Consider the following 71058-nt stretch of genomic DNA (forward strand, 5'->3'; position numbering starts at 1 on the left):
AGCAAGAGAGCTGACCCTATCCATTGCAGGAACAGCACTAGGCGAGCTAACCAGGGCAGTACTGGAGAGTCCCAGGGCAGGCACAGGAGAGCTGGCGGGCTGACCAACCCCCGTGTCCAGATCCAGGGCTTTGAGTTTGCCCACCCCAACATCTACCCCATCTTTGAACTGCTGGAGCTGGTGAAGGGGCCATCTTGAGCTGCAGGATCTCCATGACTCAGGGCACTGGCAGGATATCCAGGAGTTGTCCATGTGAGGATACAGTACTCATAATGTAGCAGAAGCCAGAGGCCTGGAAACAGACCAAGGACTCACTGCAATGAACATTTGCAAGTGAATATGTAAGGACAAAGGGTATACAATGTAACACACTGTGCCGCACTGTAGGTTCCATGACAAGATGTTTTGTTTTGTTTTGAATCTTATTTTCTTTGGGCAGGGAGGTTGCAAGGGCAGAGGGTAGAAATGGGGGGATGGGGAGATGAGTGGGATTGGGGTGCATAAAGTGAAATTCACAAAGAATCAATAACAAGGACATAAACATAAAACACAAACAGCCTGGTGAAGTGCAGAGGCAGGTGAATTGAGAGAACAAGGCCAGCATGGGCTAAAAGTGAAATGCTGGTTCAACCTCCTGTGAACCACAAATAAAAGATATATATATTTTATGGATGAAGAAACATTAAAAAAAAAACTGCTGTTGATTTGGTTTCAAAATGGTTCCAGGAGAAATAGAAGCGATGCATGCCTGGAAATGTGGGCACCAATACTGATGAGAGCAGCTCAACCTACACATTTATCGTGGTTTCCAGATGTCATCCAACTGAGACTCATGCAGAGGGCCGGGAAGCACAGGGGTTGGCTTCACCCCATACTCTTTGACCCAGTGGTCTGAGGGTGCAGTCGGAATCTGGATCTCTTGCTAGGTCACCAAGTGGGGCTAATGCCATTGGTCCTGGAGATGAACTGGGAGAACATGTGACCCAGAGCTGCTGTATCAACTAGCCTTGCCTCAACCACAGCCCCGTGCCTCTCCCATGTCCACAGCAAGTGGATCTCTGCTTCAGCGATCACCTCGGTGTGGTTAGGAATCACTACCATCTGATCATCGAGCTCTAAAATGAGCCATGTCTATATTGTCTGGAGTTGGATTGCCCCCGAGGAGGCTGACAAAAAGCCTCTGGGTTCTAGCAGCTTGCTCTCCCTTCCACCTGACGTGAGGTGGGGAGATGGTACCAGGGATTGAACCAAAGGCCTCCAATACGATAACACTCCACTGGCGAGCTCTTTTTCAGGTCTGGAAAGAAGGGCTGCACTAAGTGACCCAGACTGGGTCACTTCTGTCTGCACCACGGTTCTAGGCTCTAGCGGCTTTCTGAGGGATAAAATTCAGAGGAATGAAGAGAGGGTCAGAGGCAGCAAGGAAGGCAAGGCAATGCAGAATGTACTGAAGCAAGTCCTGTCTTGTGGTGCAAGTCCTGTGAGGATCCTCTAAGGGCCCACGTCATACTTCAGAATGTCTCTCTAAGAACTTATCTGTGGCTTCCTGGTCTCCATTGACTCCGAGTTACCCAGAAGAACAATGGGCTATCCAGGCCATTTCCTCATATCCTCACTACACACTGATATTTCTAGGGCACATCTGTTTACAACTGAATATCCTTCCCCAGCTTTGGACCAAACCCAAGGAAGACTGACATCGATGTAGACTCAAGAAAACCATCCAGCAAACAGAGCTGATTTTCACGACAGCCATATCGGAAGTCAAACAAGAAATCAGGAATAAGCTTTGCATGAGCATACACTACAAGGGAAGGTGAAGTGGAGAGACTGCAAGTTCCGATCCAGCCTGGGTTGTAGAATGAGTTCAAGGCCAGCCTAGGCAACTCAGGAAGAACATGTTTCAAAAATAAGAAAGTAACCTAGGTGTGACGTCTCATACCAGAAATCCCAGAACTTGGGAGATATAAGGCTATCCTTGAACCTGGGAGATGTAGGCAAGAAAATCAGGAATACAAGGCTATCCTTAGCCACATACTAAGTTCAAGGCCAGTCTGGACCACAGGAGACCTATCCCAAGAAAAACAAACTTTAATTTTGAGATAGGGTCTCAGGTGGGTTGCAATTCCTTTGTAGCCGGGGCAGTCATTGAATTCCTGAGTCTCCTGTCTCCACCTCCCAGTTGCTGAGACTGGAGGTATGCACCATCATGCCCAGCTCAATGATTTAATTCACTTTATCATTACACACACATAAGCAGTAACAGGAAGTTGTCAGGCCATGTGCCAGCCTGGAAGAAGCAGCAGAAACACCATTGGAGGTAAGATGCAAGTCCTGGGTTGGTGCCCCAGCAGGGTGTCATTATTTCTCAGGAAGAGCAGCAGTATCCAGTGAGGCTAAAGATGGACCAGGAAATCCTGATGATAGCCAGGCAGACTCCTTGGCTCACTAGGAATTAGCCACTTGACCTAGCCTCTGGCAGGTTTCACAGAATGCTTCTAGCTCTCACAACCAGCTTAGAAGATGGGATGATGGACCAGAACTAGATGAGAAGAAGATGGCAGAATGTTAAAAAGACCTTTGCTAGACCCTGAACGATCCATGGCTTGAACCCTGAGATCAGCAGGGAATCAAAGATTGGGGAACCCTGGGATTGTGACTTCCCTCTTTTGTATATACTTTCTTTGTATGCTCGCACATGTGTAAACACACACACACACACACACACACACACACAGAAAATGACCCAATTCACACCTTTACCTGTGGACCTCATTCTGGTTCTTCCTGCCTGGAACTCTTGTTCTGAAAGCATAATGGTTAGACAGTCTCTCTCATAGGTAATTCTGTAGCAAGAACATAGCCAGGGCATGTGAGAGAAGAATCAGGCTAGTTCTGGCCTAGGATTGACCCAGTACTGAGACCTCCAGTACCACATACAGAATTCAGAAATGGAAAGCGACTGGGTGGGGTCCTAGACAGCCCACTCTTTCCTACCTGGTCTTTATAGGAATCACCAGTCTTGTCCTTGTTGGGTTGAGCCTCACAGTGCCCTCTCTGATGACTAAGATGACATCCAGGGACTAAGGTTTCATGAATAGTAAAAGGCTCCATGCTACTCTTCCTCAAACAGAGTGTGGGCTGGGAGCCAGGCAGAGGGCACCAGGAAGGGGAGCCCAGCTTGGTGCCCCATCTCTGAAACCAGAAAGTTCCTATTGGAAGATACATAAGCAAAGCTGACCATCCGCTGCTCCAGCTGCCGGTGTGTCTAGGCAAATGTCTGCCTAGCTCAGAACCCACCCCCGTGAGGGTCCATCATGTCCACTAACCCTTCTCAAGACCCTTTGAGTATGTCCCCAGTCTGTCGTTGAGCCAGGACTGTGCACAGCATCCTCTTGGGAAGAGTACCAGGTAAGATACAACCTGTGGGAATCCATGACTTAGTTATCAGGGTAAGGGTGCTCCCCAGAACTTGGCTGTGTTAGGGACAGAGAGTGACAGGGATGGAGTGTAGCTGCCAGGTCTCTGGAGCCAAGAGAGTCCTTACCGGAGGATCAAAGCTAACACACACAAAAAATATTATCAAGCCCTGGCGACTGGACCTTGGGACAGTCTAGCACTTAGGAATCTCATTCTTACTTTGTTGACATTTTGTAACATTAGTGTGAGGCCAGATTCACTTACTCCAGGTGCAGGTGGGATTGCATTTGACCAGGTGCAGGTGGGATTGCATTTGACCAGGGAGAGCTAGAAAAGCACTCCACCCCCACCCCCAAGCAGGTTGAAACTTGCCTAGCCCTAGAGTCCACTGTGAGCCTGGATGCTTGTCACAGCCTGAGCACTGATTCTGGCCAGAGATTAGCCCTCAGCCTTCAGACACACCGAATCCTCATTTCATTCCTTTCCCACTGGCCGGGCCTTGAACCCAGAGTCTTTGCAAAGTAATTCTTGGCGAGTACTGCACCACTGAAGTGTAACACTAGCCTCTGTTTTACTTACTTTTGGGACAAGAACTTGATAAGTTGCCTAGGCAGGCCTTGAATTTAGCATCTTCCTGCCTTAGCCTCCTGAGTAGCTAGGCTTCCGAGCCTGCATAACCAGGCAAATCCAGCCTGCTTTGGTATTTATTTACTTACTTGTTTACTTACTTATTTACTTATTTTATTCATTTTTAGATAGGAACTCACTATGTAGACCAAGCTGGCTGCCCTCAAATTCGTGATGATCCCCCTGCCTCTGATTTCTAAGTGTATGCCATATGCCTGGCTCCCTGGGTTGCTACAGCTTTTGCCACTGTGGTCTCGACAAATTCCAATTTGAACTTTGAGCTCAGTCTGGCCTGGAGGGTGTCAGAGGGGCAGACGGGAACCCCCCCAGTCCTGCAATATTAGCAAGCCTCACTCTGTAGAATAGAGCCACCACAAACGGGATCTTCCTCAGCCTGAGGCTGTCTGGGAAAGCAGTAGCCCCGCCCACCTGACAAAAGTAGCAGGGCTTTCTAGCCAATCTCCATCCTCCTCTTAGAGGACAGAGGCTTCTCGGCAGTACCAGGGGCACCAGGTAGGACCTGGGCACATGGGGGACACCAATGAAGAAAGAATTAAAGAGCAGGGATGTGTGCAGGCTTAGGGACAGGTCAGGAGGACTGAGAAGGGCAGCTTCATGGAGAAGAGAGATGGTGAATCTAGGATTGCCGGTGGGAGTTATCAGAAGACAAAGCTCTCTCCTCTTCCCGGGAGACATCTCCCCCAAAGCACCTCCCAGCCAGGTAGTGAAGTGGCTCCCCAAGGAGAGCAAGGAGAGGCAGCAGCTTCCTCGGGCCAACAGAGTATAGGGCTACAGAGAGCAAGCAGCAAAGAAGCCAAGTGTGGATCTGTGCCCTGGGGTAGAACTGTGTCACAAACAATAGTTTTCCTTCTTAGAAAAGATGTCTAGTAGCTGTGCTTATTGATTCATGGCTCTAACCCCAGAGGGAGGCTGAAGCAGGATGCTTGCAAATTAGAACCGTCTAGGCTTAGAGTGATCCGAGGCCAACCCGAGCCACTTAGTGAGACCCGGTCTCAAGATAAAAAAAAAAAAAAAGTCAAAGGGCTGGGGGTACAGCAGGCAGTGCCGCTCTGCAACGCGGCAAAGTCGTTAGTCAGCTGAGCTAAATCAATAAGTAAGTGGACAGATGGATGGACGGACACTCCCAGGTGGGGAGGGGTGTGCCTAGGTGCTGGGGATTGGTGGGCTCCTAGCTGGGATATCCCAGGCCCAATTGCTGTAGAGGATCCCTCCCTCAGGGTTCGAGTTATTTTCTCCCCATCGAGCCTCGCTGACAAAGAACAATATTGAGCCCTGGGATAGGGCTGCTGGCCCAGTGAAGGCCAGGACCCCTTACTGGGAAAAGGCTGCAATTCTCTAGGTCTCCCAGTACGAGTTAGAGGGCTGAGACATGAGCCTGCTCCATGTCTATCCCCGAGCTAGGGGTGCTAAGAGGTTCTCAGCTGCTTCGGCCAGCCTCCTGCAGTGTGGGTGGGCAATCCTTAGATTCCTATTGCTATGGTAAAGACTGTGACCAAGAACAGTTTAGGGAGGAACGGGCTTATTTGGTTTATGGGTTACAAGTTACATTCCGTCAGGCAAAGCGAAGGCAAATTCAGGGTAGGAACATGGAGCAAGAACAGAGGTAGAGGCCATGGAGGAGGGCTATGTTCTCCCTGCTTTGCTCGGCCTGCTTCCTTATACAGCCCAGGACCACCTGGCCAGGGTGGCATCACCCACATCAGTCGTTAATCAAGAAAATGCCCCCACAGACTTCCCACAGATCAATATCATGGAGGTATTTTCTCAGTTGAGATTCCTTCTTAGATGCCTCTAGCTTATGTCAAGTTGACAAAAACTACAAAACCCAGGGCACGACACAGAAATGCAGCTAGAAGAGAGGTCTGGGAAGGACTCTTCCACCCAAAGCCCTTGCCTCCCCCACATACTAGTGCAAGGCTCTGACCAGAGCTCTAGGAAAGATTGCTGGCATGAGGGAGGCAGTCTCTCCTGATGTGCCTCGTGCAGCCCCTCCCTGTCTGAGGAAATGGAAGCAGTGACCAAGCTGGAACAAAGCTGGGGGAGGGGCGGGTGGACCACACACACAGATCCCACACCATGGTTAGCACCTCACTACCCTCATAACTCACCTCTGGCTACCAGGGTTCCTACATCCCCACCACCGAAATGCCACTCACTAGCACTCACCTAAGGACAGGAAAGGACACGATTCATCCATCACAGCTCCAGGAATAGACCTGACTGGAATGACAGGAGAATAAAGGAACGATAGACACACGGACACATGCACAGGAAAGCTGAGATCAGGGGGGCTGAGCTCTCTGCTAAAGAAGTGGAAGCAGGGGCTGGGGATTTAGCTCAGTGGTAGAGCGCTTGCCTAGGAAGCGCAAGGCCCTGGGTTCGGTCCCCAGCTCCGGAAAAAAAAAAAAAAAAAAAGAAGAAGTGCAAGTACCCTGGAGGGGTAGCATGTTTATCATAGGGAGTTGAACAGGGAGGTGGGTGGGGTGATTGTTTACAGCCGAATCAGGAGGCGGGGTCAGCACGCAGATGAACAAGGAGTCCAGTTATTCTATACAGCTGATCAAGGTGGCAGGTTTAACAAATCCCACTAGAAGCGGTCTGCAGAGGAGCCTAGCCTAGGGAAGGTTTTGCTGTTTCCCATGGTTGGGGCATTAGCATCCTTTGCATGGCCACACCTGTGTCAAAAGTGCATCCTCCTCAGGACCTATCTCACCCAGGGCTTCCTCCATGCCCAAGGACATTTAACTATTCCTCAAAAAAAAATTTTTTTTAACCATAATAAACTCCAGGCTATGGGAAAGGTACATTTATTCCCACTTGAAGTCCGAAGCCCCACAAGATGGGAATTTCAGGAGGCCACTTAGTGAGGAGGGCAGCTTCGGGCTGCCTTGCTATGGGGGCAGAACTCTGGACAGCCACTGGCAGAAGTGGCAGCTGGGTAATGGGGTGGAACTCGGGGCCTCTGGCATCTTAGGCGAGGGCTCCACACTGAGTTCTACCCAAGCCCGATGACGCCCTTCCTGAAGGAGACTTGCAAAGGGATTTATTGTGTCTGTCGCCTGACGCTGCCTCCTTGGAAGTCTAGGCAGGAGCCCACAGCATGGACAAGCAGCAGTTTCCTGCAGCTGGAATTCTCTTGGCTGGTGAGTGAGTGGGGGTGGGGAAGGTGAGCTGTCTCCTCATCACCACCAGCTTACTTGTAGGGAAGGGTGGAATCCTTCTCAGGGAACTCAGTGACTCCCACCTCAGGGCGTCCCTTCATTGTCTCCATGGTTTTCTAGCCTTGTCCAGCCTAAGAGATGTTAAAGAAAGATTTGGGGACCTCAGGCTTCTTGAGGTCACTCAGGCTCACCTGCTTGGAGCTCTACACAGCTGTTTGGCATTATCCCCAGAACCTTCAGAGGTATCTCTATGAAGATATATATGTTCCACCTCCCAGTCAGCTCCTAAGAAGAACCCTGTATGCAGGGAACATGGCCAGGTCACAGTTTTACCCACAACGGGGAAATCAGACAGGACTTCCAGTTCCATCAAGTTAGTCTGAGCCTCAGAGGTGGTTTGAATAGAGTAGGCACGACTCTCGACTCCCAGCAACAACTTGGGCCTGGAGACTTCTCCTCTTTGAGGATGTGGGGCCTTGACATAAGGGTGGTTAGCATGGGGATAGACAGACAAATGCTAAAAGCATGTCCGTTTGTCCTCACAGTGCCTAGTCCTGGATAAGGGCATCCCAGTGTCAACCGGGGTAGAATCAGGGTGGGAAGATGACTTGAATGTGGTTCCATGGTTGGGGGGCCTGACCAGGCCCAGGTATTACTTCCAGTACCTAAGTGAGCAAGATGTGCCGGGGTGAGATCTGAGAGGTTGGGGGCCAGTCCTACCCACCAGACATTGAAAAGCCAGGCCTTTCTTCTTTTGCAGCCTTCCTAGTAGTTTCCGCTTCTACCCTGACCCTTCTCTCTACTAATGGAGACCCTGACCAGTTTCCCTCAGATCCTGGCACATCAGCTCAGCAAAGTAACAACATTCTACTGGGCATCCTGACAGACAACACTGGCAGTATCAACTCAACTGAGAGGGAATCGGAGGCCCTGGGGAGGAGGGCAGGAGCCTTTTCTACAGAAGGAGCTGGGGGTCAGGAGTCTCCCCCAATGCCTGGCCCCTCAGGCACAGTTACACCTGAACCAATTCGCTCAGCCCTGACCACATCTGCAGCCTACATGGCTGCTGACTCTCAGCCAGTGTCCCCTGAGGCTGAACCTGTAGAGGAAATCCTAGCCCTTGGAATTCTGGAAACAATTACGATGTCATCACCACAGCCTTCTCCCATACATGGATCTGAGCCGAAGTTCAAGAAGGCCTTCAGGTTGTATGGGACAGTTCCTGCCCCTGCAACACTGGAGAAAATTGTTGCATCTAAGCCAACATATTATCTAATTAAAGCTTCCCCTTCCCCCATATTCTCTAGACCTCCACACCTGTTATGGCATACCCCCAATCCCACTGTCCAGATGCTAGTGCCTGCATGGAGGAATGGCCACTCCAGGCCAGAGGCATCCTCATCTGTGGCACTGGCTCCAAGAACATCCTTAGGACTGCCTGTCTTTCCATGGATGCCTAACATACTGAAAGCTACAGAGCCCCTGTTGCCTGCGTCTCCTGGAAGATTAGGGCTGGACCTCACCTCCCAAGTGGGCTCCGGGTCATTTGAAGACACAGGCCCAGTATCCGGTGGTACTTTCTGTGCTGCTGCTGCCCTCAGCAACATCCCCATCACATGCATCCTCCCTCCACTCCCCGCCCCCCTTGTCAGCATTGCCCCTGTCTGCACCCCCACTGCCTGCGTCTTTGTCCTTCTTCCCACCACCAGCCTCACCCCTGATTCTGGTTTCCTTTGTCACCGCAGGAGCCAATGACTCTCCTCAACCTCCTGTATCTGCGATTGTATCCTCAACTACAGACTCTTCCATTAAAACCTCAAACCTTGCACCCCAGACAGCTCTACAACCCAGCCACCCTGGGCCATGGCTTCCCACCAGCCCAATCCGCATGTCCACCCTCTCTCTCCAACACGTCTCCAGCCCTCCCTCTACCCCACACAGCTCTGGCTTCACAGAGTCGTCTGTGGATGCTGAGCCTACCCAGGCCTCTACCCTCCCTCACCTTGGCCAGGCTATGTCTTTGCAGAACTTGAGTTTCTCCACTCCAGGACCCAGGCATACGACCCACTCTGTGACCTTCAGGACCAACAGCAGCTGCTTCAGGATAGTGGTCTGGAGCCTGGTACCCTTGGAGTGCTGGCTGTTGAATAGGCTTATCTGCTACCAGGTGTGCGGCCTGCTCGCCGCGTGGAGGGAGCCGGAGAAATCTTTCCTGTTCCCATTCCTTCTGAGCATGCCAGGCACAGCCATAACACACACTATACAACAGCAGCTAGACACAAATAGGACAATCTAATGAGTGTCACGCTGTGCTCCTGACAGGACTCGGAGGAGAGGCTAAGCAGAAATACTTCTTTGAAGTCATTACAGAGGAAAAATAATCGCACGGTAGCAGGGAGGGGGAAAACTTGCCTACCAGAAATAGAGCATGTTCTCAATGTGTGGCTGCTGGCTTTTTATCAGCACACAGCCTCATCTGGAGCAGACACCCTGATCACCTGGCTAAGTGAAGCCCAGCTCCATCCTGGAACCAGGAGCAGGGAAGGCACTCTGAACAAGAACTGCCATTTCTCACCTGCCGTACAGGGTTCCAGTTGTTGAATGATTCATTTCTATGTGCGACTCAGGAATTAACAGGAGACAAAGGGCTGCTCCTGCCATGGGAGCGCTCTCAGGTCTAATCCAGACCAGATTACAGAAATCCACCTGCCTCTGCCTCCCAAGTGACATGCTCAGCCCTCTTTTTGGTTTTTGTTTTTAATTTTATTTATTTTATGTATGAGTGCTCTATCTACATGTAGACCTGTGTGCCAGAAGAGGGCATGAGATCCCATTATAGATGATTGTGAGTCACTGTGTGGTTGCTGAGAATTGAACTCAGAACCTCTGGAAAAGCAGCCATCTGCCTTTGAGCCATCTATCCAGCCCCTCCCCCCCACTTTTGAGTTTTTAAGTGGCCAAATGTGGCCTTGAATTGGTGCTTGGGCATTCCTCTCCAAAGAGCTGTGTAAGGCTGAGTCACCATATCTGGCCTGGTTGTGGGGTTTTTTTTTGTTTGTTTGTTTTTTGTTTTTGTTTGTTTGCTTGCTTGCTAGCATAGATTCCCACTTTGTTGCTCAGGCTGACAGTGAACCTGTCTCGGCCTCCTAAGTGTAGGGATCAAAGACATGCACCACCATATCTGGCAGTGGGGAGTGTTTTAACTGGGGTGGACAGAGGGGAGCTGCATCAAATAACAAAGCTGCCCAGGCACCAGGGCAGGGGGAACATTGTTAGGGGGGACATTGTTAGGGGGAACTCAAGTTGCAGAGAGGCTGGCAAAGGCTTCTATGGCAATGAGGATGGGAGAGGCAGCCCAAGCGGCAGCTGTTGGGATGTAGAGCCCAGGATGACGGCAGAGGAAAATCCAGAAGGATCCCAGTTAGGATTTCAGTACAAAGAAATCACAAACCTCAGGCCACTAGAGGGGAACAGTAGAAGGGCTCAGCTGAAGCAGGATCAGGCATGAGGCCACTGCAGAGGCCAGCACAGACAGAGGGACCAGAGGGGCGGGGGGCACACACTAACTACCATGCCTCTGCCTCAGCTCCAGCTCATCTACCACGAGGCTTTCTCCAACTTCAAGAATGTCAGTGCCCTGCTGTTTCGGTGAGTGTGTGTGTGTGTGGTTCCCAACTGACCTGTGCCTTGAGCATGGCCTGAGCCCCCAGCTGCTCAGCCAGGAAGACCTTAGCCTGGACGGGTGAGTAAGAGGTCCGTCCACATTTGGTTCCATTACCATCTGTGCTCCATGACCTCAGCTGGCCTTTCTGCCATTTACTAATTCCAGCTGTTGGGTTTGGACTGGATTGTCTGAGTACAGTGAAAAGAGACAAGCTAAGAGTGGGCCAAGCTACTTATGCTGGGGACAGGGCCATGGAAATGATATGTAAATAAATGTAAATCCTTGGGCTGCTAGGCAAGTGGACTACCTCCAGAGATCCTAGGCTATCCAGGCCATGATCCAGGCTGCAGCATAACTTTTCCTTTTAATAAACTGAAGTCTGGGGGTTGGGGATTTAGCTCAGTGGTAGAGCACTTGCCTAGCAAGCGCAAGGCCCTGGGTTCGGTCCCCAGCTCCGAAAAAAAGAAAAAAAAATAAACTGAAGTTTGCTTCTATGATTCCATGCCCTGACCCTGAGCCCATTTTACCTCCGAGCCCTGGGCTAGCACAGATGCTCACAGGCAAGGGTAAATGTTATTTTAGGTTCTGAGGTTGTTCATTTCTAGATCTTTCCCTGGGAGCTGCCTAAAGGCTGCCTCCCACAAGACATGAGCAATTGGTCCATGCCCTCTAGGCTTCAGAACTCCTCAAGCCTGTCACCTCCTTCTCTCCAGCGTCCCCTACTTCTTTTATTGCAGCTAAGGCAATTAAAGGACACTTTTTTGTGTCCACTAGACGTACTGAGAGTTCCCAGCCAGCCACGTCCTCTGAGTAACACCCAGTCTTTCCCTGGATGAGATCCCTGCTATCCCTGTGGGAACCAGTTCATTGAGAAGTGCAAGGGAACTTTAACCAAGCACCTGCCTGCATCCTTCAGGCTTCTAACAAGCCTTCTAGGAAAGGGCTTTAATCCCCATTTACCAAGGAGGCCAACACCTCAGGGGTCATGTGACCTCTTCAGTCATGCGGGAAGGCTCTTCTCTGTAGCTATCAGGTGCCTGGGTGGCTCCTCTCCTTAAGTACAACACCCTGCATCAGCCAGGCCTATCTTGGACCCACCAGTTGCTTCCTACAGGCCTGGCTCTACAGAGGTGAAAGCCTCCCTCGTTTTTGGTCCTCCGGATCCCTCGGCTCTAGAGATCCTCTGGACTTTGTACCGCAAAGTGAAGTCCTCAAGATGGTCACTTGGGTACCTGTCCTTGGCCGACCATGGCCTTTCCTCTGACGGTGAGTCTGGAGAAACACTGGTCCCATGCCTCCTCACCTGCCCATAGAGGCCGCTAGCTGGGCTCTATGGAGGGATCCACTTCAATCTGCCCAAGCCCTGGGCAGGCAGGCCATGGTGAGAAGGGGGCTGTTCCAACTTCCCAGACTGCTGTGTATGACTCTGCAGGGTACAACACGAACGACCTGCGCCAGGAGACCATCAACATTAGCTTCACACTCATGAAGCCCTTCCTGCCTCAGCTGCTTCTGCCCAGTTCTCAGCCTTTTCTCCTGATGGAAAAGCAGACCCTCCAGCTGGTGAGACGTCCCCTCCCCTGCCTCCCTTGTCAACAGGCCTCTGTAGTCTTTAGCAGTTGGTACACCTGCTTGGCACCAGCTTGGCACATGTGGGAAGGCACTCATGGAGGGAACCAAGCTGTGCCCTGAGGGTAAAGCTGACTGAGGGAAGAGAAAGCTCTGAGGGAAGTCAGTGGCCAGGCTGTCACCAGACAACCATGCCCAGGAGACCACACTGGAAAAGGCTGTCAGGTCCACCTCTCCCTTACCTTGTCTAAAGCCTAATATACCCCATACTGGGCCTTAGGACAGGCAGCTCCCAGCCAACCTGACCTCCAGGACATCCTACAGGTCACCCATGAGGTATCAAGATTCTACAAGGCTGAGCTCCAGGAGCAGCCCCTGCTCCTATTCAGGTGGGTTGAGAATCCCATCCGGTCTGTCTAGCCTCTCAGCCCAGCATACTCTTACTTCCTTAGCCTACTTAGCTACTGCCTTGGAGACATGTCTCTAGGGCAACTCCACCCCTGACCCACAGCCAAGAGGTTCAGGTGTAGGAACATCAGTAAGAACTCTGTTTAAGCCAGCTGTGGAGAGCTAGCCTCATAGAACTCTGGCCTTGGAGGAAAGAACATAGGGTACCCACTTAGGAGCGCAAAGCTTGCTTCTAGAGGCATGTACTGGCGAAGATACCATGATGCTGCACTCTCTCACCCTTCCCTAGCAATGTGAAGGAGTGGGTGAGCATTTATGTGGAATACAAGTTCAAGAGCCCCATCCCCAACCATCTCCAAGGCCTGGCTAGTCACCTGGCCCATCATATAACAGATCCCACCATCCAGAAATCCAGCATAGTGGCCAATGGTAAGTGAGCTTGGGCCCCATGTACTGCTCCGGGTTATCCAATCTCTCTAGGTCTCATTGCCCCCTCTGAGAAGGGACAGAATCCTCAAAAGCAAAGCTTGTGTGCCAGCTGATAGGGAAAAAGTGAATCCAGAGGTCTATGAGAAACCTTGGCTCAGAGATACAAAACCATCTACTCAACTCTCAACCCTCATCTTTAATCCTCTGTCCCAAGAGGAGACAACAGCAGTCAGCTCTCTCACCAAGGTCAGAATTGATTTTTCCCATGAGGCCCCCTGAGAGGAAGAGTCAAGCAGTCTTATCCATCCACATTAGAAAAATCCAAGGCCTCTCAGGTTCCAGCAGTCTCAACCTGGAGCTGTTCTGGAGTAGTCCCTTAGCCTAGGAAGTGCTAATTCACTGTTAAGTGGCTGTCCTAGCCACCTCCTCTGTGCAGCCTCTCATGTTGAGTGTTACCATCTGGTGGGCTCTGCTCTTACATAGCTCTCAGAGACAGGGCTTTGGTTTGGGTCCCTGCCCTAACTCTCTGTGTCTGCCCATTCAGTGTTCAACTTAAAACCTCGTCATCCCCTTAATAGACAGTGAAACTGTGCTATGTATGTCTGCAAGTCATCATGGAGCCCCTCCTGGGAGATCAGGGACAGTAAAGAACACAAGGTTTCCTACTGTCAAGTCTGAGTGACCAAGCCATCACCCTTCCATTAGACACACTAGAGTGTGGGTTGGCAGATTACCACAAAGGGCTAGGAATTAATATTCTTTGTCTTCTGTGGCTCCCAGCTTCTCCCTTACAGGGAGAGCACAGCCAGCCCTCTGAGGTATGTCACAGCAAGTGAGCTGGCTGTGTTCCAGTACAATTTCATATACAAACATGGAAATTGTGTATCATATACTTTTCATGCCATACAATTTCCTACCGCTGACAGTTTGCATCCACTTAAAAATAGAAGTTATTCTTAGCTCATTAGTCTAACAAAAGCAGGCAGCAAAGGCAAGCCCTTAGACCACTGGATGGGAGCAGTGGGGGTTGGGCAAGCAACCCTGGGCCAGGGTGTAGTCCTATCCCAGAGCTCTCAGAGGACAGGAGTCCTGGCTACTATCCCCACCCCACGCCCATTGATTTAGGGGAGAAAGCAGATCTGGTGTTTTATGAGACATGGCTCTTGATCTTGGGTTACCCCTTCACCAAAGCCTTGGAGAACAAGACTAGTTCTGAATCCCAGAAGCTTCGTGGACTGCTGACGAGACAGGTGATGTGAGGGGATGGAGGGAAGGAGGAAGGGTGTGGCTGGGCTAGACTGTATAAAGCTGTTCACTCTGTTGTCTCACCTCAGCTAACCTCAGTCCTCCAGCCTCTGCAGAACTTTGGTCAAGTGGTGGTGGAGGAATTCCAGTGAGTGTTCGGCTCAGAGGGTGGATCTTGGGGCTGGTGAGAGGGGCTCTCTGCATCTCTCCAGCCCCCTGAGGCCTGTGATGATCCTCTCAGCCAGGAACCACTGACTGCCAGAGTGCAAACTGCCTTCTTTGAGGCTGCACCAGCTCAGGCTGTCATTCAAGACTCCATGCTCCAAGCCCTGGGCTCCCTGCAGGAAGCTGAGGGTCTGCAGTTAGAGATGCTCCTCCCAGTCCTTGGTCAGTGCCTCTCCCTCTGTTCATGTCTTCCATCCCTCTGCCTCCCTAACCTTCCCTCCTCCTCCCCGTCCTCCTCCCCCTCCTCCCCGTCCTCCTCCCCCTCCTCCACACAGTACTGCAGGGCCAAATCTACTCTTATCTTTCCTATGAGCCCCCAGGGTACACTGGCTCCAAGTGTCCTGGGAACAGCCATCGCACTTAGTCTCTGAGGGCTTTGGGGATGGAAAATTCACTCAGCCTTCCCGTTTTGTTCCAGGCACCCCCAGCTCCAGAGCCTCGAGAGGCCCCAGGGGTGGGGCCGTGTTAAACCTCCAGTTCATCACTTCTCTTTTTGTCCTGGTGAGTCTGGCCAGAAAAGGGCTTCTTCCTAAGAGACAGGTGAGCCTTTAAGATCTTAACTCAAGCAAAGGACAAGTAGCCGGCTATGCATCTGAACCTGATGCACCTGGTCACATGACAGCTTGAACAGCTGGTTTTTCCATCTAGGGCACTTGGGTTGGGCCCCATGACTGCACCTCCACAGTTAAGCTAAAAGTAGAGTGGGTCTGAACTGGGGGACTGAAGCCCCACTACAGCAGTGCCTGTATCCCACACCATGTAAAGGTCCTTCTTCTGTCAGGCAAGCCCTGAGGAAATGATGTATAGGAGCTATCTGAGTGATCTGCTACACCTCTTCCTGGGTTTCTGCCACAGTGCTGGGTTGTAGAGTCCGTGTAACAGAATCCATCTTGTCTTGGGCAGAAGCCAAGGGGTAGTCAGGCTGACTCCTCCTAGGAGCCACTTGACATGGACTATGGTGACAAAAGCAGAACTTTGGTCATAAGGGAAGAACTGGGACATAAGAGAAGGGACATGTACAGAGTAGTCTTACCTCCACGCCACAAAGGATGCTGTCAATGACCACTCTAGGCCCTTAAAACGGCCCCGGAAGATGTGAACTCCTTTTCTCCTGTTTGACCTCCATCTTAAGCTGTGGCCAGGTAGATGGGGGAGGGCAGCACTAGCCAGCAGTTATTTGTGACACTTTCTCACTAGGTGGCCATGAATGGTCATTAACTCACTGCATAGCCCAAGCTGGCCTCAAATTTACAGTGGTCCTCCTGCCTATGCCTCCAAGATGTAGGACTACAGACACGAGTTACCATGCTCCATTTTGTTTCAATATCATTGTTGACACGTGGCTTCTGTCCCTTTTCTCCAGGTGGCCCTTTGTACTGCTCTTCCCTTCACCAAGAAGCAAACCCCATACCTCTTCTAGGACACCTCACGCAGGGCTTCCAGACAGGACCTCAACCAAGGAGTAAAGCTGCAGGAGGCCAGGGCAGAAAGGACAAGCGCCGGCCTTACTGTCTTCAAGTTCATGTTTCACCCCACCTCCACACCACATAAAACTGGGGAAAACACTCCCATGTCCATGGGTGAAAGCCAGTCCTTGTCTGAGGCTCCACATTCTCTCAGCTCCCACCTCTCAGGAGGTGGACAGTGGTTTCCTTCACAAACAAAGCCAAGCCCACAGGCTTCCTGCAGCATACACAGCTGGGTCAGGACAAAAGGAGTCAGGTCTCATGGAATGTCCTGCAGGCCCTGCTGCTACCACAAACTATCAATGTATGGGGACCACACATAGGAAGATGAGAAACCAATAGCCAGTAAGGATACACAGAGCATGCAAGGCTAGAGGCAGGGTCAGTGTCCAGAATGCTTATACATTGAGCACTTATTGTGGGGTCCCCTAGTGACTTCATAGTGCCCCAGAGGACAGAGGAGAGGGAAGGAACTACAGCCTACAAGCTTTTTTTTTTCCTTCCCCTTTTCTGTTTTTTCGGAGCTGGGGACCGAACCCAGGGCCTTGCGCTTGCTAGGCAAGCGCTCTACCACTGAGCTAAATCTCCAACCCCAGCCTACAAGATTTTATTCTCAGGAGGGGGCCAGAGTCTCAGCCACTACCTCATAGGGGTAGGACTGCTCCTATGTGGCTGAAGGGGGTGGCCTCTAAAGGAGGTTGTGGCCTTTCAAAGATGCTTGGTTTTGGGCCTTCCAGTGTGTACAAGAGCGAGCAATGGAAGCTGGCATGAGACATCACTTTCAGCTCTAAATAGTCTTACCTAATTAACAGCAGTGGGAAGAGAGCAGCCATAGGAGGGCAGCTCAGAAGCCGGACTCAAGGAGGCCTAGCACCTAGAGAAGACAGACCGCATGTACCAATTCCGTCATTCAGGTTCTGTGGTTAGCTGGTCTAGCCAGAGAAGTCTTAGACTAAAGCTGATTCAACAGCCCCAAGATTCCCCAAACTGCAAAAGAGCTGGGAGACCCAGTGAGGGAAGGGAACCAGCAGCTAGACCATGAGTCTTGGATGGGAGAACATGATTCTAGTCAAGCCATATTGTCCGTTATGGCAGACATGGTCTTCAACTTGAAGATATTAAAGGCTCCAGGTCTGGAGCTGGACACCCTTTGGGGGAAAGGAGTGACCCAGTGAGAGGATACAGACCACCCACACATCATGGAAACTTTGGACCTGCTAGCCAGCTGAAAACAAAGATTGGCCTTGAGAGAAGGAACAGAGAGCACCCAGACCTGCCTCTTTGTGTCCACCTTCTGGTCAGATTCCGAAGCCAGTGGCCTCCCTCTTCCTGGGAGCATGAAGAGGCCCTGCACTTCCCTGAATGCATAGCTGCTTCCCTATGTAGATCCAGAAGTGACAGGCACTCTAATCCCTTGGCTGAGTCTTCTTAGAAAGTTTCCAGGATCCTGAAGTGGCTTTGTTAGGGGATACCAGACAGGAAACGGCAGCCATCTTACCATGGTCCTCTGCCTGGGGCTCCTGGGAGTCGCTTCCACTGCATAGCTCAGCCCCAAGAGCCAGGGCTTCGGAAGAGCATTCTAAGGTCAATACATCTTTGCCCAAGGATTCATGTCCAGATTACACAAAGTGCCCCCACCTGCCTGCCAACCTCAGCCTAGCCCAGACACCCTGGCCAGCCAGAAACAGTTCCTCCTGCTCAACAAAAAGGGGTACCTGAAAAGGCTGCACTGTCAAGTGTCTGGAGGTGGCCACCAGAGAGGAGGCCCAGAGAATAGGTCAGACAGCAGCTGACAAAACAAAACAGAAAGCCAGTACTTGCTGGCTGGAAGCCCCCAGTAGTCTACCTCAGGTGAGATGACAAGTGGGGCTAAAAGCACCCCTCCATTTATTTCCTGCAGGGGGAATAAGAGGCACTCAGGCCATGCTCCCAGCTGCTTCAAGGGGCTGAGAGCTGGTTCAGTTCAACCCTCTTAGCAAACCAGGAGAGAAGGTATATGGAGGCTACCAAAAAGACACAGCCTTCATCGCTCTCCCGTCTCCTGCCTCCCCACCTGAACTACAACTAGGGAAGAGCAGTTCCTCCACTGGCCCTGCAGATTCTGCTTCTCAGCAAAACTGGCTGCTGGGGCCATCAGCCTCTTGAGTATAATGCCAAGTTTTCCCACACTGGAGCCTCAAGGTCTGAGCCCTCTCCTGGCATTAGTTAGGTGATGTGTGGGTCTAGCCACACCCCTCCCCCCAGGTGCTAGGGATGGACTCAAAAAATCAGGAGCTTGTGAAACGAGTTTAAAGGACTTGAAAATTGATGGAAGGTACAGGACTCAGGTCTCTCTGGCCCTGGGTGGAAACGTGGTATCTTGAAGTGTGCTGTCATCTAACAAGGGGAATGAGGGTGGGGACAGAGGAAGATTGACAACTCCTGGTTGGTCCTGCAATGACAGTGTGACATAGTTCCTATTCCCACCCATTTCCAAGACCAGGTGCTGGATCTCGATGTAGTTTCAACATGACCCCATTTCCCCTCCCGCTAGGATTCATGTGTTGAAATCTAATCCCCATTGTGAGGTGAGGGATGGGAATTTAATCCAGCTACTGTGCTTGGAGGTGGTGTTTAAGATAAAAAATCAGGCAAAGCCAGATGATCGAACACTGACAGCCCTATAAGCTGCCCAGATGACACACGCATGAGCTCTTTTGCCGTGTGGTATGCTCATCTACCTCAGGATTCTGCCAAGAAAGCCATCACTAGATGTGGCTGCTCAACCGTGAATGTCTTGAACCCCTATCCAAAACTGAGTGTGGTAACACACACACAATTTTTAGGTTCATTGGGGCTATATGGTGAGACCCCATCTAAAAGCAAAATCAAAACCCACGAACCCAAACAAGCCTCATTAGAACTTCTGCCTGTGGTGTTACTGGTGACAGAAAACAGATTCACACAAAACCAAATTTCCTGGGCCTGCACCAGGGCAATGGCAGCTGCCACATTAGATCCAGGCTCAGGGCCAGACTAAGCCCTGCAGTTATGTACTTAAGCCCTCAGGAGCTGACAGACTGGTTCCAGCACAGGTGGAAGGAAGCCATGTTCAGGAAGTCATGGTGGGCTTAGGGACATCTCTACTATGAAGCTGATGGAATACAACTGGAGAGGTGACAGTTCCAGACCCTAACACACACCCTCAGGAGACAGGCACACAGTTGTGGTGACACCAGTCTCTAAGATTCCCCATAGCCATGGGAAGGTCTTTCCCAGGGTGGAGGGGCTGGCCAGTAGGTGTGTGAGGGCCTGTAGGAGTGGAGTACTAGAAACCTTTAGGACGCCCTGCCCAGGAGCAGAGCGGACAGCAGGTTGGTGAAGAGTGATACGCAACATTAATCTATGACTCCCTCAAATACAAAACTAGGTCTCAGCTCCAAAAACAACCCAAATGCTTTAATAGTTGTCTCCCAAGGCCCAGTCTCATCGAACGAAACCCTTAAATAAGATAGGAACTTGTCATCCACCAGCTGAATTCAGCCCACTGCAGGGAGGCGACCCCAAGAGTCCTGGGAAATACCACGAGTACCCAGTCCAGACCATTTCCCAGCATTGGGCTCACACAGCCTTGTTGGGTCCAGTCCCTGTAGCTGCTTGGCTCTAGAAGCATCCAATTCTAGACAATCCTCCTGGGGTGTGAGATGCAGCCCAGGTAGGTTACAGCTATGAATCCAGAGTAGACTTAGGCTCTCCAGGCCAGCCCCAGGCCAGCCCCCTGCACCTGCAGCAGCCTGCGGTTAGAAGTGCATGAGTCACACACATTGTATCATGTACCTCTAAGGTAACTGGGTCCCAAGACACATGAAGACTTGACAAGAACGTTCTGCCAACCTCAGTCTTGTTATTCCACAGCCTGGCTGAGGTCACAGGCCTATCCTGGGCAAGAAGCAAACCGAAGCACTGTGGTTGTATTTCAGACATCATCCCCACAACAACCCTTGTGAGGTAGGCTGTGTTGTCTTATTCTACAAACGGGGAGCAAGGGCTCATGAGAGGTGAAGTGTCTGCCCAGAACACAGCAGTCAGGATTCAAGGCCAGGCGGGGTTGGCTTCAATGCCCACAGGTTTTCTCAAGGGAAGGAACCTCTTCTAACAAAGATCCTCCAGTTAAAAGTTCAGGAAGTCTCCGCCCAGTTAGGTGAGCCCAGCCTCACATCCAGTCCTAGCCCTGAGCAGCTAGATGTCAGGACAGGTACACAGTGGTCCCCAGATGGGTGGCTACCCCAACAGCACTAGTGACAATGCTACAGATGATGGGTCTGGCTGCCCAAGAGCTGGGGGTGAGGTGAAGGCCGATCTGCTCCAGAGGCCTTGTGGCCCCAAGTAGGCAGTGCCACACCGTTGAGCCAGGCAGTTTCTAACAGGTTGCGGAAGCGGGCCCTCAGGGTGGGACCTGGTGGGCTGGTGCTGGCACCAGAGCTAGGTGAGGGATTACATGACCCTTCCCCAGTGGTTGTCTCTGTTTTCTCTGGGCCAGGTGTTGGTGGCTTCTTCCCTGGCTTCTTGGCCTTGGGGGCTGGCAACTTCCCAGCCAGGACTTGGCTTTCTGGCTCATCTCTGGTCACCGTGGGTTCTGATGGGGATAAAGCTCTGGCCTCAGTGTCGAAGCCACCTACAAAAGTAAAGCATAGTCAGACTCCAAAACCAAACTGCAAGGTCCCATCTCCTAGTCTCAAAGTCACCCAGAACAGTGGTCCTGCCTGCCTGGCATTGTCACAGCATCACAGCAGCCAGCCAGCCCACTGATCAGACCAATGGGAGCTTGCTAAAAAGACATGCCCCCACCCAAGGGACCAGAGCTCTACCTGGCGAGGACATAGCTCAGAAGAAGCTGCTTGGAAGCAAGGGAAGGAAAGGAGGCCTGCAGGATGGGAAACACCAGCTGGGTCAGTTAAGCTAAGTAAAGTCCAGAAAAAAAGGGGAAGAAAAGCTTCTGCCACACAAAAGAACCGTTATCTTTCTGTCACAAAAACCCCAGGCAGGAGCCAGGGACCAAGCTGCCGAGAAACCAGTGCTGATGAAAGGCTGATCACGGGAACCCAGACAGGAGCAAACCTGACACACGATCCCTGTGAAAGGGTCATTTGCTCCTCAAAAGTGGTCATGACCCACAGGCTGAGAACACTGCTCTAGGTGCATTCCTCCTTAGCTCAGTGAGGAAATGGGGAGCAAGGGTTTTCAACCTAATCAGTGGGAGGATCACTGCCAGGATCAGACTTCTAAGAAGCAAGTGAGACCGGAAAAGGGGACCTGACCCTCTCTCCCTAACAGTACAAGACTCAGCAATGTGGGCCAGCTAGAGTTCTGTTCCATGGTAGTACTCTGCCTCAGGCCTCCTCTACCAAGCCCTGGGCTGGCCACTGCAGACTTCTCAGCTAGTTAAGGAATAGCATACATTGCTCAGAAAATTGGCCAGGCAAGGAAAGACTCTGAGGCCAAGAATCCAGAAGTCAGTTTCCTGACACAAAAAAGGCTACACTACTCTCACTCACCTTGTCATGGCCTAAGAAGTCTGAGTGTTCCCACCATACAACATTGCAACCAGTGTGTCCTCTAGAACCTTATTTAAAAAAATAAAAAATAAAAAAAGGCAAGCTCTGGGGTTGGGGATTTAGCTCAGTGGTAGAGCGCTTGCCTAGCAAGCGCAAGGCCCTGGGTTCGGTCCCCAGCTCCGGAAAAAAAAAAAAAAAAAAAAAAAAAAAAAAAAAAAAAAAAAAAAGGCAAGCTCCAAGGCTGAGCCTGGGGCACACAACCACCGTCAGGTACTAGGGAGGCAGGCAGGGCCAGCACAAGTTTGAGGATACTCTGGGCTATATAATGAGGTACTGTGAAAAAGAGGGTGCAATGGAAGAATAAGGACAATGCATCATTGTGGAGGAAAAGAGAGCCACAAACAGTCCAATTCAGGGCATCATGGGTACGCACGCAAGTGCTAGGAGAGCAGAGAACACATACATTCAAAGGTGTTTATGTGGGAAGGATCCTGGGCACAGACGTGAACAAGGACACCTCACCAGGACTGGAAAGACTGCAGGTGTGGAGTAGGAGCAAAGCAGAGCTGAGGCCTGTGGACTGGGAGGAGCACAGTGAGGCCCAGGTAGGTGCCACCAGGTAGCATACAGTGGGTTACTTAGGACTGTACTCGGATGGAAGACACTGAAGAGAAATTTCTAGAGAGAAAACACAGTCTGGGCAAAGCCCCTAAGCATATACAAGACACAGACGGTATAACTAGAGAAAAGTGGCTGTGGTGGTTTGGAATGGCCCACACAGAAGACGCATGTGTCTAAATGCTTGGCCCATAGGAAGGGGCACTATTAGAAGATGCGGGCTTGTTGGAGTAGGTGTGGCGTTGGAGGAAGCGTGTCACTACGGGGTCAGGTTTTACAGTCTCAAGCTACACCCAGGGTGGCACACAGTCCCCTCCTGCTGCCTGCAGATCAACATGTAGAACTCTCAGCTCCTTCTCCAGCACCATGTGAGCCCTGCAAGATGCCATGCTTCCTGCCACAATAATGGACTAAACCTGAAACTGAAGCCAGCTCCAACTAAGTTTCCCTCTGTAAGAGTTGCCTTGGGGGTTGGGGATTTAGCTCAGTGGTAGAGCAAACGCAAGACCCTGGGTTCGGTCCCCAGCTCTGGGGGGGGGGGGGGGGGGGGGGGAGGGGAAGAGTTGCCTTGGTTTCTCTTCAGAGCAATGAAAACCTAAGACAGAGGCCATCCAGGAGGGGGCCAAGACCATAAACAGATCTCACTGGTGCCTAGAGTCAGAAGGGCACGGGGAACCTGAGAGCCCTGGAATCCCACCTGGTGCCCCAATGTAAATTCCTGGCATCACTCAGTCCCTTTGCCCACCGTCCATACAAGCAGTACACACACCTGCCATTCGTTCACACAGCTCCAGTGGCTACAGGGCTGCCCTATGCTCACCCAGCTGGCGGCGGACACAGTCATGCCATTGTAGGCCCAGCAGGTCAGGGTAGATGTCAGGCAGCTGACGCAGTGCCAGCAGCTTCAGCATGCGTGAGGTGCAGCCGTGTAGGGCTCGTTCACGCAGTGCACGCTCCTCTGACAGAGTGGTGGGCCGTAGTTCCACACGGTGGTCCTGCAGCACGTGGTCCACAGAGGCCGGTGGCAGCTTTGGAAAGAGACGCTCCTTCACCAGATGGATGGGCACAAAGATGGCGCCAGCCCGCACTACGTGAGGGAAGGGGCACTGCTGTGTGCACACGAACTTCTGCAGCTGGGAGAGCAGTCTGCCTAGTAGCCCCTGAACACCCTGGCCGTCCTGCCATGCAGCCTGGCCCCATGGCCCAGTTGTCTCGAGCCACTCACGCAGTTTCTCTGGTGGAGAATGGGCCACAGAGCCTGAGATGGCATCACAGAGGGATGTGTGCAGCCCTGTGAAGTGCTGTTCTGAGTACACTGGGGCTGCAGTGGGAACTTGAGCAGAAGCTGGAGCGGGGCCTGAGGCTGGAGCAGGAGCTGGTGATGGGGGTGGAGCGGAGGCTGGGGCTGGGGAGGCCACGGCTATGGCTGGTGGGCTAGGCAGGGCCAGGTTGAAACATGCTACTGGCAAAGGCTGAGTGAGAATCTGCAGTCCCATGGGCACAGAAGGGGGGTTGGATGCAGGCTGTGCAGGGACAGGGACAGGGACAGGGACAGGGACAGGGACAGGGGTAGGGGCAGGGACAGAAACTGGAGTAGGGGGGGAAGGAACAATAGCTGCAGGTAATGGTGCAGGACGGAGTATCTTGAATTTTCGAAACATGAAGGCCACAGAGCTGTGGAAATTTGTCCTTGGTGTGGCTTCTGCAGTTACCTCAGGTATTTCTGTGACCATCTTTTTTAGGCCAGGCAAACCCGACGCTGTGTTTTCTATACCTGACCCATCGACAGTTTCACTGGGCTTATTATGCTCCTCAGGACTAGGGACCTTGACAGGGACATCCTCTGCCATTGACTTCTTCACACTCAAGTCCAGAGCCACCTCCTCACGAAGAGAGCGGTGAGGCCTAGAGGCCCCATCCTGAACAGGCAGGGTCTCCTTGCAATCTTTGTCTTGGCTCTTACTGGTGGCTGGAGCTGAGTCCTGCTCAACTGTGGGCTCTGGGGTCTGCACATCCAGGTAGTCACGGTAGGGGGCCAGACTAAAAACATTGTCAATCACAGGCATTGGTGGGGAGCTAGGAGGTCTAGCATCCTTCTGTGGAAGAGACTGGCGCTCCTTGGCACAGGGGTGCAGTGCTGGTGAGGTGCGGGGAACTGGACTGTCTCTGATAACAATAGGTACCCCAGGTCGCTCACTGGGCCTGGACTGGAGTTGCTCTTTCCTGCAGCTGGGCAGCCACGTCTTCTCTTGAGCTTCTGGCGTTGGCTTCTCTGCAGGTCTCATGGGCTCAGAGCATGGCTGGCCGGCTGGTAGAGGCTGGCATGTTCGCTGGAAGGCACCAGGCTGTGGCACAGGCTGCACACTGTTCTGGGAATGGGAAGGTGGTGTTTCCCCAAGTCCTGGGGATGCCCCATAGAGAGAGAGGTCATCCCTGGCATAAGGAAAACTCAGGGTTTGGGGGACAAAGTCCAGTGGGCACCTCGGAGCAAGAGGGGGCTCCAGCTTGAGCCCTGGTGAGGGTGCCGGGAGGGGTGCAGAGGAATAGGGATAACTGTCTATCCCAACAGGGGGCATGTAGGGAGTCTGGGCTGCCTGTTGCCTCAGGTAGGGGCTGCCCAGCCCACCAGCTTGGTATGCAGCCCCCTTGTGGGCTCCCAGAGGCGGCAGTGGGAGCAAAGAGCCATAGCTTCCCTGCTTTTCTGGGTGGCGACAAGATGGAGGGCAAGGCAAGGCCTGTGGGGGTGGGGGCAATGGATAGTGGGCTGGCACTGCATCCTGGCAAGGTGGTCCTAGGGGCTGGGTGAGCTGGGTCCAAGGTCCGGAGGGCCCCTCAGACATTGCTTGCTTGGGATCCCCAGAGTAAGGACCAGGGTACTTGGAAGCCAGGAAACCTGTGCTTTGGACAGTTCGATACTTCTCTAGGAATGTCTGGCACGGGGAAAAAGTCAGGGAAGAGTCCTTGCCAGGTCCCCCAGACGGTAAACCACGCAGGAACGTCCCATCCAGGGGCTGGCCCTTGCCGGGAGCTGTAGCCAAAGAACAGGGTGGGTCAGCAGAAGGCAGAAGGGGCCCAGGCACCAGGGTCCAGTCAACATCCAATGGTCTCTTTGCTGCCCCATCTCCAAGGCAAGTGGAGAGCCCGTAACACAAAGGACTGCGGTAGACAGGCTTGGGCGCTGCCAGAGGTGGGCCTGGGTACGAGTGAGCCTGCGGACCGAAGGGCAGGAGCTCACTGGAGTCTTGCATCTTTTCAGAGCCTTCTGTCGGAGGGCGGTAGAGGAGGCAGTTTGTCAGGAGGCTGTCACCACGGATCGGGGATCCTGCCACACCACTGGGGTACAAGGATGGATATGGGGTCCAGGATGCCAACCGCTCAGATCCTGCCTTGGAAGTACCCCCTATGGGGCAGGAGAAGTATGCACCTTTGTAATTGCAGGAGTCCTGGTTGCCAGCAGAAAGGGGCAGGCCGTGTCCTGGCCCTAGGTCTGACTCCAGGCGAGGCAGCTTGCCATACATCATAGGCCCCAGAGGCCCCAGGGGCCGTTTCTCTGCCATTACTGCGCAGGTGTCAAGCTCTCCTGAACTGCTGCTACTTGACTTGCTGACCTGGGAGAGAGGAGAGGCAAAGGTGGTTAGAAGACCCTTAGTAATCCTCAGTTCAGACTGAATGCAGAAGCCACACTCCCACAGACTTCTGAGCCTACTTTTTGTTTCTGGTTTTAGGTTCGTTTTTGCTGTACATGGCACAAAAGATCTGCCTACCTCTGCTTCCAGAGTGCTGGGATTAAAGACATTTTTACCACCACCACCTGGCTCTAGTTGTAGTTGTTAAGGTATAGAACTCTACTGAACAAATATGTGTGCCGTGCCTTACATACAAGTCTACAGCCCACCACAGAAACCATGTACTGGGTTCTGGGCAGTGTAGGAGTATCAGTTGCCTTGGCTTTCTGTCCTGTCACCCAGAAAAGACATATCTATACCAAAGTCACTGATGAAAGGGATAGTACAAGTGGGCTGTCATTCTCTACTGGTTCCTACTCTGAGATGCCACAGGTCTCAAAAAAACAAAACAAAACAAAAAAAACACTACTGCCAAGACATGGAGTCCCAGCACTGCCTACAAATCCTAATTTCTTCTAATATTTTATTGACCTGCTTGTCTTACCAAAACCCAAACCCTCAAAGTCAGGTCCCCAGAATCAGAACCAAATGAGTCTTGAATAGATGGGGCAGTCCCTCCTGAGAGCTGTCTGGGTAACCAAGTAGGGTCAGCTCAGCATCAGGGTCAAAGCTGACCAGCAGATGGCGCTGAGGTGCCAACAGGAAGGTCCTTGGCCCAGGGAAGGAGTGTCAGTGTTAATCTCCAGGCCTTATATGCATGATAAATGGGGGTTAGGGGGTGTGCCTGGGGAGGTGGAAGGCAAGAGTCCTAGCTGGCAACTACTGCCACAGTACTTTAGTGATGGGCAGACTAAGTGCTAGGAAAAAACCCACACAGGCATTCTTTCCTTAATACATCTAGGTTCTATTTGAAAGAAAGGAATACAGCACAGAGGGAAGTCCAAAGAAGGGAGAGGACCAATGTCCAGTTATCACAGGCACTTTCTTAATGAAACAGGCATCCGATGATGACTTATGGGTACTCCCTCTGAGGCTTCTCAGTGGGGTCATCGAAGGCCCTCCTCCCCCAGTGAGCACTCCCAACCCCTAAATCTCCCAGGGGCTTAGAGAAGAGTAAGTAGGAGCAATATTCCTATGAGTAGGTCAAGTGTCACACACTTATCACCAGCAAGCAGGGACCAGCTTTCTCCTCCTTTCTGAGCAGTAGCCAATGACCATAAGGGGCTCAGTTAGAGCAGCAAGGGGACAAGAAAAGGGTAGCAGTGGCCCACGGAAGGCCCATCCTACACTGCTCTGGGCTTAGATAGTTGGGTTTGCTTTATTTTATTTTCTCACTGGGTCTCACTGTTTCTCCCTATCTGGCCTGGAACCCACTATGCAGACCAAAATGGCCTTGAACAGAGATCTACCTGCCTCTGTGCCTCACAAGGCTTGTGTGGCTCAGAGGGTACCCAGCCCTCCCTTGGGGAGGTCTAGGTTAATTAAGGGCTGGCTTTGGTCTCACCTCCATCAATGCTCCTCAGGACCTGCTCTAACCACCCTCTCTCAAGAGTCCTTCCCTCCAGGGCTCAGCCCAACCTGTGCCCTTTGGCCCTGGAGACTTCCTGAGAACCAGCCACCTGGGACCCTCAGGAGTCCTTGTAGGAGTAAGGGCTCCAAAAAGCCAGCACAAGACTATGAACGGTATGGAGGTAATGTTATGCCCTGCCAGTATTATGGAAGCTCCCTTAGTGGAGGCCACCCCCACTGAGAGAATAGCCAAAACGAAGGTGCCTTGTTTCCGCATACCAAAGTAGCCTTAGGCGCTTGGAGAAAGTAGGGCTACAAGTGATCCTCTGTGAAGATGTCAGGTTCTACTAGTTTTTAGATGAGTTCTAATCTCAGCCAGAACCCAGGGCAGGGTCAGGCACCTACACTCCTGCTTTTCCACGGGGGAGACAGACAACTCCGTGGGTCCATTTCCACGTCACATCCTTGGGGCCTCAAGAAGAGTACGATCCCAGCCAAGTTGACGCCGGCATCAATGTTCTCTCAGCTCTAACAGACACCGATCTTCTAAAAACATTGCCCGCTGAGGCTCTGAGCTCGCCAGACACTCAACGTGGAGCAGCCCACGCTTCCTAGTTTAAGAGAAAGGGTCTCTGGATGCTCCACTGCTAAATTCCCTCTCCGGGCCGCGCCCGTGACCCTCGTGCCTATGGCTCACAGCCAGCCGGCTTCGGTAGGGAACTGGCGCCCCACCGACACACCAGGCTTCCGGGTGTCCCCAAGCCTCTCTCTCCGAGGCTCTGCAACGCACGTGCACCCCAGCAGGCTGACACACAGACTGCCGCCACGCATGCAAAGCTGTTCCTGCACGTATATGCATGCCCCGAATCTGCACACATGTCCCCCACCGCCCAACTGCTCTTCCTTAGTTCGGGCACACGTGTGAAAGCGCTGGGAGACCCAAAGATCGACGCCCGCCGACTGCACTGAGATCCAGAAGGTTGGGGCAGGGTGGGTGGCGGGGCGTCCAGCCGCAAAGTCCGGGCAGCCACCTCCTTCGGGGCGATCCCGCCAGCCTGGGCTGCGGCCAGAGAGTGAGTCAAGCAGTGGCTAGGAAACCGCAGGCGGTCCAGTTCCAACAGGGCTGGTTCACGGCCCCGCGGCACCTTAGCGCCCGCCGCCACCAATCCCAACCCCCACCCCCACTCCGAATCGGCGCCCAGCAATCCGCGTGAGCCTGGCCCCGCGAGAGGACCGAGGGATCCGCCTGACTCTTCGTCAGCCCTTACGCCCAGGCACTGCTGGGGCTCCGGGGCTCTACCAGGCCCAGGGAGCATCCAAATCCTGGCAAAGTCTGGGCAGCGGTACGACCGGGCCCCGCAGTCTGACCGCCCGAAGCCTCAGCACCTGGGCCCCGGTCCCCGCGCTCCGTCCTGGGGCCGGCCGGTAGGGGCGCCCTGGGGCAGGGCCACCCGCCCCTTGCCCACGCGCCGCCCGCAAACTCGGCCCAAGTTTCCGCGCCCGCCGGGCTAGGCGAGCTCCTACCTTCAGAGCACCAAGCTTCTGGCGGCCGCCACCCGGAGCGGCAGCGGCATCCTCCAGCGCCGCCTAGGCTGCGGGTCGCTGTTGGGCCGGCCTTGCGCGGGAAGTCGCGGCAGGCAACTAGCCCAGAGCGACGTTCCGCGCGGCCGTTCGCGCTGCCGCCGGGCGCCGTTTGTGGTCCCGGGCGGGGCGGGCCAGGGGCGGAGCGGGGGCGGGGCGGGCCGTTGGGTGGGGGCAGAACCCGGCTGTGCCTCTGGGAGCCTGCGCTCCCTTGGGCCCTCCCGTGCCGAAGGCCTGAGTGGAACCAACTTTCCCGCGACCCGGCCTCTGGCTTTGTGCACCGCCTTCGCTCGCCGCGCTTCTCAAACGTCTGCCGCGAGGGCTATCGTAAGCCCTCATTCAGTCATTCCCTTAGATCATTCATTCCTTGCTACTTTGTAGCCATGTGACCTTGGACTTGCCACTTAACCTACAAGGGCTTCAGTTTCCTCATTTGTAAGAGTGATATTCTGCCTCATAGAAATAGGGCCATCAGGCTGCGAAAAGATATATGGCACACAAATTGGGTTATGGGAGGCTGAGGCAGGGGGATTGCTCCGAGTTTGAGCTGAGCCTGGGCTACCTAGCAATACTTTTTTGTTTTGTTTTGTTTTTGAGATGGTCTCACCATATAACTGCGGCTGCCTAGGAACACACTATGTAGACCAGGCTGGCCTTGAACTCAACAGAGACACCGGGGCCTCTGCTTTCTGAGTACGAAGGTTAAAGGCATGCACCACCACACTCAGTTCTTAGCAAGACAATAAAAATGTTAAAGGATATCTCAAGGCAGCCCTGACGTCCTCAACAAACAAGTTGCATTAGAAAGTTAAGAAGGACTTCTGAGGTAAAGTACAGACAAGTGTACCTCAGCTCCTGGTGGGGCTCTATGACTTGGAGTGGACTAGGAATGAGGCTCTGAAGGTGTTTCCAAGCGGCCTTGGTTGGTATCTGAACCTTTCTGGCATACATCCCTCACCAGAACCGGTCTGAGCATGAGTAGCCTGGAGAGCGGATGGAATAAAGCATCCCTAGCCAAAATGATGTGTTGCAGAAAGGGGCTGAGGAACCTGTTGTCTCTATTTACCTGGACTCTAGCCCACCTGGTTGTGGAGCCTTGCCCAGCTCAGTGCTAGCACTTCTTTCTTGGAAGGAATCTGATCCCTGCAGTTCCAAGACTGCCCAAAAGGCCAAGGCAAGGTCACACAGTGAGGAAGAATAGTTGAACACTACAGATCAAATAAGTTGATGGGGCAAAACCACTGGGGTTAGGACTGCCTGAGTCAGAGCAAAGCAGGGCTGAGGGCACAGGTGTGGGAGCAGCTGGACTTGAGGAGGAGGGGCTGGGCTCTAGGTAGGACTAGGAAGAGGAAGTGAGGTCACTCAAGGAGAAGGGGAGGTTGTCTCTTGGAATTGAGCTGGGAGATTTTTACAAATAGAGGATAGACAAAGAGTAGAGACTCAGAGGTTTGGGGCTTTTCCAATCACACTGCAGGCTGGGACAGAAGGCGGGTTGCCTGGGTTTTGTATCTTACTGACACACTTTTAACACCAGAAAGGTGCATCTGTGCCCTGACAGCTCTGGGTCATGCCAAATCTGACAGGCTTCTCTCAAGGGGATATTGTTTCCTATTCTCACACACCACTACCTCTACCCTTCCCTCCCTTCTGCGTAGCATCGACTTGACTTGGGAGGAAGGCAGTGCTCTTGGCTCCTGTGGTCTAGAACTCTCAGGTTGTCGGCCCAAGGAGGATCCCCATCACGTCAGGATGGGCCTGTCAGACCCTAGGGCCCAGCTAAGACTGCAGCCCCATTATTTTGTCTCAATTCATTAACATCTCATAAAGACAGCTGTCCCTCCAATCAGCTTGTCTATTCCTTCCTGATGTCACGAACACCCTGGATCACCAAAGAAAGGGCATAGGATAGAGGACTTGAAAGCCACTTTGCAACTCCCAGGCCTTAACTTGCTCAGCACAAAAGAGAACCAAGTGGCCACGGCCTTACAGACTGCTGTATCAGCATCCAGGAGACTGCAGAGCGCCTGACTACTGTGAACTCCTGAAGTCTCTGGCCTTGCCCTTTCCCGCTCTGCCCCAAGGGTCATGTGCAAGGCCTCTAGCAGATGAAGGTAGGCCTTTCGAGGTGACTTGGAGAAGCCGCACGAGTCTTTCTTAACACTTTGGCCTTGGAGAGAGAGTGATGTTTTGTCTGGAAGATGAATAATCACTGAGTGGGAGCAGAAAAGGGAAGGGTTTAACGTGGGCACAGGGCAGGGGTGGGTGGGTGAGTGGGTAGAAAAGTAGAGGTCTGGCACATGGAATATGAGTGCTCTGAGGGCTAAGAGATAGGGAATAGAAATAGAAGGTAGGTCTGAGTTACACAGTGAGTTCCAGGCCTTCCTGGGCTATAGTGTGACGATGTGTCTCACACACACACACACACACACACACACACACACACACACACACACACACACCAACGTAAAAGTAGAACAGAAAAGTTCTGAAAAGGTCTACCTTCCCCCATCCCAGCTCTCCACAGGCTTGAACTGGGTGCATGCCCTTCCCCTGTCCTCCTCCCCCACCCCCAACACAGACTCCTCCACAGACAGGTAAGGTAAAAGGTCAGCTTCCTGAACTGCAGCATGTCATGTTGTAATTAATAGCGTCCCTCCCACTAATGAGGTCACGCCTGCTATTTACAAATCCCTTTCCTTCCTCAGAGGAGAGGTAGTGATGGATGCCACCCTACAGGCCGCAAGCCAGAGGAACCTAAAACACATGCTATGCTTCCCGCCATCTTTTGAGTACCAGCTCTAGAAACTGTCTCTTCCAGGGAGGCCACCTAGATTACTAGCACTGCCTTCTCATCTTCATCCCTCCTCCTTCCCCTGCCAGTAGAGGAACAGGTCAGTGTTGGTGGTCGGAGGTGGAGCCAGGAGCTCCCACACAGAGCTGGCTCTGTGCCAGACACTTAATAGTGTCTCACCGTTTAAATCTTTGAACCGGATAAAGTAAGAATTTGGGAAGCAAGCAAACTCACCAGGAATGGCCGTACATGGTGACAGATGACAGTAATCCCAGCACTTGGGGGGGTTAAGGTAGCAGGATCAGGGTTCAAGGAAGACCGCCCCCGCCCTCCAAAAAGTCAACTAAACTAGGTTTGCCCTTCTGAATTGTGTGACTTAAGCAACACCTTCACTTCAGTTTGCGCATCAGCCCAATGGGCAGAATTATGACATGTCGCAGCTCTGATGACTTCACTCCTGAGTTCACAGTGAGCCAGGAGTCGCTTGCTCTGGGCATTGCGGAGGCTGGGCTATTGTCCCTCAGAGCCAATAAATGGAGGAGTAGGAGCTCCCCTCTTGGAATTACTTCAGGACTCGAAACCCTCAGAGAGAAGGCTTGGATGCATCTGGTGGCCCGAAACCCTCTGCAAAAACAGCCTGAAGTTGCCAGTGTGATTAGGCTGAGCTCGGAGCACCTTAGGAGAGTAGCAATGCAGAACTTAGGAGGTCAGGGGTCAGGGGTCTCATGAGTGAGGTAAGCTGTTGTCTAAAGGCATGCTGGAGTCTTTCTCCTGCAGGAAGCTGGGGGCAATCTCTTATCAGTCTCAGAGTCTCCCATGGCCCCCAGTCTAGATCTGCCTGTCCCTTCCATTGTCCCTCTCTGGCTGCCTGCCACAGTAGACCCAGGAAGTCAACTGAAGTTCATCGAAAACATGCCTTGGCTTCTAGTCAGTCTTTGCTAACTAAGTCTAGCCCTCTCCAGGATCCCTTCTCCAATCTCCAGGCTGGTTTGGACTATCTTTTGTGTGTGTGTCTCTCTCTGTGTGTGTGTGTGTGTGTGTGTGTGTGTGTGTGTGTGTGTGTGTGTGATGGTTTGCATATGCTTGGCCCAGGAAATGGCACTATTAGAAGGTGTGGCCCTGTTGGAGGGAGTGTGTCTTGGAGTGGGCTGGGAGACCCTCCTCCTAGCTGCCTGGGGATGTCAGTCTGTACCTGGCTTCCTTCGGGTGAAGATGGAGAACTCAGCTTCTCCTGCACCATGCCTGCCTGGATGCTGCGCTGCTGCCTTGCCTTGATGATAATGCACTGACCCTCTGAACCTATAAGCCAACCCCAATTAAATGCTGTCCTTTATAAAACTTACATTGGTCATGGTGTCTGTTCACAGCAATAAGACCCCAACTAAGACGGGGAGGTGGGGGCTGCTTAGATCCAGAACTGCTTCCTTCCCGGTATCAGCTCCCTGTGCTCTAATGTCTTGGTTTCAGCTCCCCAAGGAGACCAGGAAGGGACCTCCTCCAGGACACCAGTCTATGAGTGCTGGGATGCAGTGCCCAGCACAGGATTGACCCAGGCCATGGCTGTGGAGTCACAATTTAATACAGAAGCATTCTGCATTTCTTCAAGCAAAGAAAGCCAGAAGAACTCAGGCCTGTTCATTCCAGCACTTGGAAGACTGAAGCATCACTATGAATTCAAAGCTAGCCTGGGTTCCCGGAGATTCTGGACTACAAAGCGAGCTCCTCCTGTCTTACAGGTGGCAAGAAACTCCCAGCTGGCCACACTTTGCTGAAATCCACATTCCCTCTTCTGTCCCTAAGATACTAACAAGCTTCAGGCCCAAACAGGGCAACTGAAACCCAGAGGCCCAGTTCTGTGTCCAGGACATCAGACAAGAGGGTTTACAACCCACATCTCCGGAGACTGATGGTCTAAACAGCAAGTTTCCTTCCTGTTCTCACCCCCACCCCTACCCCCGCCCCTCCATCTTTCTGCCTAGACCCAGGATGAAAAAAACATCTGAGTTCCACCTGCCTCCTGTGTGGAGCATTCCCCACCAGGAAGAGACCTTCAGCCTGGAGCTGGAGTGTGTATTGAGAAGGGAGAGCCAAACCCCATGAGGGAGCGGTGACATCCTTCCCCATTAGTGTTTTGGGAGCTCTCCCTCTTCAGGTCCTACCCCCTGCTCCCCCATTCCCACCTCGCTCACTTTCTTCCCTGTCCCAAGTCTTTCTCCAGGAATCCCCTCTCCCAGCCCAGGTGCCCCTGGCAAGAGCATACAGCTAGTTCCAGGATGGTGGTTTGGACAGAAAGCTTTCTCCCCCTCCCGGTCCTGACTGTATGTAGCCCAGTGCCTGCTCCTCAGTGTCTAGCTTTGGCTTACAGAAGGAATCACCTTCCTTCCAGGTCCCTCTCCCCTTCCCCCCAAGTTCAAAGGTTTGAAGGGGGGCTGCCAACCCAGTTCTTTCTTAGCTTGGCATGCACCTTGCCCCAGTGCTAAGGCGCCTCCCCTCCTACCATGGGCAAGCCAGGAGAACTGTCTTCCAAGTCTTCTAAGGCTGGCTGCTGCCCCCTCATTAGTGGCCTGCTGGGGTTTCTGTCACTTGGGGCTGGTTACTAAGCAACCAGATCCAAGAAGGGCTTGGCTCCGGACTGGCAGAGCAAAGTGGCTGAGGAGCGAGGGGTTGGGGGGGACTCGGGGGAGAGGTCAGCAGGCCGGTGACCAGGGTCACGGGCAAAATGTTTCAGAATGGGGCCTCTGATACTCCCTGTCATTGTGTCAGCTTAGAAACTCACAGCCCTGGACCAAGAAGAGGGTCTCTGAGCCTTTAATCCAAACGTCACACCCAGAGCCCTCAATCTTCTTAGAGTTTGAGGGGGCACTTTCCCCCTTTCTGGAGTAGAGAGAGCACCCCGTGTCTTTGTGAACCACAACCCTGTGACCTGATGTAAGAGACACAAAAAAATCACGTTTCCCAGTAGATAGGTCTTAAGCACTAAATAGAAGTCCACCTTGCTTTTTTAACACTTGCATGGTCTTAGCATGCCTTTGTTTAATTTGGTTTTTGTTTGTTTGTTTGTTTGTTTTTTTGAGGCAGGGTCTCACTTTATAATCTGTCCCGGAACTTGGCAATCCTCCTGTCTCAGCCTGAGTGTTTTGATTACAGACATGCACTGCTTTGCTTTGCTGGTTTTAGAGGCTGGTCAGCCTCCAGGGCCTCCTCCGCTGCCTGGGTTGATAGCCCTGTCCCAGTTTTCAGGGTGTAAAATGCCTACAGCAGCTCCTTTTTCGAAGCTCCACTTGGTCCCTGTTCATTGCTCAACACCCAGTCTCCCACATTGAGGGGAGGAGGGGAGTAAGCCCTGCGATACCCACCATGTGTGCCTACGTGTGCCAGGTGACCAAGGAATGTCATCTTCATGCCCCTCCCCCTTCCTGACTGGTCTGTTTTGTTTTTCTAATTTGACAAGGAGATCACCTTTTCTATACAGGGACATGGAGTTAATTTTTTTAAAATAGTAACTCGTTTATTTGATCTGATTAATGGATTAAGTAATTTAATCCATTCATTTAATTAATCCATTTGCTAGATTAAACATAACAATCTTGAGGAGGTAGGGCAGAGGACCAAGCCACCCTTCCTACCTAGCATTTCAGCTGTGTCTCTCCAAGCAGCCTGAGTTGGTCTAGCCACAAGCAGGTCAGAGTTTTAGGAAGAGCAGTGACAGCTAATTAAAATTTTAGCTCAGGAAGGCCCCCTAGGGGCAGGGATTGCCTCAGTCAGCCTCCTTGGGGGAGTCCTCTAATTGGACCCCTGGGTCGTAGTAATGATGCAAACTCACCAGGCAGAAGATAACAGGCAGGGAGGGAGGGAACAGGGGGAAGGAAACGGGTTGACAAAAAAATAATAACAACCCCTCCCCACACCATTGTGAGTAGTGGCTTTGAAGTCCCCAGACTGTCACTCATGAGCTGTATGACAAGAGATGCATTGCCTGGCCTCTCACAGTCTCTGTTTCCTTACTGGGAGGTGGAGATAAGAAAACTTCCAGCCCTAGAGGCATGCTGGGAAGAATTACACATAGGAAATAGGAAGAATGATGCCAGGCTCAGAATTAGGGACCCATAAAGCTTGGGCTATTAGCATCACACAATTACTAAAACCTTGATTACCACCCAAGCCTTCCCTCCCCATCACCTCATTAGTCCCCCAGTGCCTCTTCAAAGGCAAGAGAAAGGGTTGGCAGAGGCAGGGGTTAGCCTCCTAGCTTTCTCTGTGGTCAGCAGGCATGGCAGAACATGGTTGCAGTGCTGCGGGAGCTCAAGCAGGTAGCCAAACAACCTGAGATGCTTATGGAATCACAGCCTGCAGAGTGGAAAGAGTTTGACAGAAAGGGACCAAAGGACAGAGAGACCAAAGGACCAGAGAGTGCAGAGTTTGTGTGGTCCGGTACCCTGGAGAGTCAACAGGGCCACTAGAGCATCTGAGTGACAGCCCATGCTGCCCTGACTGGGAATTGAAGCCTAGCTCAAGTAGTCAAATTCCTCCTAGGCCCAGGGCACAATGAATTATTTGTGCCAGAATGGTGGGCTATTTGGTGTCTCAGGGAGGGAGGATGGTACTAGCCCTAGTCTTTCTGGCAGTAGGAAGATGGGTTCAGAGTCTCCCCTCCCACCTGTGTCTAGACAGCAGCCAACCTAAGCTTCCCAGTCTGAGGCCTCCATAGTTACAGGAAAGTCCACGGCCCTGGTGGTTTTAAAGGAACAGGACCCAGCCAGGCCAGGGTTAACATAGGCATCTCTGTCTCTGAGTCTCAGTCTATCTCTCTGTCTCTGTCTCTGTCTGTCTCTCTTATGCACATGCACAGGCACACACACTCACAGACACATGTGCACACAGACCAGAAACATCCCAGCTCAGTGGTGTCACCTGTGGTTGTTTTTTTACTCTTTGGCAAATCTATTCTTTCAAATGCTGGAGGCTGGGCTTGAGAGATAGCTCAGTGGTTAAGAGCACTGGCTGCTCTTCCAGAGGTCCTGAGTTCAAATCCCAGCATCCACAAGGTGGCTCACAACCGTCTATAGTGGAATCTGATGCCCTCGTTTGGTGCGTCAGCTACAGTGTACTCATATACATAAAATACATAAGTCTTCAAATGTTGGAGGCCTAATCTCCAAATGTATGTATTGGAGATGGGACTGTAAGGTTTGGGGTTGTTGGTCCAGGAAAACTCTGCCCCTCATGAGTGGCTAGATCTACTCACAGAAGAATGGCCCTAGACAGAGTGAACTGCTCTCAGAGCAGCAGTCTTGGACAAACTTGTTTATGTTACCATGTGATGTCCTTCATGACTGGTAGGTACATCAGGAAAACTCTTTTATCCAGTGCCCAGCAGCTGCCAGCACCAGTTTGAACTTCCCACTTTCTAGAACCATGAGCAAAATAGAATAGAATAGACTGCATTCCCAACCCAGCACTGTGCCTGCCTGGGCCTGGCCTCCTCCCTTCTCCTTGGTCCTTTCCTTGTCCAGCAGAATACTAGTCCCCCAAAGGCTTCATGAATCCATTTCAATAAGCAGTGGCCACAGAAAACAGATACTTTTTTTTTTTTTTAATAGAGGATGGAGACAAGGATGAATCTCAAAGTGGCTGGTCATCTCTAATCAACGTTCCCTGAACAAACAGTCCTGGACTTGGCCTGCCTCCCTCTATTAGCAGCAGCCCCATCCTGTCTCCTTGTGCAGCCACCAGCTCCTGTCATCCAAGCCATCTGTAGTTCGGCTCTGGCTCCAATTATCTCAGCAATTAGCACCTCCTCAAGGCCTGTCTGCCTCTGAACAGCTCCCCTGGGAAGGGGCTTCAGGAGGTCTCCATGACCTCAGGGCCCAGAGTCATACAAGTCTAGGCCCGTATGGCCCCAGTCAGTCTCCCTGCCTCCTCACCATATAGCAAGGGACTGAAAATTTCCCTGAGGAAGTGGGTACAGAGCTAGGAGAGAGAAGATCCCCACTCAAGCAGCCCCTAGACACTGAAAAAGCATCCTAACACCTTCCTCAGCCATCACTGCTAATTTATCTGGTGACCCCAGGTAGCTGGGGTGTCAAGGAGATGGCAGAGCTGGGGGATGGCTAAGTCCAGTGGGGACAAGTCACCGAGTGGTTGGCAGATACTCTCAAAAGTCCCCAGGTCTGTACACAGCTCAAGTTTAGAAGTTAGGCCAGACAGCAACGGCAGCATGAGTCGTTTCTATCTGCCCTCGACTCTCTTGTTCTGTTCACCCTTTTGGTGACCCCTCAGTCCCTTGAATCACAGCTTTGTACTTCACAGTCCCTTGAAGGAATGGGCTAAGTGCCCCCACCCTAGACAGACTGAAGAGACACAAGGAATTTGGCGGGGCGGCACGGGGGGAGTACATGCACAAGTAATTCCAGCATATGAACGGGACTGTGGCAGATGGTGGAGGGTTCCAGGCCTGCCAAGGGAGAAAGACTTTGCTGCCAGAGATAGTGTAGGCACCATGACACAGAGCATGGGCTGAAGGAGAGGGCCGATTGAAATGCGTCCTTCCAAGCTCAACACTCCCATCTCAAGCAGAGGATTACAAACAGTACCAGCCTTGGGAGGCAGTGCATCTAGATGAGTGCTCACCCTAACACCCGCACAGCCCTCGGTTCGATACCTAGCGTTAATTATATGAATCAAGTGTGGTAACACATGCCTATAATCCCAGAATTTGGGAGACAGAGGCAGGGGGATTAGGAATTTCAGAATCACCTTCAGCTACACAGTGAACTCAAGGCTAGCCTGAGCTACACAAGACCCAGACTCAAAAAAAAAAAAAAAAAAAAAAAAAAAAAAAAAAAAAAAAAAGAGTAGCCCTGTGCCCCATAGGGGGGTCACAAAGGCATCACCAGAGGGGAGGACAGAAGCTCAGAGAGCATCACCTGGCCCCTCCCTCTCTGCTCCTCTCCCTCCTTCATCCCCCTCTCAGATACAGGGCAGCTAGGGAGAGAAGTCACATGGGGTGACGGGGAGCCGCAGGGTATTGTTCAGATTCAGGGCTGATGGAACATGTCAGGACTAAATGACCACTCTGAACAGGAGGGTGGAGGTACAGGGGACCCAGCTGGACAGGAAGTCACTCTCACCCCAGGCTAAGGCCCACAGACCGAGAGGCAAGCCTTTGCTGACCCTGAGCCTAGAGTCCTGGTAGCTGGAGCTGGGCAGCTCTGCTACAGCTGCAAAGCTCAGCCAGAAAAGTCCCAGTGAATGGAGGTTTGCCGCATTGGCCACCAGGGACCAAAGCCACTGGTGTTGCTCATGGAGAAGCAGGGGCCTTCTCAGGGATACCTGGGTACAAGTGGGACTCCTGAGCCAAAACTGGGCTCAAATCCTAAGGCTCCACTCAGCTGTGAAATTTGAGCTCCATGCATCTGCTTGGTTTTTGTTTGTTAGAGCACTAGCCCGCCTCACTATGTGAACCAGGCTGGCCTCGAGCTTATGACGCTCCCCTTGCCCCTGTCTCCAGAGTGCTGGGCTCACAGGCACGTGCCATCATCCTGGACTCTAAGAAGCCTTGACTATGGGCAAGTGTGTGGAGGGGAGTCCCGTGATCAGAATTCTGACTCACCCAGAGTAACAGAGCAGGCAGGCGGCTAGGGCTAGTAGGAGCCCATGTTGTGGACTCTTCTTTCTGCTGGCCCCTGGCATGCTAGGGGTCCCTGGGCTCAGAGGAGGTGAGAATTGAAGTCTGCTTTCATTTCTCTGAGAAGAAGTTTTGAATCACAGCAGGAATGCCAGGAAGCCAAAACCACAGTCCCAAGTCTGTGCTTTTCCTCCAGAGGCTCAAAGCCAAGGGCAGTGGGTGTCGATCACTTCAGCCTCTCTGCTCTAGAGCCTTCTGCCCCACACCAGCTGAGCTGCCTACCACCCTCCCATCAGTCATTCCAGTCCCAGCTCCAGGTTCCAGCTTGGTCCTCATTCCTGACCTGGTTCTAACACACTGGCCAGGACACATACGAGGCCTCACAGGCCTTGAGTTCTTTGCCTTCAGTGGGCAGTCAGTGGGGCACCCCCACAGTCAAAGGTACCTTGGCATGATCCCCTTTGCCCAGGCTATATCTTCTAAAGGGCCCTCCCCGGAAAACCACAAGGATTTCCTGTGACCTACAACCCTGGACCCTTCATGCCGACAGACTAACCACAACAAATGGAGAACAGAAGTGTCAGACTCAGGTGGGCTGGACCCACCGGTGACTGTGATCCCCGTTAACCCACGAAGGGGCAGGTGCGAAACCTGAGGGCAAAAGGCCAATGGAAACATTTGAGGTACCTGGGGAGATGTGTGCACTGCTCAGCCAAGGAGTGGGGCTATGGGCAGCCCTAGGAAGTGTTGATGAATACAGAAGATTTGGACATGAGAGACTTAAGGAGGCTTCTGGGCCAGAGGTGCCTGCCATTCCTCAGGCAGACTCCATGAACTTCTAATGTCCAACCACCCTGTCGACTTCCAAGGCTCCCTGGCTGTCTGGCCCTTGCTTCAGGCTCAGTGGGGATAGAATGCACTCCCATTGTAGCCCCCAACAGAGCTCTGGCCTGGGGTGTGGTTCCTCAGAACTTGATGAGTCAAGACAGGCCTCATGAAGCAGTCAGGCTCTCCCTGAACTTGAAAACACCTAGAGCTGGAAGGCAGGGAGAGATCAGGGTACTCACATTCTATGCTGAGGGGCTGTGAGCTAGGATTAGTGTCTGTCTTCCTGGGTTTGAATCCCACCTCTGCTTGAGTGAGTCGCTCCATCACTCTGAGGCTCAAGTTACACAAGAATGAGATTCAGCATGAAGCTGGTGGAAGCTCCCTGTGCTCATCATATGAAAGACCCTCAGAACCAAACAAATTAAATAAATATGCCAAAATACATGCATGCACAATACATACATGCATAATACATACACATACTACATACATAATACACACATACATAGCACATATAATACATACATACATACATAATACATATACTACACGCATACATACACACATAATACATACATGCATAATACATACATGCATAATACATACATAAGTATATACATACATAATACACACATAATGCACACATACATAAATACCTACACACATACACATGCATACACACACATGCATACATACATACATACATACATACATACATACATAGGCATATTATATCTGTAACCTCATAAATTAGAGATCAGAAATGGGAGGATTGTGTGAGTTCAAGGCTAGTCCAGGGTACATGCTGAGTTTCCAGTCAACTCAGGTTACCATATAAGACCCTGTCTCAAAAATACATAAATAAAATAGATTTCAGTCAATAGGATACCTACTGCTCACATCATGGGATTGCTAAACAAACGGAGTGAGATCATATGGAGCATGGAGTGGCCACAGCTGGGTTTGGTGTTTCCTGCAGTGAACTTAGAGGCTAGGGAAGGAGCCCAGCTGGCATGCAAGTTTGTGTGCATGTGCATGTTAGGGACCCGGTGGTCTAGGACACTCAAAAGAGCCCATTGGAGGAATGTTCTGCCCCTCTTAAAGCCTTCACCCCTGTGTGGCCTTTCCAGTCTTCCTGCCTACCCTCCCTCCCACCTCTGTGGAACTATGTCTAGGGCTTTTAGATCACAGTGAGGGACAAATGTTCAAACAGGCCCTTCTTCCTTTTCTTCTCCCCCTCTTCCCTCCTTTCCTTCTCTTCCCCTTCCCCATTCTGTCCTCTCTTTCCTTCTCCCCTCCCACACCACCAGTCTCTGCAGGTCTACCCCAGGCAGGTGTATGAAACTTCTGTGGGCTGTCTACAGTACATATATTAGTTGCCCAAAGCAGAAGAGTCCCTAGAAAGGCCCCAGCCCTTTGCCTGTCTGAAAATAATGAGACACCAGGAGAAAGGCGATTGGTGGGGCTGACTTACTACCCACCTGCAAAGTGCTCGCCCAGCTTGTTCCTGGCACCCATTGCTTATAGCCAGTTTATCTAGTTTGCATTTTGCCTGCACCCCAACCAAGTTTGTGACCTCAGAAAGCCCTGGATACAGCTGGCCCCAGTTTCTTCTCTACAATGGAGACATTTCACCCTTCTTTTATTTGGGGGGGGGTTCTTTATCCCAACTTTTATTTATTTATGCGGGGGTTGGTGCTAGCTTTCAGAAGTCAGCTTCCCCTTCCATTGTGGGCCTCAGAATTATATTTGGCATGCTAAGATAGCAAGTGACCTTACCCACCGAGCCATTTCGCCAGCCTGCTTCATCTTCCTCATCAGGTATGGAGAAGGGAAAAGCTAAAAAAACCTGAGCACAGACCTGTAATCCCAGCACTCAGGAAGCAGAGGCAGGAGGATCAGAGTTTAAGGCTAAACTTGGCTACATAAAAGATTTAGGCCAATCTGGGCTATATAAAAGTTTTAGTCAGGCCTGGATGACTTGAGATCCTATCTCTATGATAGGGGATGGGAGGATGGGGGGAGGATGGGGTTGGAGGGAGACTGACACACTAGCTTACTGGTCAGGCATAGCCCTTCCTCTGGACACGGCCCCTGGAGACTCCCTAGGGATGGGTAATTGCTTAGCTTCCTCACCTCCATAGGAGAGGGGAGCGTGTTGTAAATCAGTGTACCGTCCAGCTAGTTCCATCACTTTCTGTGGGGTCCGGTCGGCCTGCAGGGTGATACTGCTAGTCACCTGCCCACCTAGCCTCACCTCCTCAGACTCTAGCTCTGCAGACCCTGAGGGACATCCTGTCTCCTTCCGAGCCCTCCCTTGTTCTGAGTTCCCTGCCTTTTCCCCACTAAAGCCCCCCTCCCCTCTCCCTGAGTGGCTCTACAGTCCACAAGCACTTCTGTTTACCCCAACCCCTCTTCCGCTTGAGGGCCCAAACTCAGGCCCCACTTGCACCAGCTCCAAGCTAAAGAAGTTTGTCCAGTCTGTGTTTATGCCCTAGCCACTACTTGAGCCCCAGTTTCTTCTCCTGTAGTATACAAAAATGAAAATCCTTAGAGGTAGGGCTGGAGAGATGGCTCAGAGGTTAAAAGTACATACTACACATGAAGAGAGAACCCAAGTGCAGTTCCCAGCACCCACATCCAGTGGCTCAACCACCTCCAACTCCAGTTCCAGAGGGACCAACAGTCTCCAGGGCCACCTGCATGCGTGTACACACAGACACAGACACAGACACAGACACAGACACAGACACAGACACAGACACAGACACAGACACACACACACACACACACAGACACACACACAGACACACACACACACACAGACACACACACACACACACACACACACACATAAATATTAAGGGCTGGAGAGATGGCTCAGTGTTTGAGAGCCCTGGCTACTCCTCTCCAGCAGGTTCAATTCCCAGCATCTACCTGGCAGCTCACAACTGTCTGTGCCTCCAGTTCCAGGACACATGATACCCTCACATAGATATACATGTGGGCAAAAAGACCAATGTAGATGAAATTTTAAAATCATTTAAAATTTACTTCCTAAAAAAAAATTAGTAATCCTACGCTTTGGAAGCTGGGGCAGAAGGACTGCTGAGAGGTCAAGGCCAATCTGGACTACCTAGTGACCCAGTGAGTGGCAGGCCAGCCTGAACTGTGGTAAGAAGGAAGGTAGAATTTAAGAAACAATAAATAAATGACCCTGATTAACAAAACCAAGTTCTGTGTGGAGAGTTCATGGGCTGGCCCTGTCACAGGTCCATCTGTGCCTCTGAAGTTCCAGGGACTACATACGTAGGCTGAGACCGGCCTGGGAAGGAAGTGTGGCTCGCCCTATCAAGAGGAAGAGGCTGCACTTGGAGTCAGGATGAGGCCTTGGGATGCTGGAAGGGCCCTGACTCAGGAGGGCCTGGCCCCACATATTATATGGGACCACAGTGAGTGCTGTTTGAGAGTCCAGGGCACAGCTTTCAGCAGACTCCACCAGGAACCTGTGCCAGTCCACAGAACTCTTGGCACCGAGTCCCACACCAGGTGTCTGGTGTGGGAGCTGAGCCTGCACTGCATTTCAGGGACCCGATGCCACCGTGGTTGGACACACTTGGGCATTGTCCAGACTGTGTCTGGCAGAAGCCCATGTTCTCCCAGTAACTCCGAGGATGGCAGGATCTCAGTTGTTTCTGCAAACAGTCTTCCCGACCAACAACTTGCCCTGTACCGATGGCCTACAAACCTGTTCCTTTCCAGCTGGATTCCCCTTTCAGGCCCTTAGCCCCTCATCACTGGCACTACAAACGCGTCTTGTGCAAAGGTTCATGGGTAGAGAAGGATGTAGCTTAGCACATACCGCCTTCGACTGCTTCTACTGTGAGCCATCTTTCAGAAAGCTATATCGTTTCCTTTCATTCCTTTTATACTTTTTTACATTTTTATTCTACGCACGTGTATATTGACTGAATGTATGTGTGCGTACCATGTACATGCCTGTACCTGTTGAGCCTGGGACTGGAGTCACAGACAGGTGTGAGCTGCCATATGGGTGCTGGGAATGACACCTGAGGCCCCTGGAAGAGCAGCCATTGCTCTAACAGCTGAATAATCTCTCTAGCCTCCATATGTGTGTATTGCGTGTGTGTGTGTGTGTGTGTGTGTGTGTGTGTTTACGTGCAGGTGTGTATATATGCATGTTCTGCATGTGTGTGATATCGACCCCCGAGGTTGATATTGGGAGCTAGCCTCGATAGCTCATCCCCTTTCCTTATTGCAGCTGGATCTCTCAGTGAACCCCAGATCTTGTTGACATGGCCAGTCTTGCTAACTACCTCACTCTAGGGGTCCCCTGTCTCCACCTTCTGGGTCTGCCTTCTAGGGCTGCCATGGCCACCTGACATTCACATGGGTTCTGGGAGGTCAGAACTCTGGTCCTCACACTTGCACAGTAAGCACTTTACCCACTGAGCCATCTCCCCAGCTCAGCGCTGGGATTGCAGACATGTGCCACCCTCTCCTAAGGAAACAGCCATCTGAGTGTCATCCTCAGCAGACCTGCACACTCATTCCTTAGGCGGGACTTCTGTGCCCACCCACATAGGCCTATGGATAAAAAAATGGCAGAAGTGTTCTTAAGATTTCTTCTTCCCACGAGTTTAGTCACTGCTACAAGTAGCAACTGAAGGGCTGCTACTTATCTCAGCCATTTTGTTTTGCTACTGACACAATATCTAGGGTGGATCCATTGGGAAGAAGGGTTTATTTGAACTCATGGGTCTGACACAGGAAGGTGATGGCCTTCTTGCTTGGCAAGGTCTAGAGGCAGCACAGTGCATCATATGGTGGGAGGAGAGAGGAGTGGGGAGCAGAGGGAAAGAGGGGGAGGGAGGGCAAGCTCAGCAAAACAGCTTTTATAGACCTTTCTGAGACAGCTCAATGACCTATCTGGCCATCGCAGGAATGAAGTCACACATCCATGAGGCTCCTCTCTTATTGTTTCATAATGGGAAGTACATTTCCATGTGTGCCTTCGAGAGACAAATCACATTCAGCCTGCAGCCCTGTCCTGTGTAAAGAAAGACCAGCCATCTGCTTCCTGTCCGGCCGTGCCCCACACCACAGCTTGATGACGTCTTCCTGGGTCCCTTTGTCCCCTGACAGTTCTCTGCTTTCCTGTGTGAAGGGCACACTCTTTCATTCTCACTTCTGGCAAGTCAGCCCATGCCCTCCTCCTCCCTCAGCAGCCCAGATATCTCCATCTCAGCGCCCGCTTAGTCTACGGGTGCTCATCGGTGCCACCTTCTACCGAGGCTCATCTTTCAACAAGCTGTACCCATGCTCTGTGCCCTATGACCGCCCAAACAGCCAGAGACACAGGAAACATTTGTTATTCCCAGGTTGCTGGGGTTTTTCTTTTTCCCTTCCTCTCTCATGAGTTTGGTCACTTTTGCACCTCATAAATTTTTTGTGTGTTTAGGTTAATCTCTGACACCTTTTGATTGTGAACATATGTCCTGGGTTTATCATGAGCTTGTTAGCAAGGGAACAGCTAAAGGACTGAAGCAGTGTGGCTCCTCCAGCATTCCAAGAGCACAGACACTGGTTCAGAAGGCTCAGGTTTCAGTCTGTTTTACCTGTCTAGCTGCGGGACCTTGCACAAGTTCAACTGACCTCTCTTTTGCTTCCGATTTTATTCCTTGGTGGACAGTAGTTAGTAACACCTCGAGGGGGTACTGTTGAATCGACACTTTTGAATTGAATTCACACTAGCATAGTGCCTGGTACACGGCAAGCACACTAGGAGTCCGGGCTGTTTATTGTGAGCGAGTTTATATATGGGAGGAGGAAGGAATGTTAGATAGGGTTGTTTAAGTAAGTGCAGGTCTGGCTAGCTTTTCAGAACCGTAAAGCTGTCACACTCCTATCAGCTGCATGGGTTTAAACCCAGGTCATACCAATCAGGCCCATCTCTCTTAGAAGCCAGGTGTGAGCTGTGGATCAGAAATACCAACCACAGAAACTGTTGCCTTATTTGTTTTGCTGGAGACCGAGATAGATTGCTTTCTTAGAGCTCAGCCTGCATCTCCGGACGATTATCAGAAAATCTTTTAATCAAGCAGGGCCTGGGAAATATAAGGTGACAGAGAGGATGGAGAGGCGGGGAGCCCACTACTGCTCTGACAACCAGAGGTGCCAGCAGGGTTAACCCAGGGTTTTGCTGCCACTAAGAATCATCCAGGGGGGCTGGAGAGATGGCTCAGCGGTTAAGAGCACTGACTGTTCTTCCAGAGGTCCTAAGTTCAAATCCCAGCAACCACATGGTGGCTCACAACCATCTGTAACGAGATCCGATGCACTCTTCTGGTGTGTCTGAAGACAGCTACAGTGTACTCATCATATATAAAATGAATAAATAAAATCTAAAAAAAAAAAAGGATCATCCAGGAGGGGCTAGGCAGGGAGGCTTGAGTTTGTACAGATGAAAGGCTCGTTTGTAGACCTGGCCATGAAAATAGTTCTCAAGGACCAGCCAGAGTTCCTGGCCATTGGCCATGCTGTCTTCAGAATCCTTGGCCTACATAGAGCTTCTTCTTTCAGCTCCCAGAGCCTTATCAGGCTCCACAGTCCCCTGCCCAGCCTTCTGTTGTCCTGACTCCCTGTGAGGAAGGGAGGCCAGACAGCAGGTGGCCAAGGTGAGGGGGACTTAGCAGCAACCTGTGGATTGGCACTGAGCCTCTCCCTCCTTCACCTGCTGCTGTCTAAGCTGCTCAGAACAGGACACAGGGCACTCGGTTAATACAGACGTGCTAATGTTCCTTGGCAAACTCAAGCCCAAAGATACAAGGTCACTTGACGTTCAGCAGTTCTAGCCAATAGAAACGTAATATGAACCCATATGTTACTTGAGATTTTCTAGTAGAGACTAAGAGCTTTTTAAAACTAGGAAATTAGCCTCAGTAATGTACTTAACCCAACTTATCCAAAAATTATCTGAAGAGAGTGACAGTATGCGCATATACATAAAATAAATACATCTTAAAACAAAAACAATGAAAAAGTCTTTTTTTTTAATTTATTTATTCTTTTATGAGTACACCATAGCTGTCTTCAGATACACCAGAAGAGGGCATCAGATCCCATTACAGATGGTTGTGAGCCACCATGTGGTTGCTGGGACTTGAACTCAGGACCTCTGGAAGAGCAGTCAGTGCTCTTAACCGCTGAGCCATTTCTCCAGCCCCAATGAAAAAGTCTTGCAAGTTCAGTAGGCGAAGCAGATTAACAGGGAAATTTGTACTTAAGTACATAGTAGCCAACCAAGGGAGTGATTATGTTGATTTGAGACGGTAGCATCATCTCATTGTATAACTCAGGCTGGCCTTAAACCCATGACAATCCTCCTGCCTCAGATTCTGAGTTGCTAAGATACAGGTGTGCGTGCCACTCATCTGCCTGAAGCTAACTTTAATTGGTTAAAAAAGTTAAGGGCTTCTAATAAAAGGGTTGTATATTTAACTTAGTAAAGGGGAGAGAGAAAAGGGCAACCAATAGGAAAAGCAAACACGTTTCTTTAGGATAAACAAATGGGAATGCAAGGGCAGATATCTGATAAGAGTAGGTCCATGGTCCTGTCTTCTTTGTGACCATAAAACTTTGAAGGAGTAAAAATGTCTGATACTCCTTGTCCATAAATTTCTTTATTAAAATAAAGGAAGTACCTATCACGCTTTTTTTTTTTTTTTTGGAAGGGGGAAGGGCGTCAATTGAATCTCAGATATCTTCAGCATAACACGATTTATATGGACTTTAAGGTCCAGATGGGTCCCAGCACCTTTTGACTGCTTGGCAGTCATACTTGGATACTGGCTATATACCCCCACTGGACCGTTCGTGCAGTGTCCCTTGCAAGTGTCCCTTAGGGTGGCAGGTGATGCTTTGTTCAGCATCCTCCGGGTGCCCACCACCTTCGCAGCAGTTTGCTCCTGCAGAGAAGCCGCTGGTGTAGATCGCAAAGCTCCCTCCAGGGTGTGCAACCCAATACCTTCCCGACTCAACCATTGGCACAAAACAGCTAGAAGGTTAATGCTCAGCGCAAGTGAGAACAGGTGGATGCTAAGATACAAAGCTGTGCTTCCTCTGTGGTGGCTGAGCTCTACACTCCAAGAGACCTAAAAAGGGCTGGAGCGGCCATACATCCCAGGGTACGTGGTTTGACAAGCACCCCTCTCAGCTGCTCAGAAGACAGCATAATCTCAACTGCTCAGAAGACAGCATAAATCTGGCCTCTGGCCATTGGTCACAGCTCATCTCAGTCCCTGCCCTGGCTGCTTCCTCCGTACTTCAGCTGGGAGACCCAAAAGCCTACCACTGCCACCTGGTCTCACAGATTGGGAAACTGAGGCACAGTCCTTGTGCCTCCATGGGAGAGCACCCTGTACACTCCTGCCTTGGATAGAAACCTATGTTTCAACAAAAACCCGGAAGCCTCAAGAGAAAAACTTGCAAGGCTTCTCACCCTGGCACCTTGCCAGCTGCCTGCCCCTCGGACATGGGCAAGCGCAGGCCACCAGGGACTGGCTGCCAGGGCGGCACCCTCAGGGAACCGTGATGTAACTCTGTGCTCCGCTTGCAGGAGAAGCCCCCAGGCACAGTGCGCCTTTGTTTACTCGGTGCACCGCCTGAGCGGGGCGGAGTCACCGTTGTGGTCCACAGGCTCGACCTGGCATACTCAGCCCAGCATCAACAGCTGAGTGCTAGGCGCCCACACCTATATGTCAGCTCTGTTTCAGCCTCTGATGACCCAGAGCAGTGACTGTGTCAAGAAAGACTGCAAAGTTCCCGAGGCCTGCTTCCGGTCCACTGATCTCTTGTGCGAGCTGCAGAACAGTTCAAAGTAACATTCAAACACAAAAACCTGGAGGTTCCATCCCCAGCAGCCAAGAGCCCTGTCTGTGTTTGAACCTTACAATGACTTACTGCAGCAGTGGCAAGGCCCCCGTGGACCCCCACCTCGTGCTGGGTCTGTTTACTTGTGTATCTAAGGAGCAAGGTTTCTGCACAGGGCATCACAAGAGACATGGTGGGAAGCCCATCTTTGGAGTCCCAGAACCCTCCCTTAGGTAGATAGTTGGGGGTGGGGATTAGCATTTCCCAGGGGCGCTTCAATTTTCACAGGTACAGGGTTTGCTGTAGATGGGGAAAAGTTAACATTCTGGGGGCCTGAAAGGCAGAACTGCCTGGAAGTTAGCTCACTGCAGGTGATCTCCCAATACCCCTCTCTGTCCAATACCCAGGCCTGGATAACTGGTGCTAGTGTGAGAGAACAGAGGTTCACTCAAGTTCACCGCACCCACTGCAGGGGAACTCTGGGGCCAAAGAGAAGCATTATCCTGGGGGAGAGCAAGAAAAAGCCAATGTGTGGCTAGATGACAATGGGTCTGGACAGGTTCCAAGCTTGGGCAATGCTGATGGGCCCTGGCAGCTGTGCCCTGTGCCCACTGCCAGGTCTTTCCCGTAGGATTTCAGTTCCCAGGTGCATGTAGAGGAAGGAACTAAGGCCCAGAGAGAGTAGGGGACCCACAAGTCACTGGGTGAGTTGGTGACAGCAGCAACTAGAACCCACAATCCTCCCTGCTTCTGGTCCCTCATGCATTCTGAGAGGACCAGAGCCTTATGGATTGGGGGTAGGGAGTTGTGCAGAAGAGGCTAGGCCCCAGCTAGCAGGGGAATGTTCTTTGGGGGAGGCATTATGGGCAGGAGGGCTCCCTGAGGTAGGAGCCGAGAAAAGCCAAGGCTCTTCCATGAAGAATGATTCTGGGTACCATAGGAAGCAAGCTATGGAAAGACTGGTCACTGCTAGACTAGGCCAAGGAGGAGCAACCTCTTCCAGGCCAGTCAGGGCCAAGGTGAATTTCTAGAAGAATCTATTGGTAGTGGATTCAGACTTCTAATCCTGCCTCCCCCTTCCTAGCTCTCTGAGTGCCATGTCCTCTGTTAGCTTGTTTCTGCTTCCCTGACCACAGCAAAAAAAGGTGCTGTGTGATTGGCTTCTTCCTACTTGAGACCATGAGGTGTTCATTTATGTAGCAGTGTCACAGAGAGACTGTACCAGGGGAAACTCTTCAAGGGGGCTTCTCCCTCTCCTGTATTCCTCATACATTTGTTTGCCCTGGTCCCGATAGCATGACTGGGAGGCCCCTCAGCTTGGTGAATATTTGTACCTCTGATCTACTTGGTGGCTGCTGCAATATTCTGTCCTACTATGTGCTCAGCTTAGTTTCTTCAGAAAGAAGACCAAGATGAAAGGTTGGGACTTCTGGGTCCTCCCTAAACTCCCTCTACCTGCCTACATGGCTTGAAAGTTCAGAGCCCTGTGCTGGCCATTGTGCAAGAGACAGAGAATACATAGCTCCAGTGAGCCCTTCCTCTTGATACAGAGAGCTGGGACTCTAGGTCCAAATGTCAGCTCAGTGGGCGTGGGTGTGTGGTCTTGGGTGAGCCCCATTGCCTCTCTGAGTTTGCTCACCCGAGATGATGAAATGATTGGATCTGTGCCTGTGCTTAGGAAACTGTTTTCTTCCTTGTCTTCCTTTTTATTTCCCCTCCACTGCCCAATGTAACCAATAAAAACAATCCAGTGTATGCCTGTGATCTCAGGGCACAGGAGCAAGCACATCATGGTGAGGCCAACCTGGGCTATTATGGAGACTGTATTTTAAAAGCTTCAAAAACAAAGCAGACAAAAAAAAAAAAAAACAAACAAACCAAAAAACCCCAAAAACAATAAAACAAACTTGACAACAAAGGTAAGGAGGTTTCCCATACTTGAGTGCTCTGCTCAGTGACAGGCTGGTAAATGTTTAACAACCAGTTCTAAAAAGGCATTTACAGCATTTGCCCTAAACCTGGGTTATTAATACCGTCAGCATGGGCCTTTCAAGTTATTAATGTGACGTCACTGATTGTGGACTTGGGAGCCACCAAGAGCTGACTGGCCCAGTACTATGTGTAGGATTAACTGTATAATTTGCAAAGCCCCCCCAAAAAAGGAAAGAAAGAAGGAAATTAATTAATTAATTAATTAATTGTAGGCCCCTTTGTTTAAAAAGCAGAAAGTGGACTCTTCCTTTATGCCATGGGCTCTCTCATGCTGTGATATAGTGTTCTACTTTATAATAGCATTTCCCTCTTAGCCCAGGCTGTCCTGGAACTCCCTATACAGCTGAGGTTTGCACCAAACTCTTGCCAATTCTCCTGCCTCAGCTTCCCAAATGTAGGGATTGTGTGGCTTGCGTGGTGGGAGTTTTGTTGTCTTGCTTTTTTAATACTCTATTTTAGCACACATAAAATGAACACTGGTTATTAGAGCATCTGAAAGGATGTAAGCCCTTAAATATGAGAAGAGATATTGCATATTTACTCTTTGCTGATAGCCCGAGCACATTCAGATGTTGCCTTGTTTGCTTTTGTATCTCTAGTGCCAAGACGAGGCTCAGAATTCTAAAGGGCACTCAGGAGAGATATACTGAATAAATAAACAAACGAATGGTTTAAAAAAGGAAGACTTCTATTTAATGTCTTACTATCCCTGACTCAGGAATGTCTTGTGGACCCTCACAGGTAAGGGGCACACATGTGGGGTCCAACTACTCTCAGGTTTCTTCCCATGAGCCATCTGGCAGATGCCCCAGAAAACAGTCAGACATCTTCCCTTCTTAAGGGTTCAAATTCCCAATATTTAAGCCAAGATGCATTAAGTGCCTGGATGGGAACTGGGGAAAAGCTTGCTCTGCCTAGATCATCCCACTGAACAGCCCATTCTGCTGCCAACACAAAGCAGGTCAGCCACCACCTATCCCAATCTGTGGAGTTGAGACATTCAACCCTGGGAGCTAAGAACTGACAGTGCTGGAGAGCAACAAAGCAGGGTATTGAAGAGACCAGGACCAGAGGATGAGGAAGCAGGTTGTCAGAAACTTACTCCAGGGGAGCAGAGATGTGGAAGAAACAGAAAATAGAACACACACACACACACACACACAGACTCCCACCAGCATGCTCCATGACCCCCCTGCACTTACAAAGTATGTTCTTATATTGAGATATAAAATCATAAAGAATTTCAAGGTGACCATCCAATCTAATGCATTTAATGCACCAGGGACCCCTCTGAGTGCAAGATCCCATCTAGGGGCTGAATTAGTTACACATCTGGATGATTTAAACAGGTATGGCCATCATAGACTCATGTGTGTGAATGCTTGGCCCACAGGAAGTGACACTATTAGGAGGTGTGGCCTTGGAGTGGGTGTGGCCTCGTGGGAGGAAGTGTGTCACTGTGAAGAGGATCTCTGAGGTCATTTTTAAGAGTTGCCTTGGTCATGGTGTTCGTTGACAGCAGCAATGGAAACTCAAACTAAGACAGCTTCCAGTCCCACTAAGCAGCAGAACGTGGCAGCTTTTGCCATGTGGTTCTGGCTTTAGAGTCAAGGATAGAAAAAAAGGGGGTTATAGAACCCCTTTCCGTGACTAAGGAGAACTGCCGAGGCCAGGTATGTGTCAGGGTGTCCCTGCATGGAGGCCCAGAGAGACCGTTGTGTAAAGCTGTGAAGGTGTAGCCTGGATTGCCTTTTGAACACACGAGAGTCATGGGATACCTGCCCTGAGAAGACCTGCCAGGAGGTAAGAGAACCAGCCCAAGAGAGAGAAGTGTGCTACAGTCAACAAAGCTGAAAGGAGCTGGAAAGCTGAAGAGCGCTTTGACATCAAACATCGAGGCGCAGAGTTTGGAGTTTACCCAGCCTGTTTTGGGTCTGTCTTTGGTCCCGAGTTTCCTCATTATCCTACCTTTCCTGCCCTTTGGAATGGTAATGTATGTCCTGTGCCATGATACATGAAAGTATATATGAAAGTATGTGATCTGCTTTTTGGCTATGGGGACTTTTGAAGTTGGACTGAATGCACTTGTACATTATGATATGAATACAAGCCTATGGGGCCAGGGGGTGGAATGTGGTGGTTTGAATAGGAATGGTCTCCATAGACTCATGTGTGTGAATGCTTGGCCCATAGGGAGTGCTGCTGTCAAGAGGTGTGGCCTTACTGGAGAACGTGTGTCACTGGGGGCATCTCATATGCTCAAGCTATACCCAGTGTGGCACACAGTAGTCTCCTTCTACTGCCCACAGATCAAGATGCAGCTTCAACACCATGTCTGCCTGCACACCGCCATGTTTCCTGCCATGACGATAATGGACTAAACCTCTGAACTATAAACCAGCTTCAGTTAAACGTTTTTCTTGATAAGAGTTGCCTAGTCACGGTGTCTCTTCACAGCAATGAAACCCTAAGACAGCATCCATGAATGTGGCTCTGTGGATCATCTCAAATAGATATTTAGTATCCACCTCCCACCCACCCCCCAGGAACTTTACTACCCATAACAGAGAAGTCCTTGGGTTCTGAGAAGAGTAAAGGCCACAGGTCTCACACATCCACCCTCTTCAGAGAGAAATCACCCCATTTCGAGGATGCTATTTGCAGAGTACTGTAATTTGATAAACATGTGGTACACACATAAATAAAACCTCTGGGCTTGGGGCTTACTCAATGGTAGAGCATTTGCCTAGCAAGCATGAGACTGGGTTGGGGAGGGACAAGGGACTATGACACACATATCCTTTTTTTTTTTTTTTCTTTTTTTTTCGGAACTGGGGACTGAACCCAGGGCCTTGTGGTTGCTAGGCAAGTGCTCTACCACTGAGCCAAATCCCCAACCCCACACATATCCTTTTAATATATATATATACGCAACTGCAATTTTACTTGAGAAATAGAGTCAGAAGGATCACTGCTCAACTATACAGCTAAACCCTGTCTAAATAGAAAATAAATAAAAATAGCCCAGGGTTGAGGCTCAATGGTCGAGTACTTGCCTAGCACATGTGTAAGTCCCGGGATTTGATCTCCAGCACCATAAACTCTCACACACACACATACACATGCATGTATGCATGCATGCACGCATGCACAAACCAAAAACCTAGCCCCAGTAAGCCTAGCACTCATGGAGTTGAGGTAAGGTTATAGTTAGAGGCCAGTTTGGTCAACTTAGAATGCTCCAAGCCACCTAGGATCAGATAGTGAGGCCTTGTCTCATTATCAACAACAGCAACAAACAAAACTGCCTGGGAAATGACTCAACAGATTAAAAAAGGCTCTTGGTGCCAAGCCTGACAACCTGAATTTGAACCCTTTGACCACAGAGAGAATGGACTCCTGCAAGTTGTCCTCTGATCTACACACACACACACACACACACACACACACACACACACATGCACCATGGCACATACTACACAGACAGACAATATTTAATTAACTAGTTAATTTGTTTTTATTTTATTTATTTAATATATGAGTCCTCTGCTGCATATACATCCTCCTGCCTGAAAAGGGCATCAGATTTCCCTATAGATGGTTGTGAGCCACCATGTGGTTGCTGGGAATTGAACTCAGGACCTCTGGAAGAGCAGCCAGTGCTCTTAACCACTGAGCCATGTCACCGGTCCAATTAACTAGTTAATTAATTACAATTTAAAATTTAAAAACCAAGCCAAACCCTCGTCTCATCTAATGCCCAGCTTCTTCTGCCCTAAAGTCTTCCATTTTATGTCTACACAGAACCATTTTTTTTTCTTGGAAAAAGCTTTCTCAAAGTGTCTCTTGTTTTCAAAGAACATTTTCAAACATCCACCCGGTGGCTCAGATGTACCTCATAGAACTGGTCTCACTTACTGGTCCACAGAACACCCATACTGCATGCGCTTTCTCCATATTGACATTTCTCCTGAGCATAGAAGCCAAATATTGATCCAGTTTCAGCAAACTTAGAGCGGTAGCCCTTTGACTTAAAAAACATGTCCACTAATCACGAATAATTGTTGGTTCTCTAGAGGAGAGTGTCTAGGATGCTCCAGGCATTGACTTCCTGATAGGAATTTGGAAGAGGCTCTTGTATCCTGCTTACCCTAGACCAGGGTGATATGGGTTCCATTTCTCCAGGGTGGCCAGATGCTCTAAATCAGCTGCTGGCAGCAGTCTGAGCACAGAGGACATGAGAACCTTACAGGCTGTTGACAGAAATCCAGGCCCCACTCTGACTCTGAGCTCTGTTCACTACTGTGAGCCCAGCCTCAGTCCACAGCTCAGAGGAACCTCAATATTCCAGGGACACACTCAACATGAACACACACGCATAGGAAGCAGCACAAGTATGTATTGGTAAACTACACACAGTAGGCTACACACAGTAGGATGGCAAGTGAATAATGCCCTCCTAATTGAAGATCAATGGCCTCCGCTAGCACAGTAGGTAGTCTCATACATATTCAACCAGAGAGAATCTAAACCAGATCCTCTCGTATTAGTGTTCTCTAGGGTAACAGAACTTACAGAATGAATCATATACATATACATATACATATACATATACATATACATATACATATACATATACATATACATATACATATACACATACACATACACATACACATACACATACACATACACATACACATACATATACATATACATGATTAGAATGACTCACAGGCGCAGTCCAGCTATCCAACAATGGATCGTTGTGAACAAAAAGTACAAGAATCCAGTAGTTGTTCAGTCCACAAGGCTGTTCCAGATGAGTCTGGTCTTCCGTATACCCTGGAATCCTGAAGAAGTAGGTTCTAATGCCAGTTAAGAAATAGACTTGCTAGCTAGGTGAGAGCAAACAGGCAAAGAGAAAAGCCCCCTTCTCCCATGTCCTTATATAGGCTGCCAGCAGAAGGTGTCACCAGATTAAGTGTGTCTCCCAGCCTCGAAATCCTGAATAAAAGCGTGTCTTTCCCCAAGTCAAACTATCTGAATTAAAGGTGTTTTTTTAGGGGCTGGGGATTTAGCTCAGTGGTAGAGCGCTTACCTAGGAAGCACAAGGCCCTGGGTTCGGTCCCCAGCTCCGAAAAAAAGAACCAAAAAAAAAAAGGTGTTTTTTTTTCCTCCTCAGGATTGGGATTAAAGGCGAGAGAAAGTGTCTTCCCACCACAAAGGGCCAAGATTAGATTCGGCTCTACCTACTTCAGACTGAGTTAAAATCCTCCACAGGTGTGCCTTCTTTTTTTCTACTTTAGTTATTGCCAGATGTGATTAAGTTAACAACCAAGAACAGCCATCACACCTTTATACTCTGCGATCTTGGAAGTGCCCGAACATCTTTGACCACAGTTTTGACATAAAATGGAACAGGGATATATAACTGAAGATTGTGGTGAGAATTCAAACAGGTGTATGTGTGTGTGCGTGCATATAAGCCACACACATAGATGTTTTAAAAGCTGGGTATGGTGGTGCACACCTTCAATCCCAGCCCTTGGATGCTGAGGCTGGAGGATCACTACAAGTTCTGGGCGGGGCTGGTAGCTCAGTTTATTGACAGCAGCAATGGAAACTCAAACTAAGACAGCTGGTGAAGATGTAATTGGATGGGGGTGGGGTTCCAGCCCCAGCAAGCAGCAGAGCTTGGCAGCTTCAGCCATGTGGCTCTGGCTTTAGAGTCAAGGAGAGAAGAAAGGGGTTATGGAGTCTCCTTCCATGACTGAGGAAAGCTGCTGAGACCAGATGTGTGCCGGAATGTCCCTTCATGGAGGCCTAAAGAGACTGTGAAGGTGGAGCCTGGATTGCCTTGGAGACCTCAAAAATTTGAGCACACGGGAGTCATGGGATACCTGCCAGAAGACTTGCTAGGAGGTAGCGTGGCCCACCTGGAGCTTAAAGTGGGGTAGTACACATTACAGGTAAGTGTGCTTGTCACTAGCGGTAATGGGGGGAGGATGGGGAGGGGAACACCCATATAGAAGGGGAGGGGGAGGGGCTAGGGGGATGTTGGCCCGGAAACTGGGAAAGGGAATAACAATCGAAATGTAAATAAGAAATACTCAATTAAATAAAGATGGAGGGGGTTGGGGATTTAGCTCAGTGGTAGAGCGCTTGCCTAGCAAGCGCAAGGCCCTGGGTTCAGTCCCCAGCTCCGAAAAAAAAGAAAAAAAAATAAAGATGGAGAAAAAAAAGAGTGCTTGTCACCAAATCTAATGGCCCGTTCAGTCCCCAGAACCTACATTTACATTTTAGAAATAGAGTGAATTCTTCGAGTCCCCTCTGACCTCCACAGATGCAACGTGTGTGTGTGTGTGTGTGTGTGTGTGTGTGTGTGTGTGTGTGTGTTTTCCTAGAGATTATATGGATTGAAGGTAACCTCAGTAGTAGAGCATTTGCTTAGCATTCTTGAGGCTCTAGGCTCTAGGTTCAATCACATTAGGACGAAAGAAGAAAAAAACGAAGAGAAGAAAGGAATAAAGGTGTTGGGACTTAGGTAAAACACTAAGGCCTAAGTGGAGTGTTAAGGCCTAGGTAACTGTCGCCTGGCTTGCCTGTCATTAAGGACATTTTCTCACCTGTTTCCGCTGTTACCTGGAAACTTTCTAATGCCAAGATGGATTGTGTTCTGTGCCCCTGGGAACCAATCGAGATAGAAGTCAGTAGAACTGTTCTGAAGAGTGGCTCACAGTAAGCTTGGACCTGAGGCAACCACCCACAGCACTACCTATACCTAGGCATACGTTTTTATGGTATTTGCCCTTATAACCTGCCCCTGGGGTGGACCCTAACATGAGAATCCTAACATAACACCTACACCAATATAAGAAACTGTACGGACTAAGACATCCATTTTGAGTAGTGGTCCAGTAAAGTTTAAGTTCCTAAGACCTTCCTGGGACGTGACATCCTACTCGGCAGAAAGAGGCATGCTCATGGGCCACTGATACCCTGGTTGGCAATTTAAGACATGAATGTTGGAAAAGTCCCATCCTGGTAGACAAATTAGGACATGAATATTAGGCAAGTCCCCTGCCTCAGTTGAATACCCCAACCAATGGGAGCAGGATTAATATTCCTAAGGAAATCTCCTAAACCATGATTGGTGGAATAACTTGGCACAGATGTTTGTGGATTTTGGGCATAAAAACCCTGTTAAGATCTTTAAAAAAAAGTCTTTATTTTATCTATGTGAGGACACTGTTGCTCTCTTCAGACACACCAGAAAAGGGCATCAGATCCCATTACAGATGGTTGTGAGCCACCATGTGGTTGCTGGGAATTGAACTCAGGACCTCTGGAAGAGCAGTCAGTGCTCTTAACTGTTGAGCCGCTTCTCCAGCCCCATAAGATCTTAACTCAATGTCATGATTCAGTTCCTGAATCTGGATCATGGCCCTGGTTGACCAGTCCTAGGTCGTATGCTCAATAAACTATCTCTGTCTGACTGAGTTTGGTGTTCGTGTGGTTTGTGAGGTGATTCCTGGATATCAACAAAAAGATAGAAATAAGGAAGGAAAAAGAGAAAAAAAAACCAATCATCATTCTGAGTGGTAGTCAAATATGATATTCCTGTGTCCCTGTTGCTCAGAAACTGATAATGGTGGAGTCTGCTACAGGCAGGAGAAACCGTGATGTTACAGGTATAAGATCTATGCTGGGACCCTGCTTATTTTCCTCCCCAGGTCAGAAGTTTGTTTGAAATCAGGCATGTTAACTCATACTTGGAAAGCTAAGGCAGGAGGATTACCATGAATTGAAGCCTCACCTCAGTTGTCAGCCATGGTTGATGCCCTGCCTTGGAAACGTATAGAAACGTATGACTAGAGTCAGCAAGATGTCTCAGTGGGTAAAAGCACTTGTTGCCAAGTCTTAAGACCTGAGCTTGATCCTCAGAACCCATCTGGTGGAAGGAAAGAACCAATTCCTACAAGTTGTCCTCTGACCTCCACTTGTGAGTTCACACACACACACACACACACACACACACACACACACACACCTAGAGTAAAGTAATGTCCTCTGGGCATAACAGGACCATTGAACTCAGGAGGTCACAGAGCAGTGGTTGTCTGCATAAAACCAAGCCAGTCAACATTGTAGCATGGTTATGCGAACCCTCAACACTACCAGGTCCTGTGGACAGTTGACAGCTGCTAGGGGAGGAAGAGTCAGGTTTTTTTTTTTAGGGCTTATGGTCATGGGTGGCCTCACATGCATACATACATGAGCCCCACAGGTGGGTTCCAGTGCTTTGTTTCATTTTATTTTTAAGGAAAACATGGTGCAATGGTTATTCTCAGTTATCAGCTTGACTATATCTAGAATGAACTACAACTCAGAAATGGAGGGCAGCCTGCAATCTGGATCTTGAGGCAGGAAGACACAGGCTTTTGCTCCAGATCTCAAGGCTCACATTAATCTGGGCCACCCCTTCTGCTGGAGGTCTACAAAGGACAGTGGTAGAAGGAGGAGTTCACTCGTCTGCCCTCCTTTTGTCAGCACATCCATTCCTTTGCTGGCATTGGAGCCTGCCTCTTCGGGATTTTAGCTTATTCAGGAGACCACCTGAGACACTCAACCTTGATGGACTGAGCAACCTCTAGATTCTTAGACTTTCCATTTAGAGCCGGCCATTGTCTAGTTAGTTGGGTTGCAGCCTATAAGTCAGTCCAATAAATTCACCCCATCTATTTATATCTATATCTATATCTATCTATCATCTATATCTATCTCTTCCATAAGTTCTGTGACTCTCGAGAATCCTAACTAATACACATAGTATTGGTTTTGCCTTGTTTTCCCCAGGGCCTCATTATGTAGCCCTAACTGGCTTGGAATTCATTATGTAGACCATTCTGGCCTCAAACTCAAAAGACAGCAGCCTCTGCCTCCTAGATGTTAAGATAATGAGCATATTATAAGATATAAGCACACCCAACTTATTTTGCATTTTATTTTATTTATGTGCATATGTGTTTTGTCTGTCTGATGTAATGGATGCATGTGCACCATATCTGTGCCTTCTACCCATGGTGGCCAGAAGAGAGTATTAGATCTCTTGGAATTGGAGTTACAGATGTTGTGAGCCATCTGGGAAACAAATCTGGTCCCTCTGCAGGAACAATGGATTCTCCTAACTGTTGAGCCATCTCTATCTCCTGGTATTGTTGTTGGGTTTGTTTGGTTTGGTGTGGGTGTTTTCTGGTGTTTGGTTTTTCATGTGTGTGTTTTTGGTTTTGTTTATTGTTATTTTAGGCAGGGTTTCACTCTGTAGTCCACGCTGTCCTTATTATATAATCCTGGTTGACCTGAAACTCACCATGAAGGTCATGCAGGCCTTCAACTCCTGAGTTCTGGGGTTACATGAAGCAATACCTCACCCCTCTGTTCTTTATAAACACCAATCTGGGGTACTGCGTTATAATAGCCTGATTAGACTAAGGCAGGATCTAACTCTCTCTTCTTGGGGTGGGGGTGGTGTTCAGTATCAGCAGTCCATCCCAATACACAAAACGGCATTTAACAGTCTAGTTCTGATACTGCCTAGAGCTAGAAACGGGTCTCAGAAAACTGTTTCACTTCAGATTTCAGCCACAACAGGTGTGGTTTCACACGTCTGTGACCTTAGCATCTGGGAGTCAGAGATGGAGAAGGTGTAAATTCTTTTGTTTTGTTTTGTTCTGTTTTTCCAAGACAGGGTTACTCTGTGTAGCTGTTCTGGAACTTTCTATAGACCAGGCTGGCCTCGAACTCACAGAGATTCGCCTTCCTTTGCTTCCCAAGTGCAAGGATGAAAGGTGTGTACCATCCCCACCTGACAGGAAGATCATAAATCCTACTTTTGCCTCAGAAAACAATACAAACAAAGGAGATGCCAGCCACAGTAGAATTGGTTACCCATATATATGCTTTTAAGATTTTATTTTATTTATTTACATTTGGGGGGAGGTATGTAGCCTTGGCTCACTGGGAGCTTGCTATGTATACCAGGCTGGCCTAGAACTCTCTGAGATATATCTGCCTTTGCCTCCTGAGTGTTGGAATTAAAGGCTTATGCCACCATATCTAGCTGGTAAATTTATTTATTTTAATTTTATGTGTTTGCCTGCATGAATTTATATTAAAGTATCTCTTATTTGCCTGAGGTAATTGTCATATTGGAGGCTTACTGTTTCTGTCTGCTAATCAAGGCCTAGTCCTGGAAGCTTTTAGCCTCCATACAATCTTATCCAGGTCTAGAATGTTTTCAGCCTCTGAGACTTACTGCTGAATAAGCTCACCCTTTCTAGCTCTTTTTGATCTTTGGCTGGCTGGTCAACTAAGCTACTCTGGCTCAAACTCCTCTCCAAGCTGACTGATTCACCTGGCGCTTCTCACTCAATCTCTGACTGAATTAATTGTTCTGTTTGGGCTCAAATATTGGCAACCTGTTCTAATCTTCTTTCTCATTCTCTGACTCATTTTGTCTTAACCTGTGTCTAGCTTGTTCTCTCTTCACCCTGTGTGATGGTTTGTATATGCTTGGCCCAGGAAGTGGCACTATTAGGTGATGTGTCCTTGTTGGAGTAGGTGTGTCACTGTGGGTGTGGGCTATAAGACTCTCATCCTAGCTGCCTGAAAGCTCGTCTTCTCTTGATTGCCTTCCAAACAACATATAGAACTCTCAGCTCTTCCCATATCCTGCCTGCCTGGATGCTGCCATGCTCCAGCCTTGATGATAATGGACTGAACCCCTGAACCTGTAAGCCAGGCCCAATTAAATGTTGTCCTTATAAGAATTGCCTTGGTCATGGTGCCTTTTCACCAGCAGTAAAACTAAGACAACCTGTCTCTAGAAAACTCTGCCAGTAAAAATGCCCCCCTTCTCCACTGTTCTCTCTTAAAGTAGCTTCCATTTCCTCTCTCTTCTCCTGAGAGTTGGGCAGAGGCTACTCTGTCAAATCTTTCTCTGATTCATCACTTTGTCACTCAATTAGACATCGCTTTTAAACATGGGTGCTTCCTTCTATGAAATAACTTTGCCTTCATTGTTTGGTACTAAAGGTATGCACCGAGAGTGGGTCTGTATTCCAGTCAGAAGGATTAAGGGTATGACATGCTAAGGGCTGAACCACACCACTAGAAACAAGTGTTTGCTTTTCAGGAAGTAACCCCATCCTGGGAGTTCAAAGTGTGATCAAACATTCTGCAACACATCTGTGTGTACCACATGCAGTGTATTCAGAGGCCAGCAGAGGGTGTCCGAATGTCTGGAACTTGAGTTACAGATGGCTGTGAGCAACGTAGGAGTGCTGGGAATTGAACCTGGTTCTTCTAGTAAGTGCTTTGAACTGCTGAGCCGGTTCTCCAGCATGAGCTACTGTGATTTGTTTTAGGATAAGGTCTGGATTTGTATCCCAGACTGGCCATGAACTAGGGGTCGATCCTCATCCTTTAGCTTCCTGAATGCTGGGATTATAGGAGTATGCCACCTTTGGGTTACCCATATTTATACCATGTCACCTATACATTGAAGATTTCCAAAACATCCTCCTCAGACCCAGTAAATATAGTAGAACAACTCATAGAATTTATGGACAGTTTCCTGACACCTACCAGTAAATGGGTATAAATGATATACAAATATATAGCCAACTGGAACAGGTAGTTAGGGTACAGCAGTTGGGGACAGATGTGAAGCTTCACTGGGTACACCCCACCCCACCACCCATCATTTATAAGTTTTCAGCAACCTAGAAGGCCTGAGAGACTCATGGTTCAAGAGTCTTATCCAGTGGTTACCATTGTCTAGATGGGCTCTGAGGCCTTGGATTATGTGTGTGAACCACTGTTCTTGGTCAAGTTTTTAAAACCCAATCTCTGGGTTCCTCCTTTTCCCAGGCTCTAATCCTGTATTTGGTCTTCCTGATAATCAGCCCAATCCTGAAGCTATCTTTGGGACTCACCCAAGCTGCCTCCTTAGCATAAATTCAGGTATGGAAAGGGGATCATTGTAAGCAAAAGATACGGCTCTGAAAACTCTAAGGTTTTAGGAACTGTGTCCCAGGAACCCAGGACAAACACACATGTTTGTGTGATATCACATATATGAAATATGTATTTATATAGTATTTTAATTATACCACAGATCCCATTGTTTCACCATTCTTTTGTCTTTCACCATAGCTGCATATAGATAAAGGAACTAAACTGTAAGTAGCCATAGGATTAGTACAAATGTTGCTACACAGCTCCTTAAATCTGGTTCTAAGTTGAATAAATCTGCAGACCAGGCAACCATCCCGCTGGAAGACTTATAAGATATTGTGGTCACTACATCATAATTTCATGTTGTCACATGCTCATAACCTCTCCTCTAAACCACCAGAATAAGGACCAGGAAGGATGACAGAAAAAGACAAGGAGATTCAGATTCAGGGTTAAGACACTGCCTCAGAGTCACACAGCGGTACAGTGTTGGAGGCAGGTGGAATACACAAGTCTTAATCCTGCAGTCCAGTTTCCCCTGCAGCAGATCATTTCTTCCTGTGGTATCATTCTTTCTGATCTCTTTCTGAGATCCCACTCGATCCATTGTCCTTCTCAATGGCACACCAGTCTTGGGGTTGAGCCTGGGACAGTTCTATGCCACGTTGAAGACAGAATCTGAGACCAAAGGTTACATGCCCCTAGCAACTGAGCTAGAATGAAGACTCCCGGAAGTTTCAGCCCAAACTCATATATTGAGCTCTGAGTCAGCTAGGGTCAGCTTGCAGCTCTCTCCCTGCTCCTCATCCCTGGTTACTTCACTTCTCCAAGCCTTCTTTCTTGCAAAAGCTAGAGCTCACAGGCATGGCTCAAAGTTAGAATGTGAGGCATAAACAGCACCATCTTATAAAGGCAGAAGAAGCCCTCAGGAGAATAGGCGGGTGCTATGATAGCTTGGTGATTCCTTCTTGGTGGATTATTCCTATACCAGTCTCCGGACAGAAGTTAATCTTAAAGTTAATCTTAAAAAGTTAAAGTTAAACTCCCATGCCCCCATTGAGTAATTCATAGCATCCAAGTTCGTTTGGGAGGCTCTGCTTTAAGAGGGGTCCGGAGGAAAATCTTCATTTATTAACTTTCAAATGTCTTCGGTTCAAATAATTCTTATGCCATGGTGGCACATTTTGTACTTTTCCATCACTATGGGGAAGGAGTAGGTTAGGAAAGAAGGGAGGTCGTTCAGGCTAGATGCTGGATACCTGTCTGTTTTCCAATCACTGTCCAGTATATCCTACCTGGAAGGAGTCCATCACTGGGGCCTTTGCTTCTTATCAGAGCATGCTCAGGGTCGGAGAACCATTCCATCTCCTCCCAGGGGAAGTGGTGTGGTTGGTTCAGGCTTCCATAGGAGAACCCATCCATTGAATATGAGGGGGTTCTGTTGGGCTGAGAAGCCCGCAATTAAAGATCTAGCCAGGCCATTCTTCTGTCACTTTCTAAGCCTTCATGGTAGAGTAAGATCTCCCAGAACAGGGAACTGGTTGTATCCCCTTCTGTAGTGTTGTGCAAGCCAGTTGTACACCCAACATATGTGACTCTCATGAGTCATTATTTAAACATCTCTCTTCTACGTGGTTACACAGTAAAGATCATGAAACTAAACAGATTTCATAATTGCTGTGGCCTAAATGTGGGTGTGTCCTCACAGATCCGTATGCTGAAACCTAATACCCAATGGGATAAAATTAAGAGATAGTGTGAGAAACTCTTTTTGCTTTATCAAAGGTGGCTTGCTCACCAACAGCCAGTATCCCAAAACATCTCCCTCACTTTTTGAAATTTTCATGCCAATACTTTACTCTCCCATGAAGTAAGACTTATTTATTAACTTAAAGGCATTTCAGGAACTTGATGACCCAGAGAGGCTAACCCCATCACGCATCCTTTCATTTCCTCTCCTCCAATTTCCAAGTCGCTCATCAGTACACTGTGAAGTTGAACTTTATCCATCTAATGACAACGTCTAAGCTCCTCTTGTAAAAGGGATAAGAGATAGAGGCCACTGTGGCCATACGTGCTGCTTGCCAGCACAATTTGGGTTATGGCGCAGCCTTTATAAAAAGAAAATGTCCTTGCCAGGTTATATTTACTCTTTGTGCAACACCAAGAATAGTCTTTCCCAACCACAGGCACTATTGAGGTGACTGGGTCATGACAGCTCTGCTCTCTTTGTTAGGTTTCAAAGAAACCTTGGACAAGTCTCACTCAGTAGCTATGGCCCCTCCCAGCCCTCCTCACCCTACCCTCTATCCTAAACCTCTTCCTTCCAGGGGCGGGGCTTTCGCTTCCCTTCCCCTTAGCCAGAGGCCTATATAATTCAGTCATTTTGGTGACACTGGTCTCGGCCTCTTGAACCTGGCTGCCTCTTGGTTAGCAGCTTCTCTCTTGCTCTCTCTCCCCCTTGATCCTCTCATGGTTCCATCTAGTCTGTCGGCCATGTTCAGCCTGGAATCTTCCTTTTGCCTGCTTCTTCCTTGGGGCCACAATAAAAACTGTCTCCATACTTTAAGAAGGGTCATGTCTGCCTCCTTTTATTTCATTTTATTCATTCTTCTGGTGCTGAAACCAGGGATTGGCATACACAAGTTCTTTCCCAACCACCTTGGCCTCAGTGGACCAAGCTGCTGATTTGATTCTCTTAAGGTATGTACAGATCATTGGTTTCTGCTGGCTTCTGCCACCCACCATTCTACAGTCTGCGTCTTCAACTGTTTCTTCCCTCCACTTGCTGTTGGAGCTTGCCACTCCCTTTGGGACATCCAGCACGTGGGCAGCTCTCTCCTTTTTCGGACTCTCCTCCCTCCCTTACCCAGCTCCTTCAGCTGTTTTCTCCTCTACCTGCCTTCACCTCTCATCTTTCCTCACCATAGAACTGACTGCTTTGTCCACCTTTACTACAAAAGCCACAGGGGTGTGCCAGGGTACTCCTTTGCCCTACTGGGCACCTGTCTTGTGGAAAGGGATGCTCCTCCTCTGTGACTTGGGACATTTTTCTCTCTCAGTCCATTTGGGGATGCCCCAGGTTAAAATGCTTGACACTTATCCCCTCCACTTCCTCAAGGCATTTCTTAGCCACTTCCTCACCTCCCGCTAGGGGCTGCCTGCTAAATTCCACAGCTTCTCTATGTTCTCCTGGGCCCATACTACAACCCTTTTCTCCTTTTTCCTCAGACATGTTCAAAACTCCCTCATGGAGTTTCCTTCCCCCCCCCCCCCCCCCGGAGCTGTCTGGTCTTTCTCTTCCTTACTGGAATCCTCCCTTGAGCAGAGTTCCTTTACTTTGTGACCCTGTTTCCCTCTCAGCTAAATATAGGAATAAATTATAGGACACACACACACACACACACACACACACACGCCAGGCATGGTGATGTATGCCTGTTATCTTGGTGGCATTTGGGAGGTAGAGGCAAGATAAGAAGCACAAGAACACCTACTTGGATATACTGTAGTATGTAGTTACTGGGCTTCATGAGCAAATCTCAAAAAAAAAAAAAAAAAGATGGGGGATTGAGGAAGGGGGATAGCAACTAACATGATGGAGACCATGAGCAACTACAAATTACAAGTATGAGCTTGCAGCTCAGGTAACAGGTGTATAACAGAAAATTCCAAATAACTTTCTTTCTTTCTTTCTTTTTTTTTTTTTTTTTTTGGTTCTTTTTTTCGGAGCTGGGGACTGAACCCAGAGCCTTGCGCTTCCTAGGCAAGCGCTCTACAACTGAGCTAAATCCCCAACCCCTACTTTCTTTTATATAAAGAAAAAAACCCTAAATTTCATGTCAAATGCATTTTCTGTCACAGAGTAAGCAATAAAGATGCCAATTTGAAGCTCATTTTATGTGTTATTAATATTTATCAGTAATTATACCTCCACAGACAAGGCATTCAGAGAAGCCTGCCCTTCCTTAGGCTGGGGGTCGGGCAGGTTCTCAGTTATGAACACTATCCATACCCGACACAAGTCTGGACTGTCTGAAGGATCAGTTCTCACTCACCTGAGCCCAGAAGGCCAAAGCAAGATGAAGCTTCACCCTGAAGAGCTTGGGAGAAAAGCAGAGTGATCCAGGCTGATGGTGGAGAAAAGCAGAGTGATCCAGACTGATGGCATGAGACTGACTGCCTTAGCCAGAGTAAGAAGTGACCCCACATTTCCTGCCTCCTTTCTGTTTCCCCCAGGACTGGAGGTACCCACCCTGTTTCCATCTGCCTCAGAGGAGCAAAAGCCAGCTTCCGGCTAACACTTAGGAGAGCTCTGATAGGCAGGCCTTCCAGACGTTGTCTGTCAGAGACCCCATAACATACTCTGCAATAGTAAATCTTCTAGCAGTACTTCTCTGTCAGTCTGAGCCTGGCCATTTGGGGTGAGGCACCAGGGCCATTAGACTTCAGGCATCACAAATCACTCCGTCAGGCGCCAATTCATTAGGGTCTGTCTGCTAGAGAGTGGGGGGTTTTGCTTTTTAGTTTTGGATTCTTCCTTTCTTTCTTTGCCTCCTCCTCCTCCTCTTCTTCCTCCTCCTCCTCCTCCTCCTCCTCCTCCTCCTCCTCCTCCTCCTCCTCCTCCTCCTCCTCCTTATCTCCTGTCTCTATCGATAACACTTCCTTGAAGAACACAGAGGCCCAGCTACATCCTCATAGTGGTCCATCCAGATATCTCCCTTATAGAACTTCTTCCCACTAGTCACTCCCTGGGAGGCAAACAGATGCAAACCAAGGGGCCCACCCTGCTGACCTCATACCCTGCACGGACTGCACAGATAAACGGGTGACTCCTCTCGATGACACCGTGACCCCACATGATTCAGCTGCACAGATAAGCCGGTGACGACTCTCACTGACACAACGACCCAACATGATTCAGCTGAAGTTACCTCTTCAGGGTAAACTCTCCAATCGGAACTCAGGAAAACCAGCTTGGGTAACACCCTGGACCCCCAAAACGCCTTGCTCACTGTACTCTCTCCCCAACGACCCTTTAGCATCTTTCTGTCTTTGAATGTGCTGTTTCATATTTTGTCAGCCGAAGTTAGAGGCCTCCAGGAAGAAGGAACCTCTACTGGCCCTTATGCAAGTCTGTGTGGCATATCCTTGATTAATGATTGATGTGGGAGAGCCCAGCTCACTGTGAACGGTACCATCCCTTGGCTTGTAGTTTTGGGTTGTATGAGGAAAAGCAAGCTGAGAGGCTGGAGAAATAGCTCAATGACTAAGAGCAGTGGCTACTCTTCCAGAGGCCCCAGGTTTGGTTCCCAGAACCTACATGGTGGCTGATAACTGTTAACTCCAACTTCCGGAGATTCAGTGTGGTCCACAGACAAAAACACCCATACATACATAACAGTTATTAATAACAACAAATCAAGCTGAGTAAGCCATTGAGAGCAAGCCAGGAAGCAGTGTTCCCCCATGGTCTCTGCTTCAGTTCTCCATCCCAGCTTCCTGTTTGCTCTTGAGTTCCTGCCTTGGCTTCCCTTCATGATGGGATGTGGTTGATTGGAAAGTATAAGCTGAACAAACTCTGCCCTTGAAAACATTTGCATCCCCCAAGGCACCCCTTTTCCCTGCTGGAGTTATAAATAAATGCTTTGCTCAGCTGCCTCTTCTGTGTCAGGCCTGATCCACCACCAGACCCGCAGCCTTCTTGTGATGGGGACTTCCTGGAGAGAGGACAAAAGCTGAGCTCATCACACTATAAACTCCAAGATCAAAGTAGAAAAATAAATCACAAGGAGGCTCAGAATGAAGAGAAAAGGAAGGGTGTGCAAGGAGTCAGGTGAGATAAAGCCAACTGCTCTGTGAAGAGAGATGAGCAGAAATGACTCGAGGACCAAGAGGGATGACCAAGATAGGGACAACATTTTCAGAGTGTCTCACCAAAAACTCAGGCTTGGGCGTAGAGCATGGGAAACACTGTAGGATAAAATGTCCGAGCTCACTTATAGGTTTAAAAACCCGGGGTTGGGGATTTAGCTCAGTGGTAGAGCGCTTGCCTAGGAAGCGCAAGGCCCTGGGTTCGGTCCCCAGCTCCGAAAAAAAAGAACCAAAAAAAAAACAAAACAAAACAAAACAAAAAACACCAGTCCCTGAGCTCGGAATCCCACCAGTTCTCTCTGGTGTGCCCTCTGACCTCAGCCTCATCCACCCAAACCTGGTGCCTTCTTCTAGCTTCACTCTCAATGTGTTTCTGTGTCTGAGCAGGGTATGGAGGGGGATAGCAACCTTTTTACTCAGGCTGGCCCAGAAATACAATTTTATTTTTGTCTGTTTGTTAAAACAGATTCTCTCCAGATAGTTTTGGTTGTCCTGGAATTTGCTGTGTAGAATAGGTTAGCCTCAAACTTGCAAAAATGTGCCTGCCTCTGCCTCCAGAGGCTGGGATAAAAGACATATATGCCACTTTGTCTGGTCACAGAACAGATTTTCAATGGGGTGGGGCCAGAGGTACAGCCATGGCTATGATACGGGAAGCATTTGGACACAGTTTCTACAGAAACTCTTCCTTAAAACACTTCAGAGGGTAGCCTTCCTACAGGTGTGTGTGTGTGTGTGTGTGTGTGTGTGTGTGTGTGTGTGTGTGTGTGTGCGCGCGCGCGCGTGGTGGGGGCAGGAAACCTTGGAAGTCAGCTCAAGACACCCCAAGGCCAAATTTTCAGCACAAAGATTTATTTGCCCCAGGAGACGGTAGATGAGGGCAAAGGGGTAGGGAACAAGGGAGAGGGGCAGAGAGGATACAGATGTGGTGTTTTATAAAAGTAATGGGGGGACACCTTGTGTTAGAATGAGAATGTTTAATTTTAACTGAGTATGTCAATTGGGTGAAATTGCTGGACTTTAATACCTTAATAGCCAGACAGAGGCAGTCAGCCTCAGAAGGAATGGGAAGTAGTTAAATAAGGGAATGATAGACTTAGTGGCTAGTTTAGAAATGTAATCTAACTGTTTCTTTCTTTCTTTCTTTTTTTTTTTTTTTTGCAAGGATGTGGAGAAGGGCAAGGCCTGTGCCATGGTTTGAATATGCTTGGTCCAGGGAGTGACAGTATTTGGAGGTGTGGCCTTATTGGAATAGGTGTGTCACTCTGGGCGAGGGCTTTAAGACCCTCATCCTAGCTGCCTGGAGGTCAGTATTCTGCTAGCTGCCTTCAGATGAAGATGTAGAACTCTCTCTCAGCTCCTCCTGCACCATGCCTGCCTGGATGCTGCCATGCTCCTGCCTTGATGATAATTGACCAGAACCTCTAAACCAGGCCCAATGAAATATTCTTTTAAAGAGTTGCTTTGGTCATAGTGTCTGATCCCAGCAATAAGAGCCTGACTGATACAGAAGTTGGTACCAGGGACTGGGGTGTTGCTGTGATAGGCCTGACCATGCTTTTGTTTGGAAGGATGTGGATTTTGGGACTTTGGACTTGGAAAGCCTTGGAACACTTTAAGTGGGGTTTAATCAGCTACCCTAGAAGGAATATGGAAGACTCTGTTGCTGTGAGTGATTTGAATTGTGCTGACCTGGCCCAAGAGGTTTCAGTGGAGAAGAATTTCAGAATGTAGCCTAGAGACTGTTTTTGTGGTGTTTTGGTGAAGAATATGGCTACTGTTTGCCCTTGTCTAAAGAATCTACCTGAGGCTAAGGTGAAGAGACTCAGATTAAATGTACTGTCAAAGGGAGTATCAGAAACACCCATCCTGGGCTGGAGAGATGGCTCAGCGGTTAGGAGCACTGACTGCTCTTCCAGAGGTCCTGAGT

At 49.8% G+C, this 71058-nt stretch overlaps 2 protein-coding genes across 2 annotated transcripts; one reads left to right on the forward strand and one right to left on the reverse strand.

Annotated features, from left to right (window-relative positions):
- Window positions 1-4233: 4233 nt before the first annotated feature.
- LOC134480056 (taste receptor cell protein 1-like) lies at window positions 4234-18052 on the forward strand. The gene is given in 13 exon segments (XM_063266335.1): window positions 4234-7211; window positions 7990-8807; window positions 8809-9396; window positions 10816-10877; window positions 12008-12159; window positions 12326-12456; window positions 12787-12851; window positions 13160-13299; window positions 14425-14549; window positions 14634-14692; window positions 14786-14931; window positions 15188-15270; window positions 16133-18052. Coding segments are annotated over 13 exon segments (2469 nt in total). The 5' UTR covers window positions 4234-7168; the 3' UTR covers window positions 16190-18052.
- Window positions 18053-19652: 1600 nt separating this feature from the next.
- C8h15orf39 (similar to human chromosome 15 open reading frame 39) lies at window positions 19653-29219 on the reverse strand. The gene is made up of 3 exons (NM_001025011.2): window positions 29047-29219; window positions 23208-25995; window positions 19653-20889 (listed from the first exon to the last, which is right to left on the reverse strand). The coding sequence occupies exons 2-3, from the start codon at window positions 25942-25944 to the stop codon at window positions 20522-20524; spliced, it is 3105 nt and encodes a 1034-aa protein (NP_001020182.2). The 5' UTR covers window positions 25945-25995; window positions 29047-29219; the 3' UTR covers window positions 19653-20521.
- Window positions 29220-71058: the final 41839 nt, after the last annotated feature.

Source organism: Rattus norvegicus, chromosome 8 (assembly GCF_036323735.1).
Source record: "Rattus norvegicus strain BN/NHsdMcwi chromosome 8, GRCr8, whole genome shotgun sequence".
Lineage (NCBI taxonomy): Eukaryota > Metazoa > Chordata > Mammalia > Rodentia > Muridae > Rattus > Rattus norvegicus.

Coding starts and splice junctions, on each gene's coding strand:
- C8h15orf39 (NM_001025011.2), bottom strand. CDS start 25,944: ATGGCAGAGAAACGGCCCCTGGGGCCTCTGGGGCCTATGATGTATGGC. Junction 20,890..23,207: donor CTGTGTCCGCCGCCAGCTGG/GTGAGCATAGGG, acceptor TTACTTTTGTAG/GTGGCTTCGACACTGAGGCC.